The sequence below is a fragment of the Pelobates fuscus genome, chromosome 13, assembly GCF_036172605.1.
Source record: "Pelobates fuscus isolate aPelFus1 chromosome 13, aPelFus1.pri, whole genome shotgun sequence".
NCBI lineage: Eukaryota > Metazoa > Chordata > Amphibia > Anura > Pelobatidae > Pelobates > Pelobates fuscus.
The window spans coordinates 101,074,793-101,146,881 of NC_086329.1; the positions used below are offsets into that span (position 1 = coordinate 101,074,793).

At 37.9% G+C, this 72,089-nt stretch overlaps 2 protein-coding genes across 2 annotated transcripts in view; one reads left to right on the plus strand and one right to left on the minus strand.

Annotated features, from left to right (window-relative positions):
• Nucleotides 1-1,668: 1,668 nt before the first annotated feature.
• IQGAP3 (IQ motif containing GTPase activating protein 3) lies at nt 1,669-40,754 on the minus strand. Its single transcript, XM_063439475.1, has 37 exons — nt 40,687-40,754; nt 36,794-36,881; nt 36,240-36,396; nt 36,064-36,141; nt 35,888-35,964; nt 34,874-34,941; nt 33,351-33,643; nt 32,818-32,905; nt 32,310-32,473; nt 31,355-31,442; nt 30,261-30,424; nt 28,389-28,549; nt 27,208-27,332; nt 26,271-26,434; nt 24,563-24,653; nt 23,466-23,633; nt 23,044-23,186; nt 21,500-21,670; nt 20,325-20,408; nt 19,748-19,819; nt 16,479-16,548; nt 15,043-15,251; nt 13,872-14,024; nt 13,247-13,410; nt 12,933-13,157; nt 12,576-12,716; nt 12,148-12,232; nt 11,777-12,003; nt 11,189-11,321; nt 10,966-11,068; nt 10,421-10,568; nt 9,322-9,409; nt 7,712-7,924; nt 6,796-6,962; nt 6,148-6,249; nt 4,405-4,513; nt 1,669-2,374 (listed from the first exon to the last, which is right to left on the minus strand). Exons 1-37 carry the CDS (start codon nt 40,724-40,726, stop codon nt 2,261-2,263), a joined length of 4,935 nt encoding a protein of 1,644 aa, XP_063295545.1. The 5' UTR covers nt 40,727-40,754; the 3' UTR covers nt 1,669-2,260.
• A 22,581-nt stretch (nt 40,755-63,335) lies between these two features.
• TTC24 (tetratricopeptide repeat domain 24) overlaps nt 63,336-72,089 on the plus strand; it is a 17,427-nt gene continuing 8,673 nt past the window's right edge. Inside the window, exons 1-3 of the mRNA XM_063439461.1 lie at nt 63,336-63,425; nt 65,427-66,207; nt 71,570-71,785. Of these exons, the coding sequence (XP_063295531.1) occupies nt 65,451-66,207; nt 71,570-71,785 (973 nt within the window). The 5' untranslated portion in view covers nt 63,336-63,425; nt 65,427-65,450. The remainder of the gene's footprint in view (nt 63,426-65,426; nt 66,208-71,569; nt 71,786-72,089) is intronic.

Here is a 72,089-nt window from a genome sequence, read left to right on the forward strand (position 1 = left end):
TATGAAGTCTGCAATGTACACTAAAAGCCAACCGAATCCCTATAATGACGTAGAATTTAAAGGATTATCCATAGTACAAGCTTAAGAAATTAGAATGCAATTGGAATTATGTATACAGAGAAATTCTAGGGGAAATTTTTTTTTTTTTTTTTTTAAGCCTGAATATTCGAATGGCTTCCATGGCGATTCCTCCATTTTGAAAATGTTGTACAAGAATTGCACTTTTTATTTTACTTAAATTAGAGCATGATCTTACACTTGGATCAACAGCAAAAACATATGTGAGGAAGGCTGAACTTGGACACGAGTCTCTTTTCAGCCTATGTAACTATGTAACTAGTGAATGGCATTCTGGGTATTCTGTGGAAACACATCTCAATCCTTTCCCCAGACTACTTAAATGAAAACAACTGCAATTCTTCTTTGTATTGTTCTAGGTCATTCACAAACTCCAGTTCTCCACAATCCTAATCTCATAACATGAATTTTATTGGTTGTGTTCTTGGTTGCTCAACAAATTTATGACCATTATATATCCATTATTCCTCAGATCTGAGGAAGCCAGCATACCGGTGAAACACGTCATCGTGCCCTGACGTCATACGCACGCAATGTTGGCCACGCCCCCTAGAGGTATCGGAGTCTCAGCACCCTATTTCCCACGGGCGGCAGTGGTGAAATCTTGGACGAGAACTCTATTGCTGGGGTGAGAGGCTATCATCATATTCTGCAAGTTACTGCTGTTTTTAATGAGTTCAATAAAGAGTGGATTTTTACCAGAGCGGAGTCCATAGTGATATATTTTGAAGCTGTTACAGTTAGAGCAGGTGCCTCTGCTCTACACTTGTGAGTGTTCCTTTTCAAGCCAGAATTTCTCCTTAAGCATATTTTGCAATATTGCCCTATGAGTTGTCTATTTATTTTCTTTGCATGTTCATCCTTAATGTGTGGAACACTGTTTCTTTGCACAGAAAGCGTAGCACTTTGTGATTTATTTATTGCACTGTAGTACTTTGTGATATACTTATTGCACAATTATTGCACTTTACGGCATAAGCTCTTTTAATATTTACACAAGACTTTGTATAATTTTATTAGCAGCGTTCTTTGTTGCTCAACAAATTTATGTCCATTTGCAGTGTCATTTGCAATGTTCTAGGTTAGTCAAAGAAAAATCCGCAGCTATCCCTGAAAGCAAAGATCGGACATACCGTGGTTTAGGAAGATTCTTTATTTTGATTACAAAATGTGTCGTTCGTTCTGAATGTTTGATAAATACGACAGAGCGTAGAGCAAGTGCACGATTATAATTGGAGAGGTCTCGATCCATGATTCAGAAGAACAATCTTCTGGATCTTATTATTTTAGAAGAAACATTAAAATACAAAAACAAACAATAGCAGCTTTAGGTGCAAGATACATGCATTAAAATACACAAAGGTTAACAACTATCTTCGTATATCATTCTACACAAACTGTCCACCTCAACCTTAAGAGATCTAGAACTAAACCATACTCTTCTAGCTCATATAGGTATACAGTTTGGATATTTTTGTTCTGGGCCTTCCCCTGGGAATTCCTCAAGGAAGAATAGCTTTCCATCTTCACACCTCATTACCCCATTCCTAAAATCAAATGGAAGTCGGCATAGATTCTTGTAGTGTTGTAAAAAAACTAAATTTAATCTATTTTTCTTCAAATTGTGTTTAGAACGCAGAGCATTCTTCTTCTGTGCTCCCCAGTAGAAATAGAAAATTGTAGGTGAACAGCTTGAAAATAAAATAAGAGATTGTCATTGAACTTCGATTAATCTTTATCGAAATAATAACCAGTTTTGTCCACACTGAAATCTCTTGGATTTGTGGTCATTTTAGAGCAGGCCCTTGTTTCATGGCTTCTGTCATATGAATGGAATACTTAATTCTGCATGAACTGGCAAGATGTGTAATTTGAGATAAAAATTAAGGACTCACGTCATCTCCTTGATTGGAAGCTGAATGTACATACGGTTAGATGAAGTGTACGCGAGCCAAACGCCTTTGTTTGTAGTGATAGAATTCAGAATTCGAAGACAATCTAAAACCATGTAAAATCCCATCCACAGTATTAATGCAGCAGGTGCAGTTTAGATATAATCCACTGGAGGGAGCCAGTCATACCGTGAAATATTGTGCAGTGCAATAGTGAAATATAAAGCTTAATTTTCACCGGAAAAAAGTTCGCAGTGAGACCGTTAGCTGGAACAAAATGCCTTCCCTTTCTACATTCGGAAAAACTTCTTGTTGAGCATGAAAATAAGCAGGTTGACGTTAACCTTGGCTTTATCAAACATTTTCATTACAGCCACTCCTTCATACTGCAACTGCAGGAGATCCTGTGGGTGATCGAAAACAAGAGAAATTTGATTAGAAAACAAATAATTCTGCTTTTCTGTTTTAAGCCTATGTACCTATCAAGCACTAAAAGCTCATTTACTCTAATGTACATCAACAAGTAACCCACATACATTACTATAAGCTTATGCATACCCATCTATGTTATTCAAATGCCTAACCAAGCATGTTCATCCTAACTACACGAGTTTGTTTCTTTCATGTCATTTAAAAAAAAAAAATGTGCCGTTTACACTGCCACGTATTTGTAACACCAAGAAAATGCCTGCAGTTGCTGTTGTGGCTCTGCATGATTATTGTTATTTGACGCACAAATAAAATAAAGAATTAAAAAAAAAAAAGAAAACAAATAATTTTGTACGGGACAAAGGGGAAAATCAGCCAGTCACATGCTTACATAGGTACGGAGATACCAACTTTATTACCGTATGTCCAACTCTGCTATAAATGGACTAGCAGCAGGAGACACATTCTATCATATTGAGATACAGTTTCACATTGCAGGATACCAGGAGATGGCCATCCCAGGCAGTTCCTCCATAGTAACTGTGACGAGACCAATCTCGCCACTGTGCATTGGAGGAGCCTGGTTACCCGCCTGCTGCCTTTAGACTACGGCTCCATGTTGAAACGCTTAATTTTCCCCTGCAAGGACACGAAAGCCGGATCATTCGGTACTTGCCCTATTTGAACAGTGAGACCCCAGATAGCTATGCCATGGAGTCCATTCGTATAACGAAAGACTATGTGAAAGACTTTGGCTCCATGGCAATTGAACTGTATGTATGTTATCTGAGCGCCATCTGGTAATGTGCGCTCAGATCTAAACTATCTGGGGATATGTTGAATGTACGTGTTTTATGCAATAGCTGCACAGTTATATATTTTTGGGTATTTTATTGTTTTTTGCTACCATGTGTTCAATGGAGTTTTGCCTCTGTCCTTGGAGATGATTGGATTACTTCCCAATTATCTCCAGGATAGAAGACTCTGTGGAACTGGTTTTGGGTAGAAAAGCCATGCTTCATTTGGTCACAAAGGACTTCGATCTATCTTTTGAACCACTGGACCAATTTGTATGATTTTGACATATGTTTGTATTCGGAGTATGCCGAGTCTGAAATGTAAGTTTTATGTGAATGTGATGTATACTTTTAAAGTTTTGAATAATGTGGAAAAACTGTATTTCTCTGCCTGTGATAATTACATTACCCATTGTGTAAGGTAATTGTATCACAGGCAGAGGGGAGGATTTTGTGTGGGAGTGTCTGAGTGTATTGTACGTGTTTATTGGTTGTTTTCCAAAACCCTGCGGGTGGTACTAATGTGTATATAAGAACAATAAACCCACAGCTCTGTCTGTTCCTGCTTGACCCTCAACACGGAGCCTTGTCTCGTTCTTGGGGGGGATTTATTGTATGCTGTCCCCGTTCGACTGCTAGGAGTGTAAACCTTTTGTATGGTTTTTACTATTCGGCTGTTTACAGCATTCGTATGGTTCCGGTTCAGCTATTTACAGCATTCATATGGTTTCCTGTTCGGGTGATTGGTGTCTTCAGTAGCTGCCTGTATATCTGGAAGGGAAGATATACTAAACAGCAGTTTAACCCCTTTTATGCCCGGGGGTGCCGTTACAGTAACAGTTTGCGCTGTGGTTTCACAAGAGACTCTCCTTCTCCATCTTGGTTTAATTATTTTCTTTCACTAGTGGCACTGGAAGTGTCAGAAAGACTTACAGCACCAAGATCACAAAAGTCAATGAAACAGACATCCGATTCTGCATCAGTGATTCCCCAAAATCTGTAACGGTCACCTTCTTGGCAATCAAGAGAAACATACTTTCAGATCATGATGGGGACATGAGATGCAATACCAAGGGACAAATGATCAGAAACTGCAATCCCCACAATTCTCCACCAGCAATAGTGTCAATGGGTTGCCCTCTCTTCCTGCTGGTAAGGCTCTGCGATTGGTCAGTTACTCTCCCACTAAAGAACCACATCTTACTTACCTGGTAATGGAGCTGAAATTTTTCCATATCTACTCCCAAGAATTTGGTCTTCACCTGGAATTTTCCGGGTTCGTCAGAAGGGGTGATGTCAAAAATGACATTGCGGAATCTGTTTGTGGAAATAAGATGCAGAAAGAAACCATATAAAAAGGTCTTTCTAGCAATCAAATGCCTCACTATTTCACAAACAAAAATGATCAAATAAGATATACGCATGTTTATAGGGACCCTCCACTGCCCCCTCCCCCAAAAAGAGAGATACCCCAAAGAAACACACATGCATTTTTCCATTCTATACCTAAAACCAGCACATCTCATGTCTGCAGACTTTGTAAGCCCTCCCCTTCTAACCCCGCCCATACTTTCTGTGGCTGTCCAATCACAGGCTCCCCAATGCAGCTCAATAAGAATGCTTTGCAAGGCAGGTGCTCTGGGTAATTGCTCCACTGAGCAAAACAAACCAGGATGTAACAGAACTGGTTGTCTGATTCAGTTGTAAACCAACACACATAACCAAGCTGAAGTGCTTTATGGGCCTGGAGTGTCCTAACAGCATTAGTCACTAAAACCAGAAATTTAAGGTTAACATAGCTGAACAAGAAAAAACATTTTACAAGGCAGTTATGGTTGAAAGCTAAACTAGTTTGACCATACATTTGAAATGAATATGCAACTCACTTTGAACTCCTGACAACTCTCATTTGAGTGATTATCCCTGTAATAGTTTAACATAAACCAATGCGTTATTTAAAGGGTCACTCACTGCACCATGACGTTGGATGATTGCCCTGCAGCCACTCTACCAACTAGAAACATTAGCAGTTCGTTTTGTTTTACGGTTTTCTTTGCAGCGTCAACTTTTTTTCTATATACAAGTAGAGAAGAAGACCTGAGCCATGTGTCAGTGTGTGAACCAGGCGGTGTATAGAAAGTATCCCAGCCGCAGTATGGCTGTTATCAGATTACAGAGCAGTGGAAGGGACCTTATGGGATAAGTTCAGATTCAGATTTTAACAGTCTTCTTGGTCCGTGTGGTGGTCTTCATGTTAGTCATTAGCTAGGCAGATGTGTCAGCTTTAGGTAAGCCCCCTCTCCTCCCTCTACTTTTTGTCCATATTTGAATACGTTATCTATTCAAAGGAATACCCCAGCGTTATCAATAAAAGCCTTTATATATGCTGGAGTGTTTAAAACACAATCTAGATTCCTGAAGTTTAGCACAAAACGAAGGAGGAAGAGCACGCTCCCGGCTGTGACAATCCAGCGCTTTTATAAAAAGTAAAACGGTCTCTTAAAATCTGCACTCTTACAAATTGTAAGAGACGAGAATTCTCGGTTAACCCCTGTTTGGAGTGCCCTTTTAAAGGAATGACACATCGGTCTGGCTATCTAGATTCCTGGAATACCCTTCCAGCCGAAGCAGCAAAGACTAACAGTGTGATGGAAAGGGTAGTTGATACATGGAATGGCCTTCCAGTAGGAGAAGTAAGAGCGCTATTTGTGTACACGGTTATCCTGAACAACAAGTAAAATTGTTCTAAGATTTTATTGTAGACAAGAGCGATAGGCTTAGATATAGTGAAAGGGGGATAATCGGTTTTATTCTCCCTTCTTCTGAGAACTGCACCCCAGAACACATTACAGGAACGTTAAGATGGCAAAGTGAAGACTGAATAGTCACCAACTTCAAAGTAAACTTCTAAAGCACGCCATGTAATCCCACTGAAAAAAAAACACACTCACTGACTGAAAGGGAGATCTTCGATTTCTAAGAGAACGCCTTTTTCATGGAGTCTGGCTGCGGTGTAATTCAGAGACGCCGGCTTTTTATTCTTCCCAGGAATCCTATTCAGGGGAAAAAGAAAATTAATATAAAAGAAAAACCTAGCTCTATTAACTCGCATTAACATAAAACTGGAGACAGAATATGGCCGTATATCCATTGATCTGTAAAATTACTGAATTTTAATTAAAATCAAGCAGATTCAGTCACTAAACTGAGATTGGTGGCAAACTGACAGAGGAATTGCCAATCCTAAAACAAAACAGATTGGAAATATCTGGGTTATGGAATTGTCCGGTTTGTTCCTTTCCTACACTGTGCGATTCTCAGTTTAGTGACTGGAAACGTGCGTCTTCTCTGCCTTATAACAAAGTCGCCTAATGTAAATAAAGCTTGTATAATTCAGATCATGCAGCAATTAGGATGTATTTGGAAGTTACACAAGCCCAGCAGCCTGCCACAATACATTTGATTGGTTTTCCATGGGACACATATTACACAATACGAAAGCTCTCTCCACTCCATATTAGAGAAATGTGTCCCTGTCGCAATCAATGGATAATTACACAGATTAGAGACTGGGTTAGGGGAAGAAAGGTTCCACTTACTTGTGATTTACAGCCAGATTGTCGAGGCAGGTTTTTATGTACTGGTTGTAGAAGTCGATTTGCTCCTCGTGGAAAGCCGTCTTGCAGTGAAGTCTCTGCATTGTCTGACGCAGTTTCACCAACTCGGCCTTGCGGTGCTGGCGATATCGCCTTTGGTTCCGAATATCCTGGGAGTGAAATATAGGACCCAACAGTCACACAACTGCCCCAAAATACTATACTTTTCCTACTGCAAGGTTAATGCTGTCTTGCCTTTGCAAAACCTATACCACGTCATTAACCCCTTCATGACTGGTGACATGCAAGGACTGTTGATGTTTCCGACTTCTTGTCATGATGGGGTTAAGAGACAATGTTTTAGTGTCGTATAGCTAATGCCGTTTGGCTTTCTTCCTTTTGATGACCCTTTGTTACAGTGCTCTGTCTAATTGCATTACTTGTGTACGTAATCTGAATTCCTTCAAAACTATACAAAAATTGTGAATTTTAAATAAAAGTAGGTTTTTTGGTTTATGTTAGCTCTTAAAAAAACAGACCCACTACGCCAGTAATAGCCCTGCTAACTGGATTTTCATTAACTATTCTAAACGCAAGCCAAGTCTCCAGAATCTGTTTCCAACCCTTTGAAAAACAGCAAACGCACAACTTAAAACAAAAAAGTAAGAAATACCCGCATTCCACTGTTCTTTACTAGAACATTCAGCAACCAATGGGAAATAATCTAACCATAAATATTCCCTCCCCAGTCTAGAACGTGTGCATCCTTCTTAAAGAACCTGCACAATCTACACTAGTATGGCCAGAGTTCCACGTTCTAGGGCAGACAGCAAAATTTTAATCCTCTGGTGCATGGCTACTTGGTTTCAGTGAGAAACCCCCCCTAAGAACCTTATTGTGCTCAGCAGTGCTCGGGTACCTTAGCGATCATGTTGATGATATCCTGGTAGTCATTATCGGAGGAAACCAGACCCAGACTTTCCAACCGGCGCAGGTTTCTAATTATTTTGCGCTTCTTCTCCTCCATAGAGAGCTGGCCATTTGCCAGCAGCGAGCGGTGCCGTTTCATCTTCTCTGGAGTCTTGGCCTCTTGCAAGGCACGTTGGTGAATCAGGTGGTAATGTGTTGCTTCCTACAGAACAGCAGCATTGTGAAAGGTCGGCACATAGGAAATGCAAGGACAAGATTCTCACACTGGGGCTAACAGGACACTGGCCAGAAGGGTTAAAATATAGAAACCCAATGTACACTATGGACCAATAAAAAAAAAAAATGAATATATTGACGTTTTACAAATTCTTGTAAGCACTGTAAAGTGCTGGTTACTCTGAGATCCCTGAGCACAAGACTTGACCATCACACCTCTTAAATTAATAGAATTTAATTTGGACGTCACACTTGAATGCTAAAATTCAGAAACAGGACCAATTGTGAGGAAAACAAATTAGTGGGAAAATCAGGCTAATTCTTCAAAATAGCAGAACAGTTAAAACACCGCATCAAACTATGATTTTACACATAACTATGCAGTATTTACTGGGATGGAAAAACAGTAACTATAAAATGGAATTGTAAACAAAGATTAAAGGACCACTCTAGTGCCAGGAAAACACTCTTTTTCCTGGCACTAGAGTGCCCTGAGGGTGCCCCCACCCTCAGGGACCCCCTCCCGCCCGGCTCTGGAAAGGGGAAAGGGGTTAAATCTTACCTTTTTCCAGCGCTGGGTGGAGAGATCTCCTCCTGCTCTCCTCCTCCGATCCTCCTCTTCTACTCCCCGTCGGCTGAATGCGCACGCGCGGCAAGAGCTGCGCGCGCATTCAGCCGGTCACATAGGAAAGCATTCATAATGCTTTCCTATGGACGCTGGCGTGCTCTCACTGTGACAATCACAGTGAGAAGCACGCAAGCGCCTCTAGCGGCTGTCAATGAGACAGCCACTAGAGGACATAGGGGGAAGGCTTAACCCATTAATAAACATAGCAGTTTCTCTGAAACTGCTATGTTTATGAAAAAATGGGTTAACCCTAGAAGGACCTGGCACCCAGACCACCTCATTAAGCTGAAGTGGTCTGGGTGCCTAGAGTGGTCCTTTAATATGAAACAAAATTCTATATAGCAATTACTGATATTCAAGCTCAGTGCCAATACATTTTCAGGATCCAGCAATCAGTTGTTCACTTCTTATCCAGATCTGTTCTAAGGAAACACCAAATCCTTACTCCAGACGTCCAATCTTAAAGGAGAACTATACCATCATAATACCTTACATAGATTTAGATTGTTATAATAACAAAGTATTTAACCAGGAAAGGCACATTCAGATTACTCTGGTTTTTAAATACATCCTGGGGCTGTTACCTTAGCCCAACATCCAGGGGCTGTTACTATCACCCAATTTAATGGTACTCAATTAGCCACAATATTTTAAATCATGTTACACCAAGATAACAAGTGTTTACTTGCATCCACCGGAAAAGGGGAAGATTTTTAAATTAATCCATAAGTACCCCCCCATCCCCGTCACCCTACCTGTGTTGCAGAAGCCGATGTATGTAATAACTCTGCCAAGGAATCACCGGGCTGTGATTGGATGATATCCACCAGCATATGCTTTGTGCTACAAAGGACAAAATATATATCAGTAATACAAATCATTGTCTGTAAATCTATTCATAAAATAGGAATAGAATATACAAAAAGTCATTTATTTGGATTGAAGGAAATTATATTTAGCTTAAGACAAAATATATGGGTTTTTTTTGTTTTTTACAGTAAGAACAGGAAGGATGTGGATTCTCTGCCTAAAGAGGTGGTTTTATCAGAGACTGTACAGATTTTTAAACAGCAACTGGTTGAATTCTCGCAAAAATCTAATATTCAGGGATATCATTTTTTATATGTGGGGTAACATCTTCTTGGTCCAAGGATAAATCTGACTGCCATTCTGGGGCCAAGAAGGATTTTTTTCCCTAGCTTGTTGCAAAATTGGAAGTGCTTCAAACTGTGGGTTTTTGCCTTCTTTTGGATCAACAGCAAAAAAACAAATGTGAGAAAGGCTGAATTTGATGGATGCATGTGTCTTTCCAGCTATGTAACTATGTAATAAATAAACTGAAGGTTATTTTATGACCAGGACGTGTTTTGTTTAAAAGATTTTAATGTTCAGTGCACATAGAATGGTCAATGGAAGAAATGCATTTCTCAGGTGCAAATAAAAAAAAATCATCACAACTAATGAACCTGAGAGCGGATATCCTAAAAGGCCAGCAATGTTACATATTCAGAGGTATCTGGCACTGAATTAGTTGCAAAAATTAAAGATTTCCCAATTGTTACACGTTGCAAATAGAATTGAGATTTACATTCAGGAATAGATTGGTTTTATTTTCATACAAATGGTTATATAGAGAAGATAAAGTTATTAAATAAGGGGGGGGATAAGTAACGTCACTGTTAGAATCACATGGGACACATCCAGAAATCTAGCAAACATTGCAAGAGCAGGCAATAAATCCGGTTTCATTCCATCAGGGAGAATTAGAGGATTACTCCTTAATTTTCTTGAGGGACTCCTTTCCTTTTACAGATTTTCCAACTCCTGCTATGGCAATGCTCTCCGTCTTTGTACCTTAATAACAGGCTCTGAGAATCCATCTGCTCTGTGTTGGCGTCCAACATGTCAAACTTGTTGGTGAGAGTAAGAGACATCTCCAATTTCCTCATCTGAGCCAGAGCTTGTTCTGAGACACCATCACTAAGGTTTGAGGTGCTTTCACCTGCAACAAAAGGACAGTCAGTTACTCGTTCTCTATACTGCCAAAAAAAGAGGGATCGGAAGCATCCAGCTGTTTACAATAAACACAACCCAGGATGTCTAACAAACTGACATTTTTCTTAACACACCTCAAATAAAAAAAAACAAAAAAAAACTTCCTTGTTCCGGAGACTCATATCCAGCTATATGCTTAAAGCTAAAGGCAATATAAATTCCAGTTGGGTTAGCGGTGGCCTAGAGCACACAGATCAGGTTTGAAAGTAGAGAACAATGAGTAAACTGTGTGTTCTTCCTTTTGGTACCGGAGCAGAGTTCCAGAGACTACATTTAAACATGCTTAGCACTGACCACGAAGATCTTCGATCATTACCAGCCCATTAAATTGTGGTTTTACATACCTATCAGAGACTGGACGGTAGGTACCTCTCCTATATCTTCCAGGAGCTCGTGTATTGGGTCCTTCTGGTCAGGAGCAATAAAATCCTCGTGGTCCAACAACAACTGTGAATATACAAGTGGATCTTCAGAAAACCAAAGTAATGTGGATATCGTCAGTACCATTTGATTACATCAGTTACAGGTATCCAGCTGATTGGATGACACAAATAGCCATGTCTTTACCTTATGTGTGTCGGTAAGCTCCCCTACAGTGATGTAGATAACTGGTTTAATTGTGTTTACCATCTCAGAGTACTCGTCAATGTTAAATCGGTCTTCTGGCTCTGGGACAGTGCAGGCGGTACGGATAAATTTTCTAGAAAATCAGAAAAGAAATGTGCAATGGGCTACAAATGCTTTTGTAACTCAAAAATTGAAATAATATAAATTTAAAGGGACACCCTGGGCACACCATTCACTAAACAGAGTGAGAAAAATATATACATTTCTTGCTACGTTTTGTAAATCAAGACCCACCGCAAGGCTCAGAGCGTCAGCTGAAGCTCACAGGTTATAAGTGCCTGAGACTACCGATTTGAAGTCTCGGACTGCAATAGAAGTTCTAAGGCAGAGCAGACCTGTCCCTGACCGAAAACTTTGCAGTTTAACCATTTGTTTGTTTGTTTTAACCACTGAAGACAAGCCGGCACCAGGGACCTCCTGCTACTATAAAAAATTTGTAACCGATAAAGTTGTTATAATGTCAGGAGTGTTCCTTGAATCTAACAAGCGTAGCCTAGGCAAACTAGAAAGCAAAGAGAAAATACAAACCTAAACTTCCAATGTGTCTCCTCAAGATACTGATTGACAAAGCCCAGGTAAGAATCTTCAAACATCTTGTGGGATGCAACATGCTGGAGAATCTTGGCAATAGAGCCCAATGTCCTCCTTTGATCTGGATGAAGTGTCCCACCAGCAGACAGGTCCACAATATCAAAGGCATCAGGGGCCACCACAGCAGGGTTCATGAAACGGTAGTACAACAGGTTGCCCACAATCTACAGGATGAGGAAGCATAAAAGAGATTCACAAAAAGCAAACTATATTTGTGTGTAGTCTTAAATTCAACTACTTTTTTTTATAACCGATAACAGTTTTTCACCAACCCGAGCAGTGGATCAGTTACAAGTGAAGAAATCTACCTTGTGGATGTCTTCTTCAGCAGCATTCGGGAACTTCTGACTTAGAGAATGGTTAAGGACCTTGGCAACATAGCGCATTCCATATCTAAAGGAAAATAAGTAAATCAGCAAAGAATAGGTTATTAATTTTTCTTAAAAAAAGACACACCTAAAATTATTTTCTAAATTGAGCCGCCCCCATCCCCACCCTTTTAAAAGCAGCTTTGGCTCGAATATTAACACAGGAAGAACACACTTTTGGAAAGCAAAACTGCACTCGCACAAACATCCCTACTTGAGTTGTACATTTATTTTGTGATCTAAAAAGAGCACTCACAGGCCTTCCTTTCCAAGTTACAGTAGACCTAAATGTACAGAAATATCTGCAGTTGGCTGGAGAAACAAAGTCATAAAATGTCCCAGGATAGGACAGACTCTTTAACACTCACGGGATCTGGTCGACGTTGGCCAGGATTGTAGAGAAAAATTTGTCTGTCACTGCAAGGAGATTACGAATGGATATGTCTAAGCGCCTTTGAACTTCAGGATGGGTAACCGCTTGTTCTGGAGTGACGTCATAGGGAAGCGTGCTATGGGATAACAGGACAGGTCACCAAAGGGACCAATGTGAGGTTCAAGAGGTTGACATATTCAGGAAAGATGTAAGACATTAGATGGCCAAATAAATGGCCTCATGCACTAATAAACATCACATATAATCTATTCAAAGGAGAAGCTTCAGATCAAAGATTGAGAAAACAAAAAGCCAAATTTTACAATTTACTGGTGAGATAACCCAGACATACCTTCGTTTGCCAGATTGTGTTTCCAGTTGATTGACCCAACTCTTGTATATCTCCACTGGGTTGATCCGGATATTTAGAGTTTTGTCGTTAAGTACTTCCTTCACCACATTCCCCAAAATCTGGCGCAAGGCATTCTGTCCACGAGCACTGCGGTAAAAGCTCACCAGCAGACGAATTACAGTCGGATTTCCAGTTAGAATGTCTTGTATACGGTCAACTTTAAAACTACATGGAGATGAAAAGAAGTCTCGTGGTCAGAAAAAGGCTCACATGTGCATTATGCTGAACAAGCCCCTCAGTACTGGCAAACTTACTTAATTTCCTCTTGCAGGGCCGTGCGGAAAAGTTTGAGCAGAAGGTAAGCCTCTCTCCGGTTGGATGCGTAGTTATACAGTGTGAATGTTACGGACTCCATGAATTTGGTGGATTTGTTTTGGGGCATCTGGAAAATCAGCTTGGCCATGTATTCTGGGTTAGTCTGGAGGATAAAGAAACAAAATGACACAGAAAAAAATAAAGCGTGAAACAAAATGAAAGCTCTATAAAATATGCATTTTTTTTGCCATACTAGCCGAGTGGGAAATGCCGCCAAGATTGCAAGTTTTTCAATTGATTTATTTTGGCCACAATTCTCTGGTCAATGCTCCACATTTCCAATTTTAGAGAGTGTACCCTTATGAGTCGCCTCAGTCCTCACGTCGTTCAATAAGATCTAGCTGCAGTATTCAGATAATAAGGACCCATGCACAAGTCATCAGATCACTTAGCTGACACGTACAGAAGAGGAATACAGGTATAAAAACTAAACAAATAAAAACTTACTGTTCTTGACTCCTCTACACAATGTTGCAATAAATAATGTTTTTATCAGCATCATTAAAAACGCAATGTATGCGAATATCATTACCATAAACTGAACAAAGCATCGGGGCTCCTCACCTGTAACAGGTAGAACAGATTCTGATAGGCTTCCAGCTTCTGCCTTTTCTCTTTGCTCAGTGACTTTAAACCTTTTTGTTTGTTGATGGCCATCAGGTCTGATAGTTGCTCTTTGTTCTTCTTTGTAAGCTTCTTGCAGTGAGACACGACTTCCTGCGCAGTGACAACAGAGTGGGCAGTGACTTTAAACCTTCATTTTATCAGCAGTATACACATTCTAGAATCTCACAAACCATGCCACAGGTGGCTTATTTATTAAGCTGGGAATCTCACGGTTTTTGGTTAAAATAGACAGTTTAGTAAAGAAGACTCACAGATTAACAGAAATAAGGAAAATGTTCTGCACTCAGACATTAATGTGAGATGGAATCGCTGTATTAGAGAAGCAGCATATTACAATAAATGGAAGGAGGGAACCCATTGAGCTGGGTGCATGCGCAGAGGATTCAGAAACCATGAATGCTGCAAGAGAAGGGCTGGTCATTTTCCTGTAAAGAATCCCTGGGCCCCAGTAATTACCATTATTGTACTTTATATAATATGCACATATTCCACAGAGTATTTCATATTAAGGATTACCACTTCCAAAGCCAGTGTTATAGAATAAAATTAAAACACCCCACCTTAAGGTCAAGATGTCCATGCAGCCCAATCCTCTGATGACATCAGAGCCCCTCACAGCAGAGGAAGGAATGTCCCGGACGACAGGCAGCACAGAGGTAGGAGCCATGCTGTCATTGTTCGTCTGTAACAAGCATGCAATGTGCGCGGACAGCAGAGGCTCAATATGCACAGAACTAACATTAGTCAGGCTGGGATTTTATTTACAAGCTGCTAGACGTGGATTTACACCTTTGGCAGCGATGTGCATTATCCCTGTATGTGCAGCACTTCATAGTGACTAAGCACCATGACCCCTTCAAAAAGCTCAAGTAGTCATGGTGCTTGCAATAACCCTTTAATGGGAGGATATAAAACCCTACTACAAGTGTTAACAGGTTACCAAGGATTCTGCTCAAACAAGCTCAATAATCTAGTGGACAGTTTGTGATGTGTCACTGTAAAGTGTGATGGAAAGTGTCGGCACTCTTTTAAGGATTGTGGGGATAATAATGTGCGATACGTGCAGCAGTCATGGTTGTGTATGCCTCTTTAATTATACAGGACAAACCTGCAAGGTGATCCTGTTTTTCACCAGCAGACCAATCTTTATATCCATCAGGTTGAGGTCGTTCTCCAGCCGCTGGTTTGATCGGATTTTTTTCACCACTTCCTCGCGCAGTTTCATGACCTCTCGTTCCTCCCAGAAGTCCCTCTCACTCTGTTCCAGGAGGTGGGCAAATCTACGAAGGGTGCTGAGCGGTGGGTTCCTGGCATGGACTTCAGAGGGGATCAAAGGCAGAAAAGACCATTTGATGGCAGCCACCAATCACATAAAATATATTTAAATTTAAAGCAAAATTATATTCTGCCCAAAGATGTCAGAGTCCCATCATACAATGTATAGTAATCACTCAATGCGAGTAGCCATTAGTTCCCAGTAATGCTCTGGAACTGGGACACGGCGAACACTACGCACTGTGCCCATATGGACGTGTACACTGGTATCTAGTCAGTAGAATTAGTTCCTCTATTTCCTTAAGCTTGTCCATCAGTATAACAGTGTCAATGAGGGGAAGGGGTGTTTACAGTTTCCAAAATATTGGTATTAGTTGATGTCCTGGCGATTATAGGATGAGGTTAAGTGCAACAACAACAAGGACCAGGAATCAACGAGATATCACAGCAGGGAGATATTCAAAACCATGGAGAATGATTGAGGCAGAATTTGGTCATTATGGTTCAGCACGGTTACTTCAGTATTTGTAATAAAGAAGAAAAAGTCCTCCACGTATGTTGCAACCTTCTGATGGCCTTCACCCTCAACCATATCTTGTATGCTGACATTCTGCCTCCAAGAAAAGGATAAAGAGCAGTGGAGACAGGGGATATCCCTTGCCTTGTGCCATTATTTATTGCAAAGCATTCTGTGAATGTATTGCTCAAAATACCTTCTCTGTGGGTTCTATGTACAGGGTTGTATCAATATTATCACATTCAATCTATAAAACAGAAAATGCCACTTACCCTGACAAAGGCCTTATTAGCATCAGTGGTCAGTAGAAAAAAAAATTATATATAAAAGTGTAAAGATAGCACTCCAAGGACTTCAGAAATATGGTGAAAAAAACTTATCTTTATTCAGGCATCAACCTAGGCTCAACGTTTCAGTTCACTAATGGAACTTTCCTTGGAGTGCTATCTTTACACTACTTATTTTATATTTATTGCTGACCAGCGCCAGGTCGATTATCTCTTAACAGGAGTGCAGGCATTGGAGATAGATAGATCGATCGATATTTGATAGATCAGTGCAATTGGTGAAGCTACAACTGGAGTTAAAGAGACTCCAATCACCACAATTAATTTGCGTGTGCATAGATTATTATTCCTTGTCACTGTCACACACTTCAGCTTACAGTGAGCCATGACCACTGTATTCCCGAAAACTTTGAATGACGTCAGGAAATGTGAAAAGGAAACACAGTCCAATGCTCTGAGCCTTACCAAGCATCCTGTAGTCACCACGAGCTTTGTTGGCTCTGAAGAAGGCCTGGATTTTAATCACGCTGGCAATCTGCAAGAGTAGGTAAACATAAATGTATACACAGACACAGGCTCATTAAATAAAACTAAAATAAGACTTATGGGTGTATTCACTACACCATCAATTTAAAAAAAATGCTACATTCAGGCAAACTGATCTTAAAAACTTGATATTCACCTTCAATTCTCACTTTTGTAAATAGCCCTCCTAATCTCTCCTGTCGTGCCATGCAGAGCGCAGAGACCCTGAACGTCAGTGCTGCCTATTGGGCAGTAGTGAATCAGGAAGTACCTCTAGTGGCCATCTGAGTGACTGCACCTAGAGGTGTTACTAAGCAGTAATATAAACCCTGCCTTTTCTCTGAAAAGGAAGTGTTTACATTAAAAAGCCTGCAGGGGGGGGGCGGGGCCTGACAGCCAAGATGGCCAGACGTGTGCTCTGAGAGCTCCGGCACCAAATAATGCAGAAACGCTAATTTTGGGCGATCCAGCAAAGCCTATAGCACGCGAGGTGCGGAAAATGAAAGGGCACCGTATACAGAGCACAATGATGCTGGTTCGGAGCCGAAGCGCCACGAATATGCATGTACCGGCCATGCGGCCTGAATGGGAACGGGACCTGAAGCCAGGGAGTGGCGGCCGACCTCCCGTCTCGGTACCTGTTCTCAAGCATGAGAAAATCAAGACCCTGCTACCCCCCCCTCTGGACCGGCGGGGGATATCCCGGTCCACGCTGGGGACATCCACCCCAGCAACGCTGCCCGATGAAACGACAAAGTCTACAGCAAAACGGGACCCACGAGGCTCAAACAAGATGGCGGCACAAACACGGCCACCAACAAATCACACACGGTATAAGCCTCCCAAGCACACAATAGAGTTCTTTAATAAACTCTGTACTTATCTCTGGACGAAGCTCCGCAACCAAGAACAGTCCTTCCAGCTAGCGAGGAGAGAAGCGGTGGCCTGGATTAGACCGGCAATCAGAAGGCAGATGGGCAGAGGCTCACCACTAACTTCCAACAAGGGGTCCCGGGGGCAACGCCGGAACTCAGCATGGCGGGGACCGAAGCGATGTCCCCCGGGTGCCCACACGAGCACCAACACACACCAGGGTGAGATTCAGAAAAGCGAAAAACAAGAGGGGCCCTCACCGAATAGGGCATCTAAAGCACCACATGTCACCCTCATCAGAGGCCCGCCTGGGCCGAAGGCCACCCGGGGCTTAAACCGACGCAAGCAGAAGCAGCAACGTTCCGTCAAAATCCCCTGCTGTTCCCCATTGAAGTGGGACCTGGATCCAAAGCGCTCCCGAGTCCAAGACTGGGCGATAACTGCTCCGGAGGGGCCTGTGGTCGGAGATGCACATTTCCTCCGTGACTCTCCTGTAAGTGCCCTGACCTTACCGACTATGGGTGTCGGTTGACTTTCGTTGCCACATCAAGTGATGAACTGCTGCCTTATCACTAAGCCCATGCAGATCTCGCAGACTCTCCCCTGTTATACTCGGCTTTGACCTTTATGATTTAAATTTATGAGGGTTAGCTTACCTATGTGTTGCATTTCAGTGGTCTCTACCTGGGTATAAAACTTAATATTAGCCATCGTTTCACTAACACCATGTATACTTAATCTCTTCCTACCTACTTACATCTGCCTTGTTCAGTACTCAGACATGAATATATAGCCTGGTAAGAGTTGACTGCTTACTTTAACAAGCTTCAGTGTGATCATAGCTCATGTTGTATACATGCCTCTACTATCTGTTATAACCCTCTACTCTTCATCTAAAACTACTGTCCTATCTTGTTAACTAATCTATAAAACCAAAAAAGGTGCATTGTTACTGCTTTACAATTGTACAATCTTGCAGCCAATGTCTGGCTAAACTGTGATGTAAAACCACGTTCCTGCCACGCACCACCAAAATAAAGAATTAAAAAAAAAAAAAAAAAGCCTGCAGGAACAGGCTGTAGACACCAGAACAACTACATTAAAGGAACACTGTAGGGTCAGGAACACAAACATCTAATCCTGACCGTATCATGTTAAAAACACCATTTAGCACCCCTTGCACCCTCTTGCCTCCCTTAAAGGGACACTCCAGGCACCCAGACCACTTCTGCTCATTGGAGTGGTCTGGGTGCCAACTCCCACTACCCTTAACCCTGCAACTGTAATTATTGCAGTTTTCTATAAACTGCAATAATTACATTGCAGGGTTAACTCCACCTCTAGTGGCTGTCTATTAGACAGCCACTAGAGGTCACTTCCTGGGTTCTAGCACAGGAAACCTGTGCTAGAGCGTCGCTGGACGTCCTCACGCTGTGTGAGGACCTCCAGCGTCGCTCAAAACCCCATAGGAAAGCATTGAAATGATTTTTCAATGCTTTCCTATGGGGAGACGTAATGCGCATGCGCGGCATTGCCGCGCATGCGCATTAGGTCCCCTCGGCCGCTGCCTCAGGTAAGTCACTGAAGGGGCTTTCACCCCTTCAGTAACCGGGGATTGGGGGGTGGGAGGGAGAGGGACGGATAGTTTTCCTGGCACTGGAGTTTCCCTTTAATATAGTAAAATTTTACTTGTATTCAAGTCTGCAGCTGCTGGCTCTGCCCTTATCTGCCGACAACATAAAAAGTGGTGGTCTGAGCCAATCACAATGCTTTCTCATAGGATTGGCTGAGACTGTCAATGAAGCAGATCAGAGGCAGAGGCAGCACAATTCAAACACAGCCGTGGCCAATCAGCATCTCAATTGAATCAATGCAGCTCTATGAGGAAAGCTCAGTGTCTGCATGCAGAGGGTGGAGACACTGAATGTCAGTCACACTGTGCAGCACTGCCCCAGGAAGCACCTCTGGTAGCCATCTGAGGAGTGGCCAGTGGAGTTATCACTAGGCTGTAATGTAAACACGGCATTTTCTCTGAAAAGACCGCGTTTACAGCAAAAAGCCTGAAGGGAAGGATTCAACTCGCCAGAACTGGGAACTGGTGACTATAGTGTCCCTTTAAGCTGCAGTTCTGATTGCAAGTGTCCCTTTAACCCCTTAAGGACCAAACTTCTGGAATAAAAGGGAATCATGACATGTCACACATGTCATGTGTCCTTAAGGGGTTAAACAACTGCAACTAGTTTACCGAAATCACTCATTTACCCACCATTCCTGCTCAAAAAATGTCCCCACTTCCTCATCTCCCCATTATCACCTCGGGAAACACACAGACTTACGTTCCTCCGGAAATAACGGAGCCTTTGGCGATATTTCTTCCGCGCCAACCACATTCTCACAAGCGACTGGATCTGTTGGAGGAAGAAAATGTGTGCGTTTTATCCCTTTCATGGCCAATAGCATGTAATAAGTTCTCACTCCACTTTCCCTGCTCTTATTCACCAATCTTTACAAAAAACAATCTCCAATATACTAGCAGTGATTTTAAGTTTGTCAAATACACTTTTAGTCAATCCAACGTTCAAATTAATCAATCATTCTTATGGTGCAGCAAAGGTTACAAAAGACATTTATATAAAAAAAAAAAAAAAAAAAAAGAATCTTCAGCCTGGTGTTGACACTTATTGCAGGAGTTGTCAATGTGGGTCCTGTTAGTGTAAGAAATTTTCAGGTATTTAATTCCCCACCTCCCTGTACGATCATTTTTTTTGCGTCTCTTAATGAGTTTTATTTGCACAATGCATAACTTTTCTGTTTTGCCAAATCCAATGTCAGTAAAGGAATCTAAGGGGGATTAGGCAGCTGCGGTTTCATTTTCTGATAAAAAGGCTGTACCCATTAGAAAAAGTGCATTACCTTAATGATGGAATCCATATTATTGTACAAGTAGTTGCGATGCTGTAGGTAAGCCCTGCGCTGCCTGTAACCACGCCAATGTGCCTGAAAAATTCCAAAACAAAATAAATACAAATTGTAAAGTGTTCTACAATGAGTATTGCAAGAAGGTTAGGGTTTATCGATAGTTAGGACCATACGAAGAAGAAAAACAAAAAACAAAAAAAACAAAATGTAATACAAAGAATATAAACCATGATTTAATTCAATTGATTCAGCATCAGTAATGATTCCATTATTTTAGAAAAAAACTTTTCAAATGATTTATCATAGACCTTAAAGAATATGGCATTTTTTGTAGATAAATCATTTGCAATTTGTTTTCTAACAGAATGGAATCATTTCTGATCGAAACAAATTAAATCGAGGCAGTTATCCGATTGCTAGGAGATGCCGTGGGGGTTTTATTCACTAAACTATAGTGAACAAATTCAGACCACAATAGCTGAGACTGTTCCCTAAATTTTATATTGCGCGATAGGCATTTCACATGATTTTCATTTTTATTTTTTAAACCGTTAAAGTGATTTAATATTTTTTTTTAAAAATGAGGTCTATAACTGAATTGGAGAAAAAGTCAGCAATTTTAACCTAAATTCTAGATTTATTACATTTAAGACTTCAGTGAATGAAGCAATGGCTACGAGAGAGGTAAATTAGTTGGCGTTATTGTAAATGAGACTAAATGCAGCTATTTGGTGTGATCATCCTGTTTAGAACACTCTACAAACAGGAAACTAAAAGGACAATGTCGGGTTCTAATTGATTTTCAGACTATGGGGGGGGTTCTATTTAGTAAAAAGATATTAAGCTACGATGGTAAATAGCCTCAGAATGCCGGATGCACGGTTTAGAATACAATCTCACAGGGTTCTTTACCAAGCTTGTAATTTTCCTGGAATTCAAAAGTGAACTTTAAATTCAGGCCAAAATGAAAAACTTTAATTTAAGGAATTTTACCACTTTAACCGTTTCTGCCAAACATTTGAAATTCATTCTCCGTTTCAGTGATTAACCCTGCGCGTCTGAAACTCGTTCAGCGAATAATGAATCAAGATGGTATCTCCTGTTAACACTCATTCCGCTATAGAAATTACATGGAGAAGGAAGACAGGAGAACAAAGTCCCTCTAGTACCTGGATCAGTGTGACAGCAGGCACTTGTCTGTGCATCAGGTGAAGTCGGTCGGCGAACGCCTTGCGCACAAGGTATCCTCTAATGCGAGCTTGTAGTTGAACCACCATAACTGTACTGGCTTCCCATTGCCGTTCCCTCTTAAAGCCACTGGTCACCCGGTTTACTGCAGACTACACAAGAAGGGACATTAATGGAGAGTGTGAAAAAATAAAATAAAAACACTTCCCATGGTCTTTGAAAATCCCATAATGGAGGAGGGAACCGAAGTATCTAAAAGAATGTGTGCAATAGATATTCTGTATTCTACTGGTTGTCTAAATGACGAATGCACTGAAAGTGGCTCATTTCTCTGAAACATACAATGTATAAAACATAAAATAAGTGATTCTTAAAAATAGCATTCAGCAAGACCAGATACATTGCCTTTTCCTCAACTCTGTAGAGGGCGATGGGGGAAGAACACATGGAGTTAGCAATAAAACATTGAACTCTAGTTCCATCTAACAGAGCTACACAAGAACTGTAATCATTGGTTAATTCAAACTAGATTGCACACATGCACGGACACAATCAGAGAGATTCAGCAAAGTGTCCCATTCAAAAAAGTGGTGCAAACATGTAAAAAAGTGAACAAAAGTTTAGTACGTTTGACAACTTTTTTTAAAAACTGCAACATGGAGACAGATTTATCAGTTAATTATAGAGCATATAAAAAAAAAAACACAACACTCCCATAGACCATAGTGCGGTTTATGGTATTACAGTAATGGTTACGGTGCTGACAGATTATGGGTTTTATTCTTCGTGAAACACTGCACATTCAAAGTAATTTGCCCTTATTGGGGCTAGTAGCATGTCCGGCACATGTGATAATGACAGAACTATTTTAAGCAGCCGAATGTCAGTTCTGAGTATATTTTAAGCTTGCGTGCTGGGGACAGGCATAAGGAAATACTCCACTTGCAATGTTCACCCCTCCCTCCCATTTTGCACACTGTTACAAACAGTATTTTCTCCCCCTCCTCCTCCCCCCCACAAATCCCTCCTGCCACCACTTCCCCATTCCTTCTCCTTCGCTCAGAGGCGGCAAAACAGTCCAATCACAACAGGGCATTAGGGCCCTCAATAGGGCATTTTAACCCCTTAAGGACCAAACTTCTGGGAAAAAAAGGGAATCATGACATGTCACACATGTCATGTGTCCTTAAGGGGTTAAAGTAAAAAAAACAAAAAACAAACAATAAAACAGCTAAAATTTTAAAAAAGGGGGTTACAATAACTCATTTTTTTGTTGAGATTTTGCCATAACCAGCTACAGCGCTCACAGAAATGTGGGCTCTCACCATCCACACTTAGTACAGACAATGTGGATATGAAATTCCTTATTACGATGTTGATTCGTCTGATTCCAATGTCAGCTTGGTTATATGAAATGAAAATTCCACTGCTGTAAATATTGCTTTAACTAAACCAATTCCAGGACTAGTCCCTTCCGTCATGATATGTCAAGCACGGAGCCAAGTACTTGCTATTTTTCCATTACCTGGATTTCCTCCCGGGACAAGTGTGTGGTGTTGGTGTTAAATCCTGGTGGACGTTCCCAGGTCCCCTCAAAAGTACGAAGATGGAAATAGTAATCTCCGCAATCCTTTATCTTGTGATGAACCCACAAGTTGGAAATGTCACCTGCAGCAGGAGTGCAATAAGGGATTGGGTTTAGCAAAGTGGTGTCAGACTTTCTTTATTAATCTCTCTGGTGCTCTAATTTCTAATTCTTACATAGGACATCGGGGGGAAAGCTATGCTCATTTATAAAAATGGAACCAAAAAAAAAAAAAAAGAAAGAAAAACCCATGAATGAAACTATGTAATAAACCAAGCTACATCAGAGCAGCTTTGATTAAATTTTAGAAGTTCCGTTTTCAAACCATTTCCATGCGACCTCTCATGTTACGATTTTCGTACCCTTTCTTTTTTTTGCCATCATAATTGCACCAAGTTCACGCTGATAAGCGTCTGCACAGTCAGTCACGACCCCACATAGAGCAGCATCGGGATAGCGAAGGACGCGCAGAGTCTGAGACGGCTGGCCCTCCTTTATAGCTTGGTTAATGGCTGCAATGCCGAGAGCCACTAAGAAGAGAGAAACAAAGGAAGAAACGTGTGAATTCAACTGCAGTAAATAAAATTAAAAAAAAAGAAACTATAGAAACTAAAACAAAGTCTCCTGAATAGTAACGTTACTACATTGGAGTAAACTCTTAAAATGCTGGTAGACAGATAGCAGATAAGATAAGTATGCGATTTCAGTCATTCTGAGCAAATATCACAGTGTAAATGTGAACAGCTGTACTAGAGTAACCTTTTTTTATTGTTGTCACCTACAGAACACATAAGGTCCTATGAAGTATACCCAAAGAGGAGAGGGTCTGCCTTAGTCACATATTTCCAATCAAGGAAAATCGAAAGATGGAAAGCACTCGTCACCGTCTACTTATTCCTCTCACATACCTGTCAGAACCCACAGGGAAGATCTAGTGGTTCCAACATCTGAATTGCCCTTTAATTCCATGCTGGCTCCCATGATTGGACATTTTTCTAAGCTTTCAAGAGAGGAGTTCTGCTGCCATCTGGTGTCCGTTAGACACATGGCACATGCTAGTTTGCAAATACCTATACAGACATCTGTCTAGTCCAGGGACAGGCAACCTACGGCCCTCCAGATGTTGTGGACTACATCCCCCATAATGCTCTTACACCCATAATGCTTGTAAAGCATCATGGGAGGTGTAGTCCAAAACATCTGGAGTGCCAAAGGTTGCCTATGCCTGGTCTAGTCCGTGCCCTTTTGTGGTTCATGACAAGCTGTGTTTTCTGTGACTTCTCCATACAGACCTTATTTTTAGTTTTCAGTGAACCTGAATTTGTCAGACCCTCTGGCTACTCTCTTTTCTAACTGTAACATGGCACAGCAGTCTAACTGCAAATGATACTAAATAAGAGATTAATTGGCACTCACGCAGTTATCGTCGTGAAAACAGGAAAAGCTCTATTTTACTCACTTTTCCGCGCTCTCATATTTTCCTCATTCGCCTGCGAGACACCTTGCTGGATCTCCTCCAACCACAGAACTGCCGATCCATCTCTAACCACCTGGCAAAGAGACACACAGTGTTCCTATTAAACCTTTGCAGGACTACTCATGTCTGAGAAAAGGATCACAATGGGGTTTATTGATTAAATCAGGAAGTGTAGAGAAATCACATGAAATTGCTAAATCATCCATTAAATTGTCCAATCTAGAAACATTTTGTAAATATATTGGTCTAAAAGTGGAAATTCCTTTATTTAATGCTACAATAAATCCCAAAATATAATAGATAACCTCTATAGCATTTAGTATGTTAAGAAGGCTTGGTTCCCTAAGAAGGAAAGAGTAAAAAAAAAAAAAAAAAAAAACCTGCATTATATTTGTCTGTACTGACAGGGGAGTGGGGTACCTAATCGGTGACACGGACACTATAGTGTTAATATACGTTCATATTCCTAGAGTGTTCTTTTAACTGTAGAAGTGAACCTGCCATGACAATTTAACTTCTGCCTCACTTGCACAATTATACAATGCTTGGTTCTTGACTGTTACGAAAGGTTGAGCATTATTTGCCTTTCATTCCTTGCCTCGCCAGTCACTGTCCTGCCGCTCCCATAGGGAAACAATGGGTAGCTATTGCGCATGCACAGCATAACGCCACACTGCACCAATCCCTGTGAGACCTTCTAACTGAAATAGAGTTCCACTCAGGCTATTGGGGCAGAGGCGCCTCTAGTGGCAGTCAGCGTGATAACCATTAGAGGCGTGTTAATCGAGCAATGGAAATATTGCAGTTTCTTCATAACCCTAATGCTTACAGTTGCAGCGTTAAAACTACAGGGACACGGCTCCCAGAACACTACATTGAGATGCATCGAGATATAGAAGGTTTTGTGTTTGCCAGATCGAACACACCGTTTCCATTATTTCACTACCTGCTACTATGTATTGAATGTACTTTACAGTATCCTCTGTATTGTTTATGTTACATGAAAGAAAACAGAAAAAAAGTAAGTAGGAAAATTAGATCAGTACCATTTTCCCATCCCATTCACTTTACATACACTTCTTCCCTGCGTGGGAAAACGGTTACATATGTTGATCTCAATAAAAACAAACAGATTTAACACAAATGACTGGCAAACATACAGACTGAAGGTACACAAAAATAATGTCCTCCGTCCAATTTACTGAAATGTATGTATAAAGCAATAATTAAAACATTTAAAATATAGCATTACAATAATAATGTAGATTTAGTTATTTGAAAGAGTTCTCTCTCGTTTTCAAAAATGTTTTAAATATATAAATAAATAATGCAGGAGGGTACATTCCCCCTGCTACTAGATCACCCTTCACAATGGCGTTGGGTGTGGGTATTAGACAGACAGGCAGGAGGAGCTGGCTGCATGAGTGGTATTGTTGTACATTACCAAAGACACACAGACAATGAAATGTTGCGACAATTCATGAAGTGTCTTTATCAGTATTGAAAGTCACTACCTCAGTAAAATCTAGTTATAACAGAGTTTGCAGTGAGAAAATGAAGGGGTATATACCCAGACCTATAGCAGTTCATTTTATTTGAATATGCAACTTAGCAGGAGTTACATTAAGCACCTCATACACACAGTATGAAACCCACTCCAATGCAATATAGCAGGTTGGAGACACTGTACCAGCTTTTTGTGCTTCAGTGCGTTAGTCAGGATCTGGTGATACAGACAAGCATTGGGGAGGGTAAGATTCGAGAGTCCTGCAGCTGGCATTAGCAGAGCGGTGAAGGTTTTCTGGGGATCACGCTGCCCAAGCGCCTCATTAATAAGACTGACGGCAAGGATTTCTGTGAAAAAAAAAAAAATGAAGAGAGAGAGAGAGAGAGAGAGAGAGAGAGAGAGAGAGAGAGAGAGAGAGAGAGAGAGAGAGAGAGAAAAAAGAGAGAGAGAGAGAGAGAGAGAGAGAAAGAGAGAGAGAGAGAGAGAGAGAGAGAGAGAGAGAGAGAGAGAGAGAGAGAGAGAGAAAAAGAGAGAGAGAGAGAGAGAGAGAGAGAGAGAGAGAAAAAAGAGAGAGAGAGAGAGAGAGAGAGAGAGAGAGAGAGAGAGAGAGAGAGAGAGAGAAAAAGAGAGAGAGAGAGAGAGAGAGAGAGAAAAAGAGAGAGAGAGAGAGAGAGAGAGAGAGAAAAAGAGAGAGAGAGAAAGAGAGAGAGAGAGAGAAAAAGAGAGAGAGAGAGAGAGAGAGAGAGAGAGAAAGAGAGAGAGAGAGAGAGAGAGAGAGAGAGAGAGAGAAAGAGAGAGAGAGAGAGAGAGAAAAGAGAGAGAGAGAGAGAAAAAGAGAGAGAGAGAGAGAGAAAAAGAGAGAGAGAGAGAGAGAAAAAGAGAGAGAGAGAGAGAGAAAAAGAGAGAGACAGAGAAAAAGAGAGAGAGACAGAGAAAAAGAGAGAGAGACAGAGAAAAAGAGAGAGAGACAGAGAAAAAGAGAGAGAGACAGAGAAAAAGAGAGAGATTCAGTAAGAGAAATATTTTAAATATATTTTATTTAATGTGTCTCCAAAAATGCATTTTTGCTTCTTAGACAGATATATAAAATACAGAGGGTTTAATTAGCTAAAGCACTTACTGTCCTGTTCGTCCTGTATAGAGAGGTTGGTGTTATTGACACAGGTCTGGAGGTCATTCCAGTTCAGAAACGTTGATCCTTCCTTCTGGCACTGGCGTTTCAGTTTACACAGTTTGCTGAAATACCTGGAAAATGTATTAAAATAAATAACACTAACATGCAGTCAATGAGCTGGCTTTTATTTCTATACAGTCCATGAAATACATATTGCATGATACGCATTGGACAGACTCTGCACTCCCCATTAAAATAACGAGAAGCCAAAGGACTGGGTGACAGGTATTGGCTACTTCCTGTCAATTATCACGCCATACTTCTCGCTTGATATGGTCGATATACCGGACATTGCTGGTCTAGGCAGCGCTCTGGAAGCAGCATATCCTGGAAATTTAAAGTCATTGCGGAAGCCTTAAATAAAAGTGATTGTTTATTATCTTTATAATGCATTCACAAATTATGGTTTAGAACTGATGTGAAATAATGTCCCTTAAAGGAACACCATAGGGTCAGTAATACAAACTATATAATGACCCAATATAAAGTTAAAAACAATATTTAGGTGACCGGTCTCCCCCCCCCCCCCCCTTTGCCTCCTTAAATAAGGTAATAAAAGGGACGCTCAGGATAAGTAATCTTACCTTTATACCAGCACCGCACAGGTCTGCCGGCGCTGACTTCGCCTCCCAGGCTGAGATCATCAGAATTGATTATCTCTGCTAATCCAATGATTTCATACGAGAAAGCATTAGATTGGCTGAGATAGTCAGTTCTGATCATTTCCTCAGCAGCAGTACATCTCTAAGATGAATGTTCAGCATCTCCATGGAGACGCTAAACGTCAGTACCCAGTAAGCCCCTCTAAGTGACTGCCACTAGGTGTCCCTAGGCAGTTATGAAAACATTGCATTTTTCAATAAAGGCAGTGCTTACATTAAAATGCCTGCAGGGACCGACTATGGACACCAGAACAACTACATTAACCCCTTAAGGACACATGACATGTGTGACATGTCATGATTCCCTTTTATTCCAGAAGTTTGGTCCTTAAGGGGTTAAGCTGTAATTGTTCTGGTGAACATAGTATCTCTTTAAGGTATTCATGTGGAGAATAAAGGGTATCTAAGAACTGCAATAAGGATTGGAATTAATGGACACATTACATTATGTCAACATTCACACACCTCTGCAAGTTCTCCTCTTCCACGTCAGACAACCCCAGAGCTGAGCCGAGCAGATTTTCCAAGAAAGCATTGAGATCGCCAGCTTCCAAGGCCCTATTGATGAGCGCTACAGAGGATAACATCTCCACAGCCACAAATAGCTCCTCTTGAACAAGAGACCCCTGTCAAGAAAATAAGGAATTTAAAAAAAAAAAAAAAAAGATATAGCACCAATTCCTTGGGCCACCAGGACCCTGCCCCCTTCCTGGCATGCAATCACGCCATCCACCCAAACGCAGTGGAATAACTAAAGTAGAAAGGGCCATGGTGCAAAAGTTCATTTGAGCCCTCCTACCGCAGGGTGGCAAAAAGGTAGATCGCCATCAGTCATGCCACTCCAGCAATGCTTTGACAGCTGGGGCTCTACCATTTTCCAATTCTTGCAGGGTTGCGTCTAGCACTGAGCAGTGTTTGAATGTAAGCACGTTTTTGTATGTAATAGTGTGTTTATTATGTGTTGTTGGTGTTTGAATATAATATGCATGCATTTATGTGTCGTGTTTGTTAGGGGTGCATTGATATTTAGTTTTGGTGTAACGCATAGAAGCGTGTTTGTAGTGTTGACGTTTCAATGTAGGAGTGTGTTTACATGTAGTGTTGAAGTTCGAATGCAGGGGTCTATTTGTGTGTAGTGTTGGCATTTGAATATTGAGATATATGCACATATACACAGACACGGATACCCATCCACACACTGAAACACATGTACACAGATATACACGCTGGAGGCGGAGGCTGTTGGGAGCCCACCTACCCCCTGCCTCCTCCATTTCGCCAGCGCGGTTCATTTTCTTAGTGGGAGGAAGTGTCTTGCGGCCGTCACTTCCTCCCAGCGCTGCCCAAAAGCAAGGGGTCCTGTCACACTGTTAAAGGGCCACTTCTTACAAATGCCCATCGGGTGGCCCTTAGTCCATGAGCCACCCGGTGGGCATCCTTAGTGTGCAGGCCGCCGGCAGGCCCATGGGGGGGATGGGGGGGGAGGCGAGAAGAAAAATAAGATGGCCCTGAGCACCAGACTTTAGACAGCTGCATAACGTACAAGTATCTCTACTTTATCACAGAGAGGACTATTACAATACATCACCCTGGCAGAGACGTCCATTAATGGGACAAGGCTTTCCCCCATATAAATAGATACAATATGATGATATCCGTGTATTCAGTTCATGAACTCTATCCCAATACCAGGTATTAAAGGAACATTATATGGTCAGAATGACAAATGTGGATTCCTGACCCTATAGTGTTTAAAACACTATTTAGGTCCCCAGCCTCCACTCCCACCCCCTGCCCCCCATTAATAAGAAAACCCATTTATTCCAGCGCCACGCGGATCCTCCTGCAATCCAATAAAATCCCATAGGAAAAATGCTGTGCTGCACCAATCAACATCTACTCATAGAGATGCATTAACTCAATGCATCTCTATGGGGAAAGTGCAGCATCTTAATGCAAAGTATGGAGACACTGAATGTCATTCAGGAAGCACCTCTATTAGCGATCTGAGGAGTGGCTCTATGGAGCATTGAAACCCTGCATTTTTTCTGTAAAAGGCAGCGTTTACAGCAAAATGCATGCAGGGACTACACACTGCTTCCCTTCCAACCAGACATCTTACATGCCAGACAACTATTAGCTCTAAATTGTTTGTTCTAAGAAGCTTGCACCAAAGTGTTTTTGTCAGTCAGTCTTTAATATTATCCGATTCTTTGGGCCACCTGGACCCTGCCCCCTCCCTGGCATGCAATCACGCCATCCACCCAAACGCAGTGGAATAACTAAAGTAGAAAGGGCCATGGGCCATGTTTAATGCCCAGAGATGGCCAAGCTCACCTCTGGCTTCTGTCCTTGCAGAACTCGCAGCTCTTGTTGGTAAAGCTCGGCTGCGAACGGATAGACATCTGGGAGCTGAGCGTCTGAATTGGACAGCTCTCTGACAGTCTGAGCAGGGTCCCCCTGGCGGATTGCAGCGTTGATCCGAGCTACAGCTCGATCCACTAAAGAAAGGTAAACGAGAGGAAAACGTTACACAAATACAAACCCACCAAGATGTGGAATCAGTGCAAGATCTCGTTCTTTGTGAGGATTTACAGAAGTAACCCAATTAGTAGAATGCATCCTTTATAACTGACCGGTAACTTTCTGGGGTCATTCTGCTCGCCACCATTGCATGCACTAAGGTTGCTATGGTTAATCAATAGTCAATGCTGCTAGCACTGGCCAGGGAATATAGGAACGGAGTGATGCAGGCAATGAATCTAGCATGTTGACATCATGGATTGGTGACGCGCCTCCAAGCTGTGCAAATTAGTGAAGAATGCGGGAGAGATGCAGACGGACTCTGTGGAATCTATTGGCGCTATATAAATGGCAATAATAATAATAATAATAACAACAACAAGATTTCAGCCGGTCTGGTAAGTGCCTAGACATATTCCCTTTAAACCAGAGGTGACCAGGAAATAGATCACCAGCTGTTTTAGTTACAACTCACAATGTTTTGACAGCCTTGCAGGTGTGGACCCCTGAAGCAAAAGTGCTATAGGCGTCCACAATGTCCCATTAAGCATGAGCTACACAGCAGGGGTTTATCGCACACTGAAGCCCACTCCTTGTAATATTTGGGACGTATCAGGGAGGGCATTTCTTGGTCTCTGCAAACATCACTACAAAAACTGCAGAATCTGATCTACAACGCGAGGCACAGTAAACAATATATAAAATGTTTAAATTAATTTTACTGTATTTTAAAGCATAGTCTGCATAATGCGTTTATAACAGGGGCTCAATTTAAGCCCAGAGTAGCCGGTAATTATGCAAAATTAAAATTCCATCCTAGTTATTTCAGTTTAAAGGAAAATTTAACTTCACCCCTGTCAGCCATTCCAATTCTAATACAGGACTCCACACAGTTAGTAAATACCCACTGGCAAGTTCACGGCTTGCATTTTGATTGGCTGCATCCAGCCCGGACTGAATTTCCTCCTTCTCCAGGAGATCCATGTAACCCAACTCCTGTAACAGAGAAAAACACCAAAGGGACAGGTTTTATACAGAATAGAGCTCAATAAACGCAAGCACACACAACTGCGCTTCCAGCAGAATAAGTAAAAGTGATATAGAAAGGGTAGTAGATACCTGGAATAGCCTTCCAGTGGGAGCAGTAACAGTGCTATAGAAAGGGTAGTAGATACCTGGAATAGCCTTCAGCCTTCCAGTGGAAGCAGCAGAGGATAACAGTGATACAGAAAGGGTAGTAGATACCTGGATTAGCCTTCCAGTGGAAGCAGCAGAGGATAACAGTGATACAGAAAGGGTAGTAGATACCTGGAATAGCCTTCCAGTGGAAGCAGCAGAGGATAACAGTGATACAGAAAGGGTAGTAGATACCTGGATTAGCCTTCCAGTGGAAGCAGCACAAAATAACAGTGATACAGAAAGGATAGTAGATACCTGGAACAGCCTTTCAGTGAAGAATCGTAAATGCTATTAGTTATATAAAAAATAGCAGATATCTAGAATAGTCTTATAATTGGAGTAGGAGAAGTCCATCACAGTGAAAGAATCTTGTAATGTTTAGGATGTACAGAGCACTCTGCTAAGTAACAAATAACTAACATCTGTCACAGGGTTCATCCTAGGTAGTGTCATTCCACAGTTACAATTTATATCTCTGACCGTGATAAATTTACAAACAATCAGCTACCCCCAAACACATCTGGGAAAAGCATTTAGTACTAAAAAGTCTAATGGCGATATGACCGTGCGTCTGGCTGTAAGTCAGGAGTTTTAGGGCATCTCATTTTAAGAATGTGATAGAGTAAACAAACCGCTAATCCCACATGTTCTGCAGAGTTTAAAATGATGCAGCCGCGATCTTACCAAAGCTTTCTGTTCTCTGTCGTTGGTGAGCTGCTCCAAGTACCACTCAGCATTCTCTCGGGAGACTCTGCGCAAAGCAAGGGCCGAATCCTGCAGAGCCGCGAGCAGATTCTGACAATCCTTTCGCTCTAAGGCCTCGTCAACATACTCCAGAGCCGCATGCACTGAGAACAGACCAAAGGACAATACAGCAGTTCTCACGGGGTTTTCACATATATACTCTGCCAGCCCCCAAAATAATGAAAACTCAATTTAAAATCAAAACCAATACGTTTTTTTTTGGTTAAGATGAATTCCTGTTACTTAGTTGCCTGGGCTGTAGCTACTGCCTAGATTGTGCTAGATATTTATAAAAGGCATGGTGGGATTGAACCAAAGTAGATCATGACATCAATCAAGCAATCTAAATGTTACATTGCAATGAATGTACTTCAGAGCATATTATACACACCCATAATGCCTTGCTCTGCAATTTACTAAACCGCTTTCACATTGCACAGTGGCTTACCATTGACTTTGTTGAGGTTTCCCTGGATTTCAGCTTGTGTCAGGCAGCAGTCATATATATCGGAGACATCGGCAGGGTTTTGGAGAAGCTGCAACAGACATACATTAGTCTCATTATCGTCTGCACGGCCATCTTTAAAGTGTAATGAGCTGTATCATTAGATGTTATCATTACCTAAATATTAGAATAGCGGGCTGTTGCAGACTGTATCAAAATTTACAGAAACTATTGTAAAATGTTAAAATAAATTGGACCTCTCTCTCATTCGAGTTAGTCTAGCCTGGAACACAATTACACTGTGTTTTACACTAATATGTACTCAGATTATATGAATCCGGATGCAAGACAGTAACATGCCTCAGTACACAATGCACCACATGACAAAATGGCAGATCCTAGGTGCAGAGAAGTGCATCATATGGGGATTGTAAAACCGTTCTACAAGGTAATATTTTTTCCTTTCTACAATATTTAACACCAGACAAAATATATTGTCAAGCAAAAAATATTGTCTGTTAATGTGTTTGTCTTGCCTTATTGCGGGCATTCTCTTCTTTCGTAGATTTGGCTTGATAAAGGAGCTCCTGATATACTGCGGCCAGCTTCGGGTTTAGGTTGACCAGCATTGCGTTTGGGTTTCGGAGAGCTGCCATGGTGTCCTGCACCACCCCTCTTTCCACCGCTTCATTGATGGCAATGACGGCGGCATGCACTGCAGCTTCGTCCACAGAGAGCTCGTCGGCCAGAATCCCACCAATCTTGCTAAATGCCGGCATCTGTAAGCCATACTTATCCAGCTCACACTTCATATGGTTAATTTCTTCATCTGAAAACACAATCAATCACTTGTTATCAGAGTTCAGAGCCTCACCCAGCTGACCAAAGATTGTTCCACCTAGAAAAATGATTTATGGTCAGCACAATGAGTCGCAATAAACTTGACAGCCCTCATACACTCTCGTGTATATTCCTCGTCAACCTTCATTAAACAGATCAACGCCCTTTAGCTAACCCATGCCTACTCTGAACCCAACAGGACAGATGGATAAACATCTGATAAACCATTCGGATTTACATTAATACATTACGTACCTACATAGAGATGTGCACAAAATACTAAAGAGGAACAATTCTAATACTGGAAAGGAAACACATCAACAGTTCTCCGTGTACCATCTTGTAAGGTGTGCAGAGTCACTCCAGGCACCATAACCACTAAAGTCTGCTTCCCAGAGGAAGTAACTAACCTGGAGTCTGGCGGTGGGTGTCACCGCTTCCTCTACTGAGCTAAGCCATGCAGTGCAGGGTCAGCTCCTTAACGGAGAGCATCTGTTGGTCACTTTCAGCTGAATTCTCAGCTCAGTGGTAGAGATACACCAGCTGCATAGAAGGAAGTGGTGAGCAACAGAGTGACCCCAGGTAAGTTGTCAACATGATCTTAAACAAACCGTTTTCCCAGTTACTCTGGGAAGGCACCATTACCACTACAATAGTCTGCAATGGTTATGGTGCTTGGAGTCGTCCTTTAAGGCAGAAATCAGTTCCATGGCCCTTATACATTACATTCAACAGAGTGCTCACTATCTTCCAGAACACAGCAGGACTGGTTTTAATTTTCAATAAGCCAAGCATGGAAATGGGATGTAATCAGATTGCTTACCACTGAGCCACCTTATTTTACTAGGCTCTAGGTACCAGATTCAAGCACCCTCATTAACTCGCCCAAATACCAGCATGAACAGAAAGCCAATAATCACATTTTTATTTTTTAAGATCAAATAAACAATTTCTGGAACCTGTGAAGCCCGGTCTGACTCCGTGCTTTAGCCAAGGCGGAGGAAAGAGAACACTCGATACTAAAGGAACTCTTGCTCTGTACTTTCCATGTCACCTTTTCAATTAATGTTTGAGTTTCTTATCTAGAATTGCTCATTTTAAAAATAAAGATAACCAGTGATAATGCTGGTTTTGATAGCTTATTCACTCAGCTGGCAAAATGTGAATTATCTGATAAGCAAACAGAATAGAAAAGAAAGTTATCTTAACCGGACATTACCTGTGAACTTTGCAATTCCATATAAGTCTTGGATTTGTGGTGCCAGGCCAAGTTTAAATAGAAACAAACTGGAAAGAACAACAGAAAGACATTAACCGTAACATACAGTATTTAAGGGCACCATCACTGCTGCAAAACATCTCAATACAAACCGGATTTATTTTTATTTTAAGTGCAAGGTGGAGGTGAACCCATCCATTTCTAAAAAAAAAACCTGGATCAGCTGCAAAGGTTTGGAGCCATGGTCTGTTTTTTGTAATGTGAATTTATGAGGGGTTCATTCATTTTTATTATTTAATAGAAGGACAAAATGCTATTTCCGCTGAATTCACTGTACAGACTGTCCCACAGAGCAGAAATTATTGCTACATGTAGATTCTCATCCAGTGAAAACGAGTGGGCTGCGGAGCTGCCCTCTACTGAAAGAAGCACTATAGTGCCAGGAAAACAAACTTTTTCCTGGCACTATAGGGTCATTAGTACCCCCCCCCCCCCCCCCCCCCGCTGGGCTGAAGGGGTTAAAACTTATCCTATCTTTCTCCAGCGCCGGTCTCCCTCTATCCTGGGGAACTCTCCTCCTCCTGCCGACGTCAGATCCGAGAGCCACGCGCGCATTCAAACAGCCCATATGAGAGCATTACTGAATGCTTTCCTATGGATGTCCAGCGTTTTCTCACTGTGATTTTCACAGTGAGAATCACGGAAGCGCCTCTAGCGGCTGTTAGTGAGACAGACACTAGAAGCTGTATTAACCCTCAGTGAAACATAGCAGTTTCTCTGAAACTATGTTTTCATCTGCAGGGTTAAAACTAGAGGGATCTGGCACCCAGACCACTTCATTGAGCTGAATTGGTCTGGGTGCCTATAGTAGTCCTTCAAGAGAAGATTAGTGCGCACGAGTCATGTGATTGCTAAACAGTGCATGCATCTTTGAATTAAAGGTTGCTGAATGCAAGACTTTTTTCTTTCACAAAACATCTACATTGTACCATCACCCTCTATTAAGGATCTCACCTAAGTGCATGAATGCAATATATTACGCGGGGCATGTTTTTTTTGTCATATATATCGGTTGTTTCTGGCTGGAACAGCTGTAACCACAAGGGGAAAAAAAATGTAATTAGTATCAAATTGCGACAGTAATTTCCAACCCCCAACACACCCTTATTTGGGTTAAATCTCTTGCATACCGTAGGAAGTCCGATGTGACTCATGGCTCGTCGCCAATGGTTGATGTTATCTGTGTGGCGAAAATGAAGTCCAGTTGCCTGGAAACAGAAGGACCATTTTATTAATGCCTTGCTAATGCACCCCATAGAAATTAGAATTGAATCCAAATTGTAAAACATAATTGGACATTTCTTACTTTATAACGCATCTGATCACAATCATAGATTTTCTTAAGAGGAACAATCTCTGGAGCAAAGAAGTGTCCTAACTTGGCGAAGATGACTCCATTGCGTAGGCCCTCCTCCATTTCAGTGGGCGGTGGGAGCTCTTCATTCAGACAGGACTCCATCCAGCTAACATGTGAAAAGCCAGTGATATCACTAGTTAGTGGTCAGGATGCTACTGAAATAATAGATGTTGCTTGGGAACCAAATAGGACACATTTGTATAGAAAACAACCATATTCATGTTTTTTTGTTTGTCCACTGGAGTCAAATGGAAAGAAATAATTGCTGGGACGTCTTGACACATAATCAAATTAAACAATGGGCCAGGACCACTGAACCAGAGAAACGGCTTATATTCAAGAAGAATTTGAAAAGAAAATCTAACGTTATGGTTTAATGCATCTATCTGCCCTTTTACTGGACATGATTGAGAGGAAAATCAGGAGATAGCGATATTAATGAGAGATTAACATCAATGATAGGGAAATCGAGAAAGACGTTCAAATTTGCATGCAGGTCTCACCGTTTGGCTTCCTCCAGGTGACATAGGTATTGATAAGCGATATTTTGTCGCCGTTGTTCATCCATCTCATCCGCTGTCAATCGCTCATCTGCAATTTAAAGAAAAATTCAGGTCACGAAAGGAAAATAAAGTGTTAAAATCAGGGCAACATCTAACACGTGAAAGATCGATTTATAAATAAATCTTTAGAAAAAGACCTTAAACCCATAATTGTTCTCCAACTATGTTCACACAATAAACACCTTATCCGAACCCGTTAAAGCGGCACGGTCACTCCCCCTGCAAAATAAGTATTTTATAAAGGTAGAATATGCAAAAAGATTCTATCCCAGTCAAAAGATTTTCTTAGACAAAGTAGGGATGTCTGCTCCCGGCAGCTGAAGCGCCAGGAAGAGGGTGGTGGCGTCCACATGGGACAGATTCAAGTAAGTAAATCTCATCTTTGTATGCCCTATGGCTAGGATCTAAATTTATTTTTGGCAGTAGGTGCTAACCTTATACCAACCATACCCTATGCTTACACTAACCATATACCTACCTTAATCCTACACTATTACTAACCTTAAATCATCAAAATCCTTACCGTAACACCCTACAACCAATCCTAAATCCAGCCCTAAGGATACCCTCCTCTAATATCAGTACTGCCACCCCAGCTGACAGAGGGGAGCCATGGGTATCCATTAATACCTTGACTTCCTGGTGTGAGCAGGGATTTATCAGATAAAGTATTAAATGCATTCCATATTAAAGGTTTTAAACAAATGTTGTAAACGTGCCCCAAGCTGTCCATTAAATACATTTGAAGCATTTTGAGACAAACAGCCTTTTGAGGAACCAATGAAAAAAACATCATATTTTAAAGACAGAGAATATGAATATAGTAATGAGGAATCACAAGGAAATCATGATTTTAAAACACACTGATTTTAAAAAGTCTTTGAAAGGGCTTGGGTAGAGGATATCCATGGGGGGGGGGGGGGGGGGGGGGGAATTTAACTTTTACAGAGAAAGTAGCATTGGATGATTTAATAAAGGAGCACAAATCAAGAGTGCCATGTAAATTATCAATCACATTTTTTCCATAAAGTAATAAACTGGTGTGTTAGAACATGAATTCTGTAAAGAAACAAATTCTATACAATAAGTAACAACATCGTATTGTCTGTGCTTTGAACTGAGGCCTTTAAGTGGTCTTCACCTCGCCTCTCATAGAAACTATCCAGTTCCACAGAGAGGAGTGTATTTCATCTCCATGTAGAATGGAACCGAGTTCCTCATGTACCCACCAGTGCTTGATAGATTGGCCATAAACGTGTCACCGGGGCTGAACCACTGAAATGTCAGAGATGTCGGAGGGGACTGTACCCCCATCAGCTGTGAAAGTAGTCCAAGGGACCCAAGTCTACATGGAAGTTGTGTTACGTTCAGCTACAAAGAGAATTACTACTTGCACTCATTTTAAAAAGTTAACGTTAATGATTTTATACACAGGGAGAGCTGACATTTTTCGTCTGTGGTTATCAAATATTCCAAGAGGACAGTTTTTAGGACATTGAGAAGTATGATAAGAATTTTTGAAACTATTTTTAGACAAGGGTACAATTTACAAAATCTTGTAGAAGAAGTGAATAAATAAATAGGGAACAATTATTATAGGATAAATAAAAAGGAAATGAACAGATACCTTTAATTATAAATGTTAATTATCAATCAGGATCATCTAAGGAAATGTTCTTAATAAAAATTGGTGAATTTTATTAGAGGAAAGAATTACGAAAATGAAAATTGATTATGGACGTTATACACCATATATACTCGAGTATAAGCCGATTTTTTCAGCACATTTTTTGTGCTGAAAAACCCCAACTCGGCTTATACTCGAGTCAATTGTCTGTTTTATGGCAATTTACATTGCCATAATACAGACAGGGGGCTGTGTAGGAGGGGGGCTGGCAGGGAGCTCTTACTTATCTCTCCTGCAAGCTCCCTCCTCCTCCGCGCCGGTCCGGTCAGCACCTCTGTCAGCTCCCAATGTAAGTCTTGCGAGAGCCGCGGGGTCATAGTGCGGCTCTCGCGAGACTTACAGTGTGAGTTGGCAGAGGTGCTGAACGGACCGGCGCGGAGAAGGGAGCTGCAGGAGAGGTAAGTAAGAGCTTCCTGCCAGCCCCCCTCCTACACAGCCCCCTGTCTGTATTATGGCAATGTAAATTTCCATTGTTATTATTGTTTCACTTACTTTTTAGGGATTTCAGCCTGTTTACACTGCATTAAGGCCTATGGCGAATTAGATGTCCAATTAGAGCATTGCATACAGCTCATCGGTCAGTCTAAGGGAATAATGGCGAACCTATAGCGTGCCAGAGTTGGCACGCCGAGCCCTCTCTGTAGGCATGTGGCCATAGGTTGCCGGGAGAGTGCCCGGTGGTGTATTCACCACGAGGTTAACAAGGCATTTGCCTTGTGCGGCACCGTGTTGTTATCCTTGTGTCCTGGGGGGCCCAAGAGCTTGCCGGCTGGCCACCCTTGGGCACACCGGAGGCAGGCGGCAGCTTGATTTGCGGCGAGGGAGTGCTGTAGCCTGACTGCTTAGGGAAGGCCCCTATCATCACACACACAGCCCTCGCCCCCTGACCCTCTGCCATCACAGAGAAAGAGGGGGAGACGGGGGGGGGGGGGTGAGAGAGGGAGCCAGCCTCCCTGACATTATACCACCCCATCAGCCAGCCTCCCTGACATTATACCACCCCATCAGCCAGCCTCCCTGACATTATACCACCCCATCAGCCAGCCTCCCTGACATTATACCACCCCATCAGCCATGCTCCCTGACATTATACCACCCCATCAGCCATGCTCCCTGACATTATACCACCCCATCAGCCATGCTCCCTGACATTATACCACCCCATCAGCCATGCTCCCTGACATTATACCACCCCATCAGCCATGCTCCCTGACATTATACCACCCCATCAGCCATGCTCCCTGACATTATACCACCCCATCAGCCATGCTCCCTGACATTATACCACCCCATCAGCCATGCTCCCTGCCATTATACCATCCTATCAGCCATTATACCGTCCTATCAGCCATTCTGACATTATACCATCCTATCAGCCATTATAGCATCCTATCAGCCACCCTGACATTATAGCATCCTATCAGCCACCCTGACATTATAGCATCCTATCAGCCACCCTGACATTATAGCATCCTATCAGCCACCCTGACATTATAGCATCCTATCAGCCACCCTGACATTATAGCATCCTATCAGCCACCCTGACATTATAGCATCCTATCAGCCACCCTGACATTTTAGCATCCTATCAGCCACTCTGACATTATAGCATCCTATCAGCCACCCTGACATTATAGCATCCTATCAGCCACCCTGACATTATAGCATCCTATCAGCCACCCTGACATTATAGCATCCTATCAGCCACCCTGACATTATAGCATCCTATCAGCCACCCTGACATTATAGCATCCTATCAGCCACCCTGACATTATACCATCCTATCAGCCATGCTGACATTATAGCATCCTATCAGCCATGCTGACATTATACCATCCTATCAGCCATGCTGACATTATAGCATCCTATCAGCCATGCTGACATTATACCATCCTATCAGCCATGCTGACATTATCCCATCCTATCAGCCACCCTGACATTATAGCATCCTATCAGCCATGCTGACATTATACCATCCTATCAGCCATGCTGACATTATAGCATCCTATCAGCCATGCTGACATTATAGCATCCTATCAGCCATGCTGACATTATACCATCCTATCAGCCATGCTGACATTATACCATCCTATCAGCCATACTGACATTATCCCATCCTATCAGCCATGCTGTCAGCCATACTCACAGTGGGCTCCCGGGGGCCCCTGGCTGGGCCTGGCCGCCATGCTGGCTGATTACCGCCCGGTCTCTGTTTACATTGGATTTGAATGTCCCGCCGCCGCTGGTTTCCGGAATAACTGTCACCGTCTGGGCGCCGCCTGGTGACGTCAGCGAGCAGGGCATGCCGGGACTTGTAGTATCTTCACCTGGTGTCTGGCTGTGTCGTAGAACCCTGCACCATGTATACCTCCTTGTATGTGTCACTCACAGTCACTGAGCTTTATATCTAACAGTTATCATTCCTTATTATCCCATGTACAATGTATTAATTAAACAATTATCATCCATACAGTATTCATTCCTTATTATACCATGTACAATGTATTAATTAAACAATTATCATCCATACAGTATTCATTCCTTATTATACCATGTACAATGTATTAATTAAACAATTATCATCCATACAGTATTCATTCCTTATTATACCATGTACAATGTATTAATTAAACAATTATCATCCATACAGTATTCATTCCTTATTACACCATGTACAATGTATTAATTAAACAATTATCATCCATGCAGTATTCATTCCTTATTATACCATGTACAATGTATTAATTAAACAATTATCATTCATACAGTATTCATTCCTTATTATCCCATGTACAATGTATTAATTAAACAATTATCATCCATACAGTATTCATTCCTTATTACACCATGTACAATGTATTAATTAAACAATTATCATTCATACAGTATTCATTCCTTATTACACCATGTACAATGTATTCATTAAACAATTATCATCCATACAGTATTCATTCCTTATTATCCCATGTACAATGTATTAATTAAACAATTATCATCCATACAGTATTCATTCCTTATTATACCATGTACAATGTATTAATTAAACAATTATCATCCATACAGTATTCATTCCTTATTATACCATGTACAATGTATTAATTAAACAATTATCACCCATGCAGTATTCATTCCTTATTATACCATGTACAATGTATTAATTAAACAATTATCATCCATACAGTATTCATTCCTTATTATACCATGTACAATGTATTAATTAACAATTATCATCCATGCAGTATTCATTCCTTATTATACCATGTACAATGTATTAATTAAACAATTATCATCCATACAGTATTCATTCCTTATTATACCATGTACAATGTATTAATTAACAATTATCATCCATACAGTATTCATTCCTTATTATACCATGTACAATGTATTCATTAAACAATTATCATCCATACAGTATTCATTCCTTATTATACCATGTACAATGTATTAATTAAACAATTATCATTCATGCAGTATTCATTCCTTATTATCCCATGTACAATGTATTAATTAAACAATTATCATCCATGCAGTATTCATTCTTTATTATACCATGTACAATGTATTAATTAAACAATTATCATCCATACAGTATTCATTCCTTATTACACCATGTAGAATGTATTAATTAAACAATTATCATCCATACAGTATTCATTCCTTATTATACCATGTACAATGTATTAATTAAACAATTATCATCCATACAGTATTCATTCCTTATTACACCATGTACAATGTATTCATTAACAATTATCATCCATACAGTATTCATTCCTTATTACACCATGTACAATGTATTCATTAACAATTATCATCCATACAGTATTCATTCCTTATTATACCATGTACAATGTATTAATTAACAATTATCATCCATACAGTATTCATTCCTTATTATACCATGTACAATGTATTCATTAAACAATTATCATTCATACAGTATTCATTCCTTATTATACCATGTACAATGTATTAATTAAACAATTATCATCATACAGTATTCATTCCTTATTACACCATGTACAATGTATTAATTAAACAATTATCATCCATGCAGTATTCATTCCTTATTATACCATGTACAATGTATTAATTAAACAATTATCATCCATACAGTATTCATTCCTTATTATACCATGTACAATGTATTAATTAACAATATCATCCATACAGTATTCATTCCTTATTATACCATGTACAATGTATTCATTAAACAATTATCATTCATGCAGTATTCATTCCCTATTATACCATGTACAATGTATTAATTAAACAATTATCATCCATGCAGTATTCATTCCTTATTATACCATGTACAATGTATTAATTAAACAATTATCATCCATACAGTATTCATTCCTTTTTACACCATGTACAATGTATTAATTAAACAATTATCATTCATACAGTATTCATTCCTTATTATACCATGTACAATGTATTAATTAAACAATTATCATCCATACAGTATTCATTCCTTATTACACCATGTACAATGTATTAATTAAACAATTATCATCCATACAGTATTCATTCCTTATTATACCATGTACAATGTATTAATTAACAATTATCATCCATACAGTATCCATTCCTTATTACACCATGTACAATGTATTAATTAAACAATTATCATCCATACAGTATTCATTCCTTATTATACCATGTACAATGTATTAATTAAACAATTATCATCCATACAGTATCCATTCCTTATTACACCATGTACAATGTATTAATTAACAATTATCATCCATGCAGTATTCATTCCTTATTATACCATGTACAATGTATTAATTAAACAATTATCATCCATACAGTATTCATTCCTTATTACACCATGTACAATGTATTCATTAAACAATTATCATTCATGCAGTATTCATTCCTTATTATACCATGTACAATGTATTAATTAACAATTATCATCCATACAGTATTCATTCCTTATTATACCATGTACAATGTATTAATTAAACAATTATCATCCATACAGTATTCATTCCTTATTATACCATGTACAATGTATTAATTAACAATTATCATCCATACAGTATCCATTCCTTATTACACCATGTACAATGTATTAATTAAACAATTATCATCCATACAGTATTCATTCCTTATTATACCATGTACAATGTATTAATTAAACAATTATCATCCATACAGTATCCATTCCTTATTACACCATGTACAATGTATTAATTAACAATTATCATCCATGCAGTATTCATTCCTTATTATACCATGTACAATGTATTAATTAAACAATTATCATCCATGCAGTATTCATTCCTTATTATACCATGTACAATGTATTAATTAAACAATTATCATCCATACAGTATTCATTCCTTATTATCCCATGTACAATGTATTAATTAAACAATTATCATCCATACAGTATTCATTCCTTATTATACCATGTACAATGTATTAATTAAACAATTATCATCCATACAGTATTCATTCCTTATTACACCATGTACAATGTATTAATTAAACAATTATCATCCATGCAGTATTCATTCCTTATTATACCATGTACAATGTATTAATTAAACAATTATCATTCATACAGTATTCATTCCTTATTATCCCATGTACAATGTATTAATTAAACAATTATCATCCATACAGTATTCATTCCTTATTACACCATGTACAATGTATTAATTAAACAATTATCATTCATACAGTATTCATTCCTTATTACACCATGTACAATGTATTCATTAAACAATTATCATCCATACAGTATTCATTCCTTATTATCCCATGTACAATGTATTAATTAAACAATTATCATCCATACAGTATTCATTCCTTATTATACCATGTACAATGTATTAATTAAACAATTATCATCCATACAGTATTCATTCCTTATTATACCATGTACAATGTATTAATTAAACAATTATCACCCATGCAGTATTCATTCCTTATTATACCATGTACAATGTATTAATTAAACAATTATCATCCATACAGTATTCATTCCTTATTATACCATGTACAATGTATTAATTAACAATTATCATCCATGCAGTATTCATTCCTTATTATACCATGTACAATGTATTAATTAAACAATTATCATCCATACAGTATTCATTCCTTATTATACCATGTACAATGTATTAATTAACAATTATCATCCATACAGTATTCATTCCTTATTATACCATGTACAATGTATTCATTAAACAATTATCATCCATACAGTATTCATTCCTTATTATACCATGTACAATGTATTAATTAAACAATTATCATTCATACAGTATTCATTCCTTATTATCCCATGTACAATGTATTAATTAAACAATTATCATCCATGCAGTATTCATTCTTTATTATACCATGTACAATGTATTAATTAAACAATTATCATCCATACAGTATTCATTCCTTATTACACCATGTAGAATGTATTAATTAAACAATTATCATCCATACAGTATTCATTCCTTATTATACCATGTACAATGTATTAATTAAACAATTATCATCCATACAGTATTCATTCCTTATTACACCATGTACAATGTATTCATTAACAATTATCATCCATACAGTATTCATTCCTTATTACACCATGTACAATGTATTCATTAACAATTATCATCCATACAGTATTCATTCCTTATTATACCATGTACAATGTATTAATTAACAATTATCATCCATACAGTATTCATTCCTTATTATACCATGTACAATGTATTCATTAAACAATTATCATTCATACAGTATTCATTCCTTATTATACCATGTACAATGTATTAATTAAACAATTATCATCATACAGTATTCATTCCTTATTACACCATGTACAATGTATTAATTAAACAATTATCATCCATGCAGTATTCATTCCTTATTATACCATGTACAATGTATTAATTAAACAATTATCATCCATACAGTATTCATTCCTTATTATACCATGTACAATGTATTAATTAACAATATCATCCATACAGTATTCATTCCTTATTATACCATGTACAATGTATTCATTAAACAATTATCATTCATGCAGTATTCATTCCCTATTATACCATGTACAATGTATTAATTAAACAATTATCATCCATGCAGTATTCATTCCTTATTATACCATGTACAATGTATTAATTAAACAATTATCATCCATACAGTATTCATTCCTTATTATACCATGTACAATGTATTAATTAAACAATTATCATCCATACAGTATTCATTCCTTTTTACACCATGTACAATGTATTAATTAAACAATTATCATTCATACAGTATTCATTCCTTATTATACCATGTACAATGTATTAATTAAACAATTATCATCCATACAGTATTCATTCCTTATTACACCATGTACAATGTATTAATTAAACAATTATCATCCATACAGTATTCATTCCTTATTATACCATGTACAATGTATTAATTAACAATTATCATCCATACAGTATCCATTCCTTATTACACCATGTACAATGTATTAATTAAACAATTATCATCCATACAGTATTCATTCCTTATTATACCATGTACAATGTATTAATTAAACAATTATCATCCATACAGTATCCATTCCTTATTACACCATGTACAATGTATTAATTAACAATTATCATCCATGCAGTATTCATTCCTTATTATACCATGTACAATGTATTAATTAAACAATTATCATCCATACAGTATTCATTCCTTATTACACCATGTACAATGTATTCATTAAACAATTATCATTCATACAGTATTCATTCCTTATTATACCATGTACAATGTATTAATTAACAATTATCATCCATACAGTATTCATTCCTTATTATACCATGTACAATGTATTAATTAAACAATTATCATCCATACAGTATTCATTCCTTATTATACCATGTACAATGTATTAATTAACAATTATCATCCATACAGTATCCATTCCTTATTACACCATGTACAATGTATTAATTAAACAATTATCATCCATACAGTATTCATTCCTTATTATACCATGTACAATGTATTAATTAAACAATTATCATCCATACAGTATCCATTCCTTATTACACCATGTACAATGTATTAATTAACAATTATCATCCATGCAGTATTCATTCCTTATTATACCATGTACAATGTATTAATTAAACAATTATCATCCATGCAGTATTCATTCCTTATTATACCATGTACAATGTATTAATTAAACAATTATCATCCATACAGTATTCATTCCTTATTATACCATGTACAATGTATTAATTAAACAATTATCATCCATACAGTATTCATTCCTTATTATACCATGTACAATGTATTAATTAAACAATTATCATCCATGCAGTATTCATTCCTTATTATACCATGTACAATGTATTAATTAAACAATTATCATCCATACAGTATTCATTCCTTATTATACCATGTACAATGTATTCATTAACAATTATCATCCATACAGTATTCATTCCTTATTACACCATGTACAATGTATTAATTAAACAATTATCATTCATACAGTATCCATTCCTTATTATACCATGTACAATGTATTCATTAAACAATTATCATCCATACAGTATTCATTCCTTATTATACCATGTACAATGTATTAATTAAACAATTATCATCCATACAGTATTCATTCCTTATTATCCCATGTACAATGTATTAATTAAACAATTATCATCCATACAGTATTCATTCCTTATTATACCATGTACAATGTATTAATTAAACAATTATCATCCATACAGTATTCATTCCTTATTATCCCATGTACAATGTATTAATTAAACAATTATCATCCATACAGTATTCATTCTTTATTATACCATGTACAATGTATTAATTAAACAATTATCATCCATACAGTATTCATTCCTTATTACACCATGTACAATGTATTAATTAAACAATTATCATCCATACAGTATTCATTCCTTATTATACCATGTACAATGTATTCATTAAACAATTATCATTCATACAGTATTCATTCCTTATTATACCATGTACAATGTATTAATTAAACAATTATCATCATACAGTATTCATTCCTTATTACACCATGTACAATGTATTAATTAAACAATTATCATCCATGCAGTATTCATTCCTTATTATACCATGTACAATGTATTAATTAAACAATTATCATCCATACAGTATTCATTCCTTATTATACCATGTACAATGTATTAATTAACAATATCATCCATACAGTATTCATTCCTTATTATACCATGTACAATGTATTCATTAAACAATTATCATTCATGCAGTATTCATTCCTTATTATACCATGTACAATGTATTAATTAAACAATTATCATCCATGCAGTATTCATTCCTTATTATACCATGTACAATGTATTAATTAAACAATTATCATCCATACAGTATTCATTCCTTATTATACCATGTACAATGTATTAATTAAACAATTATCATCCATACAGTATTCATTCCTTTTTACACCATGTACAATGTATTAATTAAACAATTATCATTCATACAGTATTCATTCCTTATTATACCATGTACAATGTATTAATTAAACAATTATCATCCATACAGTATTCATTCCTTATTATACCATGTACAATGTATTAATTAAACAATTATCATCCATACAGTATTCATTCCTTATTATACCATGTACAATGTATTAATTAAACAATTATCATCCATACAGTATTCATTCCTTATTACACCATGTACAATGTATTAATTAAACAATTATCATTCATACAGTATCCATTCCTTATTATACCATGTACAATGTATTAATTAAACAATTATCATTCATACAGTATTCATTCCTTATTATACCATGTACAATGTATTCATTAACAATTATCATTCATACAGTATTCATTCCATATTACACCATGTACAATGTATTAATTAAACAATTATCATCCATACAGTATTCATTCCTTATTACACCATGTACAATGTATTAATTAAACAATTATCATCCATACAGTATTCATTCCTTATTATACCATGTACAATGTATTAATTAAACAATTATCATTCATACAGTATTCATTCCTTATTATACCATGTACAATGTATTAATTAAACAATTATCATCCATACAGTATTCATTCCTTATTACACCATGTACAATGTATTAATTAAACAATTATCATCCATACAGTATTCATTCCTTATTATACCATGTACAATGTATTAATTAAACAATTATCATTCATACAGTATTCATTCCTTATTATACCATGTACAATGTATTCATTAAACAATTATCATTCATACAGTATTCATTCCTTATTATACCATGTACAATGTATTCATTAAACAATTATCATCCATACAGTATTCATTCCTTATTACACCATGTACAATGTATTAATTAAACAATTATCATCCATACAGTATTCATTCCTTATTACACCATGTACAATGTATTAATTAAACAATTATCATCCATACAGTATTCATTCCTTATTAAACCATGTACAATGTATTCATTAAACAATTATCATTCATACAGTATTCATTCCTTATTATACCATGTACAATGTATTAATTAAACAATTATCATCCATACAGTATTCATTCCTTATTATACCATGTACAATGTATTAATTAAACAATTATCATCCATACAGTATTCATTCCTTATTATACCATGTACAATGTATTAATTAACAATTATCATCCATTCAGTATCCATTCCTTATTACACCATGTACAATGTATTAATTAAACAATTATCATCCATACAGTATTCATTCCTTATTATACCATGTACAATGTATTAATTAAACAATTATCATCCATACAGTATCCATTCCTTATTACACCATGTACAATGTATTAATTAACAATTATCATCCATGCAGTATTCATTCCTTATTATACCATGTACAATGTATTAATTAAACAATTATCATCCATACAGTATTCATTCCTTATTACACCATGTACAATGTATTAATTAAACAATTATCATCCATACAGTATTTATTCCTTATTATACCATGTACAATGTATTAATTAAACAATTATCATCCATACAGTATTCATTCCTTATTACACCATGTACAATGTATTAATTAACAATTATCATCCATACAGTATTCATTCCTTATTATACCATGTACAATGTATTAATTAAACAATTATCATCCATACAGTATTCATTCCTTATTATACCATGTACAATGTATTAATTAACAATTATCATCCATACAGTATCCATTCCTTATTACACCATGTACAATGTATTAATTAAACAATTATCATCCATACAGTATTCATTCCTTATTATACCATGTACAATGTATTAATTAAACAATTATCATCCATACAGTATCCATTCCTTATTACACCATGTACAATGTATTAATTAACAATTATCATCCATGCAGTATTCATTCCTTATTATACCATGTACAATGTATTAATTAAACAATTATCATCCATGCAGTATTCATTCCTTATTATACCATGTACAATGTATTAATTAAACAATTATCATCCATACAGTATTCATTCCTTATTATACCATGTACAATGTATTAATTAAACAATTATCATCCATACAGTATTCATTCCTTATTATACCATGTACAATGTATTAATTAAACAATTATCATCCATGCAGTATTCATTCCTTATTATACCATGTACAATGTATTAATTAAACAATTATCATCCATACAGTATTCATTCCTTATTATACCATGTACAATGTATTCATTAACAATTATCATCCATACAGTATTCATTCCTTATTACACCATGTACAATGTATTAATTAAACAATTATCATTCATACAGTATCCATTCCTTATTATACCATGTACAATGTATTCATTAAACAATTATCATCCATACAGTATTCATTCCTTATTATACCATGTACAATGTATTAATTAAACAATTATCATCCATACAGTATTCATTCCTTATTATCCCATGTACAATGTATTAATTAAACAATTATCATCCATACAGTATTCATTCCTTATTATACCATGTACAATGTATTAATTAAACAATTATCATCCATACAGTATTCATTCCTTATTATCCCATGTACAATGTATTAATTAAACAATTATCATCCATACAGTATTCATTCTTTATTATACCATGTACAATGTATTAATTAAACAATTATCATCCATACAGTATTCATTCCTTATTACACCATGTACAATGTATTAATTAAACAATTATCATCCATACAGTATTCATTCCTTATTATACCATGTACAATGTATTCATTAAACAATTATCATTCATACAGTATTCATTCCTTATTATACCATGTACAATGTATTAATTAAACAATTATCATCATACAGTATTCATTCCTTATTACACCATGTACAATGTATTAATTAAACAATTATCATCCATGCAGTATTCATTCCTTATTATACCATGTACAATGTATTAATTAAACAATTATCATCCATACAGTATTCATTCCTTATTATACCATGTACAATGTATTAATTAACAATATCATCCATACAGTATTCATTCCTTATTATACCATGTACAATGTATTCATTAAACAATTATCATTCATGCAGTATTCATTCCTTATTATACCATGTACAATGTATTAATTAAACAATTATCATCCATGCAGTATTCATTCCTTATTATACCATGTACAATGTATTAATTAAACAATTATCATCCATACAGTATTCATTCCTTATTATACCATGTACAATGTATTAATTAAACAATTATCATCCATACAGTATTCATTCCTTTTTACACCATGTACAATGTATTAATTAAACAATTATCATTCATACAGTATTCATTCCTTATTATACCATGTACAATGTATTAATTAAACAATTATCATCCATACAGTATTCATTCCTTATTATACCATGTACAATGTATTAATTAAACAATTATCATCCATACAGTATTCATTCCTTATTATACCATGTACAATGTATTAATTAAACAATTATCATCCATACAGTATTCATTCCTTATTACACCATGTACAATGTATTAATTAAACAATTATCATTCATACAGTATCCATTCCTTATTATACCATGTACAATGTATTAATTAAACAATTATCATTCATACAGTATTCATTCCTTATTATACCATGTACAATGTATTCATTAACAATTATCATTCATACAGTATTCATTCCATATTACACCATGTACAATGTATTAATTAAACAATTATCATCCATACAGTATTCATTCCTTATTACACCATGTACAATGTATTAATTAAACAATTATCATCCATACAGTATTCATTCCTTATTATACCATGTACAATGTATTAATTAAACAATTATCATTCATACAGTATTCATTCCTTATTATACCATGTACAATGTATTAATTAAACAATTATCATCCATACAGTATTCATTCCTTATTACACCATGTACAATGTATTAATTAAACAATTATCATCCATACAGTATTCATTCCTTATTATACCATGTACAATGTATTAATTAAACAATTATCATTCATACAGTATTCATTCCTTATTATACCATGTACAATGTATTCATTAAACAATTATCATTCATACAGTATTCATTCCTTATTATACCATGTACAATGTATTCATTAAACAATTATCATCCATACAGTATTCATTCCTTATTACACCATGTACAATGTATTAATTAAACAATTATCATCCATACAGTATTCATTCCTTATTACACCATGTACAATGTATTAATTAAACAATTATCATCCATACAGTATTCATTCCTTATTAAACCATGTACAATGTATTCATTAAACAATTATCATTCATACAGTATTCATTCCTTATTATACCATGTACAATGTATTAATTAAACAATTATCATCCATACAGTATTCATTCCTTATTATACCATGTACAATGTATTAATTAAACAATTATCATCCATACAGTATTCATTCCTTATTATACCATGTACAATGTATTAATTAACAATTATCATCCATTCAGTATCCATTCCTTATTACACCATGTACAATGTATTAATTAAACAATTATCATCCATACAGTATTCATTCCTTATTATACCATGTACAATGTATTAATTAAACAATTATCATCCATACAGTATCCATTCCTTATTACACCATGTACAATGTATTAATTAACAATTATCATCCATGCAGTATTCATTCCTTATTATACCATGTACAATGTATTAATTAAACAATTATCATCCATACAGTATTCATTCCTTATTACACCATGTACAATGTATTAATTAAACAATTATCATCCATACAGTATTTATTCCTTATTATACCATGTACAATGTATTAATTAAACAATTATCATCCATACAGTATTCATTCCTTATTACACCATGTACAATGTATTAATTAAACAATTATCATTCATACAGTATTCATTCCTTATTATCCCATGTACAATGTATTAATTAAACAATTATCATCCATACAGTATTCATTCCTTATTACACCATGTACAATGTATTAATTAAACAATTATCATTCATACAGTATTCATTCCTTATTACACCATGTACAATGTATTCATTAAACAATTATCATTCATACAGTATTCATTCCTTATTACACCATGTACAATGTATTCATTAAACAATTATCATTCATACAGTATTCATTCCTTATTATACCATGTACAATGTATTAATTAACAATTATCATCCATACAGTATTCATTCCTTATTATACCATGTACAATGTATTAATTAACAATTATCATCCATACAGTATTCATTCCTTATTACACCATGTACAATGTATTAATTAAACAATTATCATCCATACAGTATTCATTCCTTATTACACCATGTACAATGTATTAATTAACAATTATCATCCATACAGTATTCATTCCATATTATACCATGTACAATGTATTAATTAACAATTATCATCCATACAGTATTCATTCCTTATTAAACCCTTGTACAATGTATTTATTAACAATTATCATTCATACAGTATTCATTCCATATTACACCATGTATACCTCTGTATGTGTCACTCACAGTCACTGATATTTTTATCTAACAATTCTCATTCATTATACCATGTACAATGTATTCATTAAACAAATATCATTCTTATTAGCAGACATGACCCATTCAGGCATGGGAAGTGTATAAAACCTATTTTTTTACTAATATGTGGGTCATAAACAAATGAAATGTCTCGACCATTGATCATTTTGGTTGCTTCGAGATTAGGGCGTGCGGTATCTCAGAATTATATTTTTCAATCCTATAGCAGATTTGCCCAAATTCGGCCAATTATTGAACATCTCTAATCTATATAGTATATAATCTCTCCCTGCTATATCGTGTCCAATCTATTTATTGAACATCTCTAATCTATATAGTATATAATCTCTCCCTACTATATCATGTCCAATCTATTTATTGAACATCTCTAATCTATATAGTATATAATCTCTCCCTACTATATCGTGTCCAATCTATTTATTGAACATCTCTAATCTATATAGTATATAATCTCTCCCTGCTATATTGTGTCCAATCTATTTATTGAACATCTCTAATCTATATAGTATATAATCTCTCCCTGCTATATCATGTCCAATCTATTTATTGAACATCTCTAATCTATATAGTACATAATCTCTCCCTACTATATCATGTCCAATCTATTTATTGAACATCTCTAATCTATATAGTATATAATCTCTCCCTGCTATATCGTGTCCAATCTATTTATTGAACATCTCTAATCTATATAGTATATAATCTCTCCCTGCTATATTGTGTCCAATCTATTTATTGAACATCTCTAATCTATATAGTATATAATCTCTCCCTGCTATATCATGTCCAATCTATTTATTGAACATCTCTAATCTATATAGTATATAATCTCTCCCTACTATATCATGTCCAATCTATTTATTGAACATCTCTAATCTATATAGTATATAATCTCTCCCTGCTATATTGTGTCCAATCTATTTATTGAACATCTCTAATCTATATAGTATATAATCTCTCCCTGCTATATTGTGTCCAATCTATTTATTGAACATCTCTAATCTATATAGTATATAATATCTCCCTGCTATATCATGTCCAATCTATTTATTGAACATCTCTAATCTATATAGTATATAATCTCTCCCTGCTATATCGTGTCCAATCTATTTATTGAACATCTCTAATCTATATAGTATATAATCTCTCCCTGCTATATTGTGTCCAATCTATTTATTGAACATCTCTAATCTATATAGTATATAATCTCTCCCTGCTATATCATGTCCAATCTATTTATTGAACATCTCTAATCTATATAGTATATAATCTCTCCCTACTATATCATGTCCAATCTATTTATTGAACATCTCTAATCTATATAGTATATAATCTCTCCCTGCTATATTGTGTCCAATCTATTTATTGAACATCTCTAATCTATATAGTATATAATCTCTCCCTGCTATATTGTGTCCAATCTATTTATTGAACATCTCTAATCTATATAGTATATAATCTCTCCCTGCTATATCATGTCCAATCTATTTATTGAACATCTCTAATCTATATACTATATAATCTCTCCCTACTATATCATGTCCAATCTATTTATTGAACATCTCTAATCTATATAGTATATAATCTCTCCATGCTATATTGTGTCCAATCTATTTATTGAACATCTCTAATCTATATAGTATATAATCTCTCCCTACTATATCATGTCCAATCTATTTATTGAACATCTCTAATCTATATAGTATATAATCTCTCCCTGCTATATTGTGTCCAATCTATTTATTGAACATCTCTAATCTATATAGTATATAATCTCTCCCTGCAATATTGTGTCTGTGGCGGTACCAGCCTTGCCACTGGGCATTGGAGAAGACTGATTGCCAGCCTCCTGCCATGTGACTATGGCCCCTGGGATGTATTGCCTGCTCTCCTGTACTGCTGATTATTGCTACCCCTTAGGTGGATTTGGCTATGGAGCTTGTGTAGTGCCCTCTGTTGGTAGAAACAGTAATATGCACTACCTGAATAGCAAGACTGGTAATTTGCATATTCGGGTAGATTTGCATATCGCTAATTCTGCATGCAGGAGAGACATTGGTGTTAATTATGGTCTTCCCCACCTATTTATAAATATGTAATTATGTTATAATAAGTCACTGAATGTTGCCTGCTATGATTTGACTGTTTGTAATTTTATTGAGTTTTCACAGCAATGTTAATGTAATGACCAAATGGGCTAGTCCCAAGTAAAATAAAGATTTTGTCAGTTCTACTTCACCCTCAATTTGGAGTCCTGTCTCTTATTGGGGGAATCTGCTACAAGGGATTGCTATGCTCTGCATATTTCCTTGCTATAATCAATCCTAAACTCTTTTAAGAGCTCGTTCCTGCATCGCTCTGGAAGGAAGAGAGGTTCGTCCTGCGGTGGTTGTGTTGTCGGCTAGAGTGCTTGGAATCCTCAAGAAGCGCTAGGAGCATCCATCAACGGAGGTACCCAGTCGGGGTGCCAGGTGATCCGTTACAGTGTCCAATCTATTTATTGATCATCTCTAATCTATATAGTATATAATCTCTCCCTGCTATATCATGTCCAATCTATTTATTGAACATCTCTAATCTATATAGTATATAATCTCTCCCTACTATATCATGTCCAATCTATTTATTGAACATCTCTAATCTATATAGTATATAATCTCTCCCTGCTATATTGTGTCCAATCTATTTATTGAACATCTCTAATCTATATAGTATATAATCTCTCCCTGCTATATCATGTCCAATCTATTTATTGAACATCTCTAATCTATATAGTATATAATCTCTCCCTGCTATATTGTGTCCAATCTATTTATTGAACATCTCTAATCTATATAGTATATAATCTCTCCCTGCAATATTGTGTCCAATCTATTTATTGAACATCTCTAATCTATATAGTATATAATCTCTCCCTGCTATATCGTGTCCAATCTATTTATTGAACATCTCTAATCTATATAGTATATAATCTCTCCCTGCTATATCGTGTCCAATCTATTTATTGAACATCTCTAATCTATATAGTATATAATCTCTCCCTGCTATATCATGTCCAATCTATTTATTGAACATGTCTAATCTATATAGTATATAATCTCTCCCTGCTACATTGTGTCCAATCTATTTATTGAACATCTCTAATCTATATAGTATATAATCTCTCCCTACTATATCGTGTCCAATCTATTTATTGAACATCTCTAATCTATATAGCATATAATCTCTCCCTGCTATATTGTGTCCAATCTATTTATTGAACATCTCTAATCTATATAGTATATAATCTCTCCCTGCTATATCGTGTCCAATCTATTTATTGAACATCTCTAATCTATATAGTATATAATCTCTCCCTGCTATATCGAGTCCAATCTATTTATTGAACATCTCTAATCTATATAGTATATAATCTCTCCCTGCTATATCATGTCCAATCTATTTATTGAACATCTCTAATCTATATAGTATATAATCTCTCCCTACTACATCGTGCCCAATCTATTTATTGAACATCTCTAATCTATATAGTATATAATCTCTCCCTGCTATATTGTGTCCAATCTATTTATTGAACATCTCTAATCTATATAGTATATAATCTCTCCCTGCTATATTGTGTCCAATCTATTTATTGAACATCTCTAATCTATATAGTATATAATCTCTCCCTGCTATATCGAGTCCAATCTATTTATTGAACATCTCTAATCTATATAGTATATAATCTCTCCCTGCTATATCGAGTCCAATCTATTTATTGAACATCTCTAATCTATATAGTATATAATCTCTCCCTGCTATATCGTGTCCAATCTATTTATTGAACATCTCTAATCTATATAGTATAAAATCTCTCCCTGCTATATCGTGTCCAATCTATTTATTGAACATCTCTAATCTATATAGTATATAATCTCTCCCTGCTATATCATGTCCAATCTATTTATTGAACATCTCTAATCTATATAGTATAAAATCTCTCCCTGCTATATCGTGTCCAATCTATTAATTGAACATCTCTAATCTATATAGTATATAATCTCTCCCTGCTATATCATGTCCAATCTATTTATTGAACATCTCTAATCTATATAGTATAAAATCTCTCCCTGCTATATCGTGTCCAATCTATTTATTGAACATCTCTAATCTATATAGTATATAATCTCTCCCTGCTATATCGTGTCCAATCTATTTATTGAACATCTCTAATCTATATAGTATATAATCTCTCCCTGCTATATCGAGTCCAATCTATTTATTGAACATCTCTAATCTATATAGTATATAATCTCTCCCTGCTATATCGAGTCCAATCTATTTATTGAACATCTCTAATCTATATAGTATATAATCTCTCCCTGCTATATCGAGTCCAATCTATTTATTGAACATCTCTAATCTATATAGTATATAATCTCTCCCTGCTATATTGTGTCCAATCTATTTATTGAACATCTCTAATCTATATAGTATATAATCTCTCCCTGCTATATCGAGTCCAATCTATTTATTGAACATCTCTAATCTATATAGTATATAATCTCTCCCTGCTATATCATGTCCAATCTATTTATTGAACATCTCTAATCTATATAGTATATAATCTCTCCCTACTACATCGTGCCCAATCTATTTATTGAACATCTCTAATCTATATAGTATATAATCTCTCCCTGCTATATTGTGTCCAATCTATTTATTGAACATCTCTAATCTATATAGTATATAATCTCTCCCTGCTATATTGTGTCCAATCTATTTATTGAACATCTCTAATCTATATAGTATATAATCTCTCCCTGCTATATCGAGTCCAATCTATTTATTGAACATCTCTAATCTATATAGTATATAATCTCTCCCTGCTATATTGTGTCCAATCTATTTATTGAACATCTCTAATCTATATAGTATATAATCTCTCCCTGCTATATCGTGTCCAATCTATTTATTGAACATCTCTAATCTATATAGTATAAAATCTCTCCCTGCTATATCGTGTCCAATCTATTTATTGAACATCTCTAATCTATATAGTATATAATCTCTCCCTGCTATATCATGTCCAATCTATTTATTGAACATCTCTAATCTATATAGTATATAATCTCTCCCTGCTATATCATGTCCAATCTATTTATTGAACATCTCTAATCTATATAGTATAAAATCTCTCCCTGCTATATCGTGTCCAATCTATTTATTGAACATCTCTAATCTATATAGTATAAAATCTCTCCCTGCTATATCGTGTCCAATCTATTTATTGAACATCTCTAATCTATATAGTATATAATCTCTCCCTGCTATATCGAGTCCAATCTATTTATTGAACATCTCTAATCTATATAGTATATAATCTCTCCCTGCTATATCGAGTCCAATCTATTTATTGAACATCTCTAATCTATATAGTATATAATCTCTCCCTGCTATATCGAGTCCAATCTATTTATTGAACATCTCTAATCTATATAGTATATAATCTCTCCCTGCTATATTGTGTCCAATCTATTTATTGAACATCTCTAATCTATATAGTTTATAATCTCTCCCTGCTATATCGAGTCCAATCTATTTATTGAACATCTCTAATCTATATAGTATATAATCTCTCCCTGCTATATCATGTCCAATCTATTTATTGAACATCTCTAATCTATATAGTATATAATCTCTCCCTGCTATATCATGTCCAATCTATTTATTGGACATCTCTAATCTATATAGTATATAATCTCTCCCTGCTACATTGTGTCCAATCTATTTATTGAACATCTCTAATCCATATAGTATATAATCTCTCCCTGCTATATCGTGTCCAATCTATTTATTGAACATCTCTAATCTATATAGTATAAAATCCTTAACGGGACTCTATAAGCACTTATATCACTTCATCTTAATAAAATAGTTTTGGTGCCATCCCTTGTCGTTTAACCCTGAAACTGTAAACATTGCCACTCTGCCGGAACGTTAACATTGCAGGGGTTAAAAATCCTCTACTGACTGTCACTCTGAAAGCCACACGTGTCTTCCATAGAAATAGCCAATGCTCAGAAACCTCAATGGCTTTCCATTCTACCCGCTTTTCCCCCGAAAAGCAAATATAAAAATTTACAAGCACACCGTGTGAAAATGTAGCAGCCATTTACTGACTATGAACATGTGGATTGGAAGGAGGGATCCTCGTGCATTGTTGATACCTGTTGCTATTGGAGACAATGACAGAGCAAATGTATCTCTCTTTAGAAATGAAACACCACACAAACATTGACACATTGAAAACACGTGAGTACTCCGGGCACCAAAACAACTTCATCCAAATGACGTTGTTATAGAGAATGGAGGGCTCAGCTTGTTCTGGACTGGGGGCCACTGATAGGCTGAGAGTACAATATGAATTTTGTATCACACAGCTATGTTACATTGCTGACAGCCTCCCCACGTTTGTCTTATTAAGACTTTATAAGTATGTAGGGGCAGCACCCCTTCCTGTCTCATCAGAGAAATTTGCCTTTTAGCTGATACCAGCAAGGTGATTTGGATGTGTTATAGCCCTATTCAGGGTTAATAAGTATGTAGGGGTTTATAAAGCACCCCTTCCTGTCTCATTAGAGATGTTTGTCTGATACCAGCAAAGTTTATTGTATGTGTAGAAGCCCTATAAGGGTTAAATGTTAAAGTGTTTATAAAATACCCCTTCCTGTCTCACTGGAGATTCTTGGCTGATATCAGCAAAGCTAATGGCTAGTGTAGGACTCACCTATTGAGGCTTGCATTGACGTGGCAGGTGAGCTTATATTCAAATGGCCATTGGAATAAAAGTAAAGAGCCTTCATTTTGTTTAAATGTACATGGGGATTTAGGCCAGAGCGCAGGTAACGTTCTCTTTGTTTTTACTATGTATTTTAAGCTGTTGGATACTAAGCTAGTGCTGCTGTAAGTGCGGTGCTATATCTTTGTGTTTGTATGTGAGAGTCTCAGATGACACCCTCAGCCTATCGGTAGCTCCCCAGTTACAAAACAGGGTGAAATAGGTACGTATTTTTCTTCACTCCATTTTCTAAATGTGGAGAGCCTATCATTGGTGCTCAGTATGCAGTGTACTGATTAAAGCCTCGTACTAGAACAGGCAGTTGTCCAATTTTTGACCAAAACAAAACTTGGGATTGTTTAACCTTTGCCGGCACTTAGAGTGGCAAGGCATCAGTTCTACAACATCTGAAGATCTACCGTGTGTCCAGCCCCACTATTGGAAACAGAACACCATGAAATGACGGTGTCAGGTATCACAGCGGTGTGAAACACCAGACAAATAGATCTTATCAGAACTATGAGAGGTCCACCTTCAGGAGTCAGCGCTCCCACCACAGCAGGGGCTTTAGTTCTGGAGCCTCATGAAAGCAAAGTGCCCATGCCGGCTCTTTCTTCCCACATACCCGGTGGCTGCATTAGGTATGTAGCCGTGGCTAAGCCAATTGGGGACCAATGGCGAGAAAGCAAGTGGAGATTTTTAGGCCATTGCAGGTTGTGTTTTTTAGGTTGTGTGACAATCATATCAGAATGGCCAAAATAACATCGACTCTCCAGATGTTCGTAAACAAGGGCTGGCTGAGCATCATGGGAAATGAAATTCACAAACATTTAGAGAGCCAATCGCTGAAATATATTCATCATTCTGAGAAAGATGTGTCTCTTCAGCTGGAGACCTTTCATCCGAGAGGAGCCTGGGGTCCTGCTTAGAAATGGATAGTCTAAAAAAGAAAATATTTGATTGGCTGTCTATGCTGTGGGTGTAAGCAGTGACTGCTGTTTACTGTTAATAAAAGAGAATTACCAGTGAGGGAACGTGACACTGGTCTCCCCGTGCCCCCATCCATTGGCATTGGGTAGGCAATTAAATCCAGTAACTAGGGATGGACAGGTCACGGTGTACCCCCTACCCTCCACCAGTGGGTGGTGGTTCACTAATTGGATCCCCAGCAAGATAGAAGATGACCTTTAATCAAAGAAGGACGATAGAAGAGGCGTTAAACCAGACCTCACAGTGGCCGGGCTTAACACTAAGAAAAGAAATGGGAAGTAGCAAGCTAATGCTTATAATACCTAGGCCAGATGAAATCAAGAGGAAAATAACATATCAAAGTCAGGACTAGCCAGGTCAAAACCTGGGGGTCAGGAATACTATAAATATAGATCAGGGTCACTGTCAAGGCCGTGTCAAAAAACAAAATGCACAGAATAATGCACTTAACCCCTTAAGGACACATGACATGTATGACATGTCATGACTCCCTTTTATTCCAGAGGTTTGGTCCTTAAGGGGTTAAAGGGACACTCTAGTCACCGTAGCAACTTCATCTAAATTAAGTTGTTATGGTGCCAGTAGGCACCTGGGTGCACTTTTACCTTAAGGGGTTAAATCGTTCTCGAACAATTTAACTTCAAAGTTTGCCTCCAGCACCAATTTGCAGGTTGCCCTTGTGTCATACACCTGCTGAATCTCAGTTTCATGAAGTGCGGAGTTCCACTGGGCAGGGGCGCTGCTGATTGGCTTAGAGTTGTCAGCTGGTGAACTGAGCCAATCAGTGAGTCCTAGTTCTTAAAGCTGGCTTGAAAAATTTACATTTATTTTCAAGCCGTCTGGGGGACCTGTAGATCGGTGCTTCAGACACACTTTGGGGTACACCGTTCGAGAATGGCATAACCCCTCAAGGTAAGACTTAGATGAAGTTAGATAAAGTCCTTGATTTAAGGATCAGTGAACTACCGAATAGCACTGAGCCATAAGCAGGAGGAGGATTTATAGGCCCAATACCTTTACGTCAGTTCTGCGTCATCAATGCAAAATATTAATTATTATAAAAAGTAGCAAAGGTCATATCTTGCATCATTTAGGTTTGTCGGGGGCCAGAATTACTCAATGATTACCTAGTGATAACAGCACTGCATCTGAACTGATGTGGTTGATTTTCTGAATTAGAATTAGAATTGACATGGCCGCATCCTTTTTGGAGTTGGACTGTAAGTAGTAAGTAGCCCCCACCCGGATTTATTTTTAATGCGTCATTTTTTTTAAATGTATCCTTGTGTTTTGTCTAATTTCTTTTTTTTTTCCTTTTAAGAGTTGCGTTATGTGTTATGGATTTTTATTTGGCATTTTTTGAGGCTGTAAGTATAAAATGATTATTTTACAGATATGAAAAGCCCTCCGTGTCTGGATTTTAAAGGGACACTTAAGTCGCCAAAACAACTTTAGCTGAATGAAGCAGTTTTGGTGTATAGATCATGTCCCTGCTGTCTCACTGCTTAATTCTCTACCATTTCAGAGTTTTGGCAGTGAATTAAGCAGTTAGACTTCAGAGGCATGATCTATACACCAAACTGCTTGTTTTGGTGACTATAGTGTGAGTGTCCCTTTAATCGTTAAAAAAAACTAATTGTACTGAACACCAAACTTCTGAGGCTAAATAGGCAGCCTGTGGCTATAGTTTTGCAGTGGAATGTTTCGAAAACAGCTACTGTTTCCTATATTGTGCTATCCGTCATTCAGGTCACGAGAGTCTGGTGAACTATATCGGCTGGGTGTTATGGTGAGTGGCCAGCCCACTTTGTCAAGCTCTCAGTAGATTGGGAGGAGGGATCCCGGGGCATTGTTGAAACCTGTTGCTACTGGAGACAATGACAAAGCAAGAGTATCTCTCTTTAGAAATTAAACACCGCACAAACACTGAGACCAGGAGCCTGAACCAGACTCTTCAGACAGCACAGGAGTCCACGACAAGACCCCAAACCTCTCACTGGTACGTGCCCCTCTGTGCCCCCCCCCCCCCCCCCCCCCAAAATCACCCCAAAATCTCCAAACTTAGTTAGCCACTTCTACACTAGCTCTAAATTTGAATTTATTAAAGCAAAATGAAAATTTACACACCAGCTACAAACCATTTTAGTGCATCAGTGAAAATATATATTCTTTTTATTTTATTATCTTTTGTGTGTTAGGGAAGCAGTTTATTTATCAGTTTGATATTAATTTAATTCACTTACATATATTTACATTTTTGGAAGTGTTTCACACAAATTCTTCCTTTGTTCTCAATTTGAATTCGCCCCCGTAAACAGATGGAATACCGACGTCCTGTAAAAATATTATAAAAAGAACCGCTGTGACATTCAAATATATATATATATGTAGGTAGTAGATGCATGGACGGGGTAACTGGGAGAATTGGCTTTGTTTAAAGGGACACTGGATGCTGTAGTGCTTAGACAGCCCTTTTAAGACACATGACATGTGTGACATGTCATGATTCCCTTTTATTCCAGAAGTTTGGTCCTTAAGGGGTTAATACAGGAAAATAAATGTTAAATATTGTGAATGTTAAGTAATTAAGAACACATTACAAGTTCCTGAATGTTAAATAAGTCATGGGTCAGGGTAGATCTAGATAATGAGGATTAATATTTACAGCAACAACAACTGGACGTTTTATAGTAAAGGTTTTTATAGTAAAGAGACGACTCTTAAATAAGGAATTCCGATTTTACAACTGTCTTACACTGGATAAAAACACTTAAAATAGTGACTCCGCTTCTCCAGGTAAATTAACAAAACATTATTTTATTTAATAGCACCAGAAAACTACTTTATGTACAGATTGTTATCCAGGTACTACAACATCTTTACCCGTACAGTTACATATGATTAACAGACCGATATTGCTAAGCCTAAGGCTAAAATGATCTATGGGCCGTCATAAAGCATTTTAAAAATGGTCTATACTTGTTGTGTTAATATTTTTTTAAATCTGCTCATCGTTTTGTTTAATTTAAAAAAAAAAAAAAATATATATATATATATATATATATATATATATATATATATATATATATATAATATTTGAATATATATATAATATATAAAAAGATTTACAGTTAATATTGTGCATGTTGGACACAAAGCATTATCATAGAATTTAAAGAAACCATTTACCTTTCCTGCATTGTGGAAAGCGGGGAGCTACTTCAAGCCTTCCAGCTATCTTGCATCTAACAGTCTTAATGTTGGGATACTTCCCACTTTTTGTCTCTAATGCAATAGAGGATTAACCGTAAGGCTACCCTCGGCAGCCGCTTAGGGCTCAGGGGTTAGACAGGAGCCCTAGAACCATGATTTTGCTTGGCTCCATTAACGATCCCTATGTGAAGAATGCAGACGGGATCCCCAAACTTAAACCTATTCTGCTCTGTTGTCCCGATTCTCGGGCACCAGAGACCAGGTCTCCAGAAGGCACAGTGTGAGCGTCAGAGGAAGTTCTAGAGTTTGTGAGGTCTTGGCAAATCTCGAACAAGAGGAACTAGCGCTCTCAGTGATAGCAAGGCTCTAAGAAGGCCATGAGGCGAGGCCCCAGAAACTGACCTAATCATAAATCCAAGAGGCACATCATAAGACATGCACACACTATGCAAGGTATACTTGGTGCATTCAGACCCATGTGAGAAAGCTTCAATGGTGCTCTGAGCTGGGATGCCCTAAGTAGGGCTTTTTGGATGGAACCCACCCCTTTTCCAGATGACCTACCTTGTATTGCAGAATAATTAGATTATGAAAGGTAGAAATACCATGCTTTCCTAAAATGTCATCTTCTGTCTTGCTCTGAAGCCAAGTATGCAGTCGGTGATTGCGTGAAGATCAGGACAGTGGCCTAAGAGGACAGATAAATATAGTTACTCAACAATATCTTGTTGTGCAGGGTTATTGTATATTTTTACAACTATTTGTTTTGTTTTATTTTATATAACAGGTGGTAAGGACTTGTTCGTAAGTGATGGCTCCTGGAGACCTCCAAAATGATAAATCAAACAATGAAGATTCAGGAGCACCTGAACCAAGAGCTGTCAAGAAAAAGAAGAAAAAGATTAAGGAAGTGGCAAACAATTCAGGTGACACAAATGGCAAAGAAGAGAACGTTGGAGATTCTCAGACTGAGATAGAAGATCTCACCAAAGCTGGACACAAAGCTCTGCTCTCTGGTGATTACAATACTGCCCTGCCGTGTTTTAAAAAGGCCTTTTTGCTCTCTCTGGGTACCAAAATAATGACAGTCCAACGGGCATGTGCGTTCAACCTTGGCGCTGCATACGTGGAAACTGGGAAGCCAGAGAAAGGACTGGAGTTTTTGCTAAAGTCACGGCCCAAGGAGGGAGAAGGAGACTGCACGGGGGATCTTTACTTTAATCTTGGTACAGCTTACGAGTCCATGGTGGACTACCCTAGAGCACTGGAAAATTTCCGGAAAGCCATTCCTCTTTACCAGCCTTCCAATATGGGAAGCGAGGCCGACACACACATGAAGATGGCCTACTGCTATTTAGGGATGAAGGATATGGTGCGAGCCGCGCAGTGCTTCTACGATGCTGGAGATCTTTACCTACAAGCTCAAAAGTTGGACACAGCAGCAGTGGCCCTGAATGAAGCAGCTAATTACATGCTGCAGTGTGAATGCTACGATTCAGGGCACGTTCTCCTAACCCTTAACGAGACCCGTATGATATGTGATCACATAACGAGAAAAGACCTGCTCAGTATGTAAAATATTTCATCTTGATTATCTTTTTATTTGATCAATCTCCAAAGTATACAATAATGCAATGAAATGGATGCCAAAATCTTGAATTGTTGTTAAAGGAACACTATAGGGCCAGGAACACAAACATCTATTCCTGACCCTATAGTGTTGCAAACACCATCTGACTCCTCTGGTCCTTCCTTGTCACCCTAAATATAGAAAAATCTTACTTTTGATCCAGTCTGCTACTGCTGGCTCTGCCCCTGATCTGCCTGCTTGGCTGACATCATCAGAACTGTTGATGAAAAGCCAACCCGCCTTCCCCCTTCTCAATGAGAAAGTGTGTTCTTGCAGCACCAGCACAGAGGCTTGCAAAGGTGTTTTTCCATATACCCCAAAGAAAATATGTATAATAAATTAATGCTTGGTTTCTTTGGGGGCATAACTACTAAATTGCTAAACAAAATTGTCAATGAAGTGTTCCATTAAAGTTAGAAATGCAGACTGTACTAATAGTATTAAGTTATTATCAGAATGGCCTCCTAATCAATGCAAAATAAGGGGCAGCGCTTAATGGTTAACAACACTTAAAGATTTATTCACTAACATGATTAATGATAGTAAGAGCAAACTGTAAGGGGTTTATTCAAAAAACTTAAAGGACAGCTGTCACCTCAAAAATCTTTTTAACATAATAATCCTTTCATCAGTTTGTGTTAAAACTAACAGTTAGTCTCTATAGTCATTCGTGCTTCTGTGCAGGGAGTGACGCAGGGAAGATCATAGAGACTAACGGGGTTATTCAATAAAGTGACTGCAAATACGAACATTGTTCATGCCAGTGGCGTACATACCGGAGTCGCAGGGGTCGCGACTGCGACCGGGCCCGGCCCACCAGGGGGCCCGGCCGCCCTGCGACCTGGTATGTACCCACTGGGCCAGCCTCTCTCCTGGGGGGCCAGGAGCCAGCCACCTCAGGGTTCCTTCAAGGCTGGCCCTGGTGTCACCTCTTCACCCTCTTCAGCTCCCTCGCGCACCACACTGATAACGGAGCCGGAACATGACGTCATCTTCTGGCTCCGGCATTAGTACGCAACCTCGCGAGGGAGCTGAAGAGGGAGCCCTCAGGGGAGAGTGCTCCCTCGCGCCCACCAGCCAGCCTGCCCGCCCAGCAACACCACTGGACCCCAGGGAATCCCCTCAGCATTCCCAAAGGTAGGGAGGCTGGGGGATGAAATTTAAAAAACAAACATGTGTGTGTGTGTGTTAGTGTGTGTGTGTTAGTGTGTGTGTGTTAGTGTGTGTGTGTTAGTGTGTGTGTGTTAGTGTGTGTGTGTTAGTGTGTGTGTGTGTGTGTGTGTGTTAGTGTTAGAGTGTGTGTGTGTGTTAGAGAGTGTGTGTGTTAGAGTGTGTGTGTTAGTGTGTTAGTGTTTGAGTGTGTGTGTGTGTGTGTGTGCGTTAGTGTTAGAGTGTGTGTGTGTGCGTTAGTGTTAGAGTGTGTGTGTTAGTATTAGAGTGTGTGTGTGTTAGAGTGTGTGTGTTAGAGTGTGTGTGTTAGAGTGTGTGTGTTAGAGTGTGTGTGTTAGAGTGTGTGTGTTAGAGTGTGTGTGTTAGAGTGTGTGTGTTAGAGTGTGTGTGTTAGAGTGTGTGTGTTAGAGTGTGTGTGTTAGAGTGTGTGTGTTAGAGTGTGTGTGTTAGAGTGTGTGTGTTAGAGTGTGTGTGTTAGAGTGTGTGTGTTAGAGTGTGTGTGTTAGAGTGTGTGTGTTAGAGTGTGTGTGTTAGAGTGTGTGTGTGTTAGAGTGTGTGTGTTAGAGTGTGTGTGTTAGAGTGTGTGTGTTAGAGTGTGTGTGTTAGAGTGTGTGTGTTAGAGTGTGTGTGTTAGAGTGTGTGTGTTAGAGTGTGTGTGTTAGAGTGTGTGTGTTAGAGTGTGTGTGTTAGTTAGTTAGTATTAGAGTGTGTGTGTTTGTTAGTTAGTTAGTATTAGAGTGTGTGTGTTTGTTAGTTAGTTAGTATTAGAGTGTGTGTGTTTGTTAGTTAGTTAGTATTAGAGTGTGTGTGTTTGTTAGTTAGTTAGTATTAGAGTGTGTGTGTTTGTTAGTTAGTATTAGAGTGTGTGTGTTTGTTTGTTAGTATTAGAGTGTGTGTGTTTGTTTGTTAGTATTAGAGTGTGTGTGTTTGTTAGTATTAGAGTGTGTGTGTTTGTTAGTATTAGAGTGTGTGTGTTTGTTAGTATTAGAGTGTGTGTGTTTGTTAGTATTAGAGTGTGTGTGTTTGTTAGTATTAGAGTGTGTGTGTTTGTTAGTATTAGAGTGTGTGTGTTTGTTAGTATTAGAGTGTGTGTGTTAGTTAGTATTAGAGTGTGTGTGTTAGTATTAGAGTGTGTGTGTTTGTGTCTTCAGCACTTACATTTCTCCAGTGCCGGACTCCCTTGGCGCTGGGGATCTCTCCGCCCGATCCATCTCTCAGCTCCGAATGCACATGCACGGCAAGAGCCACGCGCGCATTCAAACCACCCATGGGAAAGCATTACTCAATGCTTTCCTATGGATGTTCAGCGTCTTCTCACTGTGATGATTAACCCTCAGTGAAACATTTCAGTTTCTCTCAAACTGCTATGTTTTCAGCTGCAGGGTTAAAACTAGAGGGACCTGGCACCCAGACCGCTTCATTGAGCTGATGTGATCTGGGTGTCTGTAGTGATCCTTTAAGTCTATGTGTATCTGCATACACTGGCGTGCATACCGCGGTCGCAGGGGTCGCAGTCTCCAATCCCCCCAAACATGAGCCAAGACTTCATGAAGGGGTAAACAAATCTCTCTCCTCTGCTTGGTAGATAATTGGATCAGTAACTGTACTAATTCTAATCCAATTATCTCCAAGCACAGAAAAAACACACTTTTTAAAAACACCCCAAAAGTACATTAAAATACATAAAACCCTGATAGCCCTGATCTGGGTGACCAACATATCCAAAAATCACCCAGATCAGTTCAAGGGTTCAGGAATTTCCTGGAAGTCTTATTTTTATCCATCGTGCACATGGTCCCATGCCCAAAACAGTTCCAGAGAATAAGGGCTAACGGTCAGCCCCTCTGTCTGGAGTACAAAAGTACTTTACATGAACAGAGCCTTTAAAAGTGCATTGGGCAAGGTATATTGCAGGGCCCATAGTCCTGAGGCAAGAGGCTGGCCAGCAGGCCCCTCCAAGAACCCGTGACGAGGTTCAGTTCGTCACAAGGGCCATAATCACAGGGTAGGAGGCTGGCAAACAGGCCCCTCCAAAAGCCAGTGACGAGGTTACTTTCGTCACAACAAGTCTGGATTTTTTTATTCGGGACCCAAACTGGCCCGAATTTTATACGGATTTCAGCTAGAAAAAAAACCCACTGGACAGCTGAAATGCAAATCTGGGCCCAGGTGCATCAAATCGAGGTTCGGATATTAAAAAAAAGCCAACACGATAAGCCAGCCAATCAGAGCGCTCAGACAGCCAAGTCTCACTTCTCTTGAGACGTGATACATTATGGCTGTAAGATCCTGTCACACACTAAAGGTGATGTAGAATTATTAAAAATCTTTATTGAACTTGTACTGAATTATTGTACTAACTCCATTTTAACCTCACACTGTGACAAACCCTCCATGTTGTCCTCATTACCTGACAGATTCTCCATCTTAAACTACATTACATGACAGAATTTCCCAGCAACATTTAATACAATGAACAGAGACTGTATTTTCTATAAAGACATAGTTGACTCCGGAATTATTGAATCTCCTGTAACATGCAACAAAGTATAACCAAGGCCAGAGCCAAGGCCATGAGAACACTGTACTAATGAAATGTTCTATTCATAAAAGAACTTTGCACCTGACCACAAGATTGACATCACTGACTGTGTAAAATGACGCTCAAGCCCCCCTTTCCACCGAGTAAACCTCATGCTGGGAAAGATGGCGCCTGAGCCTTCTGTCCACACCCTTGTCCAGAACAATACCACCTCCCGGTGGGAGGACACCTAGCTAGTCACTCAAACCCCTGAGCCAATTAATAATATTGATGGGTGGACACTGATATAGTCACATAACATTTAATCCAATTAATGATGTTTATTTGTTATTATCTGATATTCAATGATGATGTCATTTTGCCTTTAAAAAGGCCTGCATAACTGTTTTCCAACTAGATGGCATTACATTTTCTGAAGTGCTTTTAACCTGAACTCCATGTGTCAGTGTGAACTTACTTCTGCGTATACGCAATTTAATCATCTCAGATTTGGACAGGAACAGATAGACATTTAAACATATTTGTTTATTTCTAAATTAATCTACATCAAAGGTAGGGATGAGTTTTTCTCATTTTCTTACATAAACTTTGCTTTTTTTTTAAAAATCAGTCTCCTTTCAAATGTTAGTTTAACCCCTTAAGGGGTTAAAAGATTATTTAATTAAAATAGATTTTTGAGGTGACAATTGTTCCTTTACGAATGTAACTAACTGAAATCTGACATTTCAGGTCTGATTTGGAAAAAAATCTCTAAGTTTCAAACGGTTTCAGCCATCATATCTAAACTGAAAATAAATTCCCGAGTAAGCTTTGGACTAAAATTTGAAATTCACTAATACTTAAGTAAAAATGACTGTAGTACAGAGAATTTAAGCGACAGAACATGTAAATAAGAATCTATAAACATTATGATACTGTAATTTAAAATAATAAACAAATTAATTTAGCATGAAACAGTTTGGTATTAGGACACATTGTTTTGCCATCTCCATGGATCACACCTCCCCATTTTTAAATGTACATCTTTCAAATGGGGAGCATCACAAATAGGCAAGCAAAGTCTCCCCAGTAAAGGTAAACAAGGCAAATACCACTACATCCTTGCACTGAGGAATCAGGTGAAATAACTGTGTAGCCGGAGGGGAGAGAATTGGTCTGAAAGCTACGGTATATTATATCCCACAAGTAGGATATTGCTTTGTGGTTTTGTGCAGTATTCATTTTAAAGTAAAAAATATTTGAAAACCAATTCATGGGAAACTAACTGCTTAGGTCAGTTGTGTTGTGTTTTCATTTAATGGTAATGGAACTCCTTTTCCAATTAATTGTTACTCTTTACAAGTCTCGGGAGTTGGGGTGGAGGGAGATTGGAGGGGGTACTGGAGCAGAGGGACATTATAGTGGTCCTTTAAGTATATTTAAAAAAAAGCCTTGCATGTTTTGTGAAATCTCACAGAGATAGGGATAAATGACCTCCTTTCTTGTAGACAAGAGAGCTCTCCTTATGGTCAGCCCTGACCAAGACCACCGCACCATAACCTTCTCCACTAAGAAGCTCATTATGATTAATCTCTTTCTTGCATTTCAGGTCGATTGTACAACGACATTGGCCTGAGTTACGCCCAGTTGAAGGTCTTCTCGTTGGCCGCAGAGTGTTTTCAGAAAGCCCTACTTTTCTGCCAGGAAGATGGGATGGACAGGGACAAGGAAGCGGTGGTTTTACAGAACCTCGGAGCTGCATACAATACCATGGAACAATATGAAGAAGGCTTGACGTTTCACAAGCAAGCAGCATCTCTACACAGTATGTTATGACTAACAAATTAAGGCTATCATCTTCTTAATAGCTTTCTGGAACATGTCGTAATGATTATAACAAGGGCAGACAATACAGGTTGGGGTCCAGTAAACAAGTACAACAGAAAACTCTATGGTAACTTAAACTGGTTGTGATTTATATCAAACTTGCATCTCTTAATAGAAAATTATTGCGGTGAATGCGACACATGCACTGTGTGCCCTCAATGTTTCTCTGTTGGGCAAAAGGAACTGATGGCTTCACCGGAGAACAATGAGTTAACAAAATGTTAGCGTATTCCTTTAAAGCA

Excerpts from the sequence above, each read along its gene's own strand:
- IQGAP3 (XM_063439475.1), bottom strand. The coding sequence starts at position 40,726 with ATGGCGGCCAGGCCCAGCCAGGGGCCCCCGGGAGCCCACT. Across the intron at positions 16,549-19,747 it reads TCCGTTATTTCCGGAGGAAC|ATTGCCAGCGTGATTAAAAT; the intron begins GTAAGTCTGTGT and ends CTACTCTTGCAG. Across the intron at positions 12,004-12,147 it reads CTGAAGAAGACATCCACAAG|ATTGTGGGCAACCTGTTGTA; the intron begins GTAGATTTCTTC and ends CTCATCCTGTAG.